Source organism: Microtus oregoni, unplaced genomic scaffold (genome assembly GCF_018167655.1).
Source record: "Microtus oregoni isolate MIOR12 unplaced genomic scaffold, Mior012 000000F_ref0000247, whole genome shotgun sequence".
Taxonomy (NCBI): domain Eukaryota; kingdom Metazoa; phylum Chordata; class Mammalia; order Rodentia; family Cricetidae; genus Microtus; species Microtus oregoni.
The window spans coordinates 88,715,247-88,787,335 of NW_024543059.1; the positions used below are offsets into that span (position 1 = coordinate 88,715,247).

General features: G+C 35.2%; 2 protein-coding genes across 4 annotated transcripts; both read left to right on the forward strand.

Moving 5' to 3' along the window:
• The first annotated feature begins 16,774 nt into the window (after window positions 1-16,774).
• On the forward strand, window positions 16,775-29,937 carry LOC121457503 (alpha-amylase 1). Its single transcript, XM_041666290.1, has 11 exons — window positions 16,775-17,000; window positions 21,902-22,114; window positions 22,446-22,592; window positions 23,413-23,610; window positions 24,097-24,327; window positions 25,023-25,156; window positions 25,864-25,986; window positions 26,081-26,180; window positions 28,150-28,268; window positions 28,378-28,503; window positions 29,716-29,937. Exons 2-11 carry the CDS (start codon window positions 21,947-21,949, stop codon window positions 29,903-29,905), a joined length of 1,536 nt encoding a protein of 511 aa, XP_041522224.1. The 5' UTR covers window positions 16,775-17,000; window positions 21,902-21,946; the 3' UTR covers window positions 29,906-29,937.
• Window positions 29,938-44,776: 14,839 nt separating this feature from the next.
• Window positions 44,777-53,271, forward strand: LOC121457547 (pancreatic alpha-amylase-like). 3 transcript variants are annotated; one of them, XM_041666432.1, is made up of 10 exons: window positions 44,777-44,944; window positions 45,280-45,426; window positions 46,154-46,342; window positions 47,184-47,414; window positions 48,857-48,990; window positions 49,668-49,790; window positions 49,883-49,982; window positions 51,400-51,518; window positions 51,628-51,753; window positions 53,082-53,271. In XM_041666432.1, the coding sequence occupies exons 1-10, from the start codon at window positions 44,777-44,779 to the stop codon at window positions 53,269-53,271; spliced, it is 1,527 nt and encodes a 508-aa protein (XP_041522366.1). The 3 variants fall into 3 exon arrangements, with proteins under 3 accessions (XP_041522366.1, XP_041522447.1, XP_041522515.1); XM_041666513.1 differs by having other exon boundaries at window positions 47,184-47,249; XM_041666581.1 differs by lacking the exon at window positions 47,184-47,414.
• The last annotated feature ends 18,818 nt before the right edge of the window (window positions 53,272-72,089 follow it).

A 72,089-nucleotide genomic window follows, 5' to 3' on the forward strand; every position in this document is an offset into this window, starting at 1 on the left:
TCAATATAGAAACCAAATTCCTTTTATGAAGCTACAGTTACCCTGATATCAAAACCACACAAAGACTCAACCAGGAAAGAAAATTACAGGCCAATCTCACTCATGAACATCGACGCAAAAATCCTCAACAACATACTGGCAAACCAAATCCAAGAACACATCCGAAAAATTATACATTATGATCAAGTAGGCTTCATCCCAGAGATGCAGGGCTGGTTCAACATACGAAAATCTATCAATGTAATCCATCACATAAATAATCTGAAAGAAAAAAACCATATGATCATTTCATTAGATGCTGAAAAAGCACTTGACAAAATTCAACATCCATTTATGATAAAAGTATTGGAGAGATTAGGGATACAAGGGTCCTACCTAAATATAATAAAAGTTATATACAGCAATCCGACAGCTAACATCAAATTAAACGGAGAGAAACTCAAAGCCATCTCGCTAAACTCAGGAACACGACAAGGCTGTCCACTCTCGCCATACCTCTTCAATATAGTGCTTGAAGTTCTAGCAATAGCAATAAGACAACATAATGGGATCAAGGGAATTCGTATTGGAAAGGAAGAAGTTAAACTTTCGTTATTTGCAGATGATATGATAGTGTACATAAGCGACCCCCAAAACTCCGCCAAAGAACTTTTACAGCTGATAAACACCTTTAGTAATGTGGCAGGATACAAGATCAACTCCAAAAAATCAGTCACCCTCTTATACACAAAGGATATGGAAGCAGAGAGGGAAATCAGAGAAGCTTCACCATTCACGATAGCCACAATCAGCATAAAATATCTTTGGGTAACTCTAACCAAGGAAGTGAAAGATCTGTTTGAGAAGAACTTTAAGGCAATGAAGAAAGAAATTGAAGAGGATACCCTCTCTCTTAAGGAAGCAGGGGGAGGGAGGAGGGTGAGTGGGGGAGTGGGAGGGGAATAGGTGGAGGGGAGAAAGTATAAATTTTTAAATGGAAAAATATATGAAAAAATCACAAAAAATAACTTATTGGTTTTGAGGTATATACCATACTAGGGAATACATACAAGAAGCTATCAACCTGATCAAAAGCCTGTGGCTGGGAGATATAAGTATCCAGGTGGTAAACACACTACCATTTTTCACTAAGTAAATATGTTATCAAACTGCCTTATAAATATGTATATGCTTACAGCCTTATGAAAGCCTCAGCCTGGGAAATGAGTCTTTGTAGGGAAAGATGGTTAATAAATAGACTTACATATGATCCAAGTGCTGAGAATAAGTGACTAACGAGTGCTCAAGACGTGTATATAGTCTCCTAGTCCTAAGACCTAGGATTTCACAAGGGAGAGGACGGAATGTTTTAAGAATCTGAAGAAGAATAGGAGTTAAGAAGCACTGTTATGGATGGAAATAGAAAACACTATCCTGAGTGAGGTAAGCCAAAATAGGAACATGGGATGTACTCACTCATATTTGGTTTCTAGCCATAAATAAAGGACATTGAGCTTATAATTCATGTTCCTAGAGAAGCTAAATAAGAAGGTGAATCCAAAGACAAACACATAGGCATCCTCATGAATATTAACCTTCATCAGGCGATGAAAGGAGACAGAGACAGAGACCCACATGTTAGCACCGGACAGAAATCTCAAGGTCCAAATCAGGAGCAGAAGGAGACGGAACACGAGCAAGGAACTCAGGACCACGAGGGGTGCACCCACACACTGAGACAATGGGGATGTTCTATCGGGAACTCACCAAGGCCAGCTGGCATAGGTCTGAAAAAGCATGGGATAAATCCGGACTAGCTGAACATAGCGGACAATGAGGAATACTGAGAACTCAAGAACAATCGCAGTGGGTTTTTGATCCTACTGCACGTACTGGCTTTGTGGGAGCCTAGGCAGTGTGGATGCTCACCTTACTAGACCTGGATGGAGGTGGGTGGTCCTAGGACTTCCCACAGGGCAGGGAACCCTGATTGCTCTTCGAGCAGATGAGGGAGGGGGACTTGATCGGGGGAGGGGGAGGGAAATGGGAAGCGGTTGCGGGGAGGAGGCAAAAATCCTTAATAAATAAATAAATTTAAAAAAATTGAAGCACTGATATCCAGATATGACATTGTCATTGCTACCATGAACATTGAGCATGTATGGATACCTGCACAAGAATCGGCCTTCTAGCTTTCCATCACATATAGAGGAGGTTTTCATTAATGCATCCTTTCTTGAGAAGCTAATGGTTGAGAATGGTTTTTGGAGAAGGGAGTGTCACTTTTTCTTTAATGGTGTAGTTACTGGGTTTATAGGTAGGAAGAATAAGGGAATAAGAAAGGAAAGAGAGTGGATATAAGGGAGTAATAGGGAAATAAATACACTCACAATATTTTGTACATGTGAGAAACCATCTAAGAATTTAAAGAGTCAACACATGCAAAAAATGAGAATTAATATAGCAAGATTACCCCTTACTAACTATACACAGACAGCTCATGCTATATGAAATAGCACTGAAAATGCATGTAGAATACCTTAATCTGCCATCTCCATTCATTCTAATACTGATTGTTAAAATCAGTAAGAGTTGACATGCTTTATTCACATAGAAATATGATATGCCAATTATCAAACAGCCAAAAAATTGATTGAGGTTGCAGAGTATGAAGGGTTAATATTGAAAGCAAAAATACAAGGTAGATACTTTTGCAGAAAGGTGACCCATGTCTGGATAAGTGATTAAGAAACACAGATATAGGACTACCAAGGAATAGAACTCTCAAGTGCAAATCTACATGGCAGGACGTTTTGAGTGTCAGTTTGGAATATCATCTTGAAGTGGACCATGTCTCCTGGTCAGGAGAAAGTATGCTTGACCTGAGATCCATGGACAGTCGGAAGTTTGTCCTCCTGTGATCTCCCTGAAAGAGTTCCCTAACAAAGGACTGCTGAGTCACTTGCTATGAAGTCTGTTGGGGCCAGTTCTTTTGTTACAGTCTAGGTTGAGCGAATTACACTAGGGTATTGATCAGGTCAAAGTATGACATTTCAGAGATGACTTTAAATGTTCAGAGGCAGAAGTTTTATTGACATGACTGAATTACTCTTGAGTCATACTGGCAGATTTTTTATACAAAATGTAGTAGAATCAATAGATGAGATTACATCAGATTTAGAAAGTTTATGTATAGCAAACAAAACAAAGCAAAACAGAGGGAAAAACCTACTAACAGATTAAAAAAGCTCACAGAGTGGGAGAAAAATATTTATCATCTATAATTCATAAAGGGCTCTAATACAATTTTGAAAATTATAAATAATTAATCACCAAGGAAACAATATGAACAACTGGGCTAATAGGATAAATAGTTCTCACAGGAAGAAACCCAAATGGCTAATGACTATTTAAAAAGATTTTCAGTGTTCAAACAAATTAAACTTATTACAAAATACCATTTCACTTTAGTCAGAATGGCTATCATCAAGGAATCCATTAACAAATGTAGCAGGGGGTGAAGAGAAAGAAAAACATTTATTAAGTGCTGGAAGGATTGCAAATTAATGTAGCTACTATGGACAATAACTTGGGAAGTCTTCACGAAATAAAATCAATCTATTATATAGGATACACCTGTGCCACTCATGGGCAAGTACTGCAATCGCCACAACCTTACCTATTGTAGTCTTAGGAAACCAGCTCCAAGTCTGCACACAGGCCTTGCAAGGAATCTCCACTATCTTGCACATAAGACTTATTCTATCTGAGGGGTTAGTAAAGGAACACACATGTTCTGATGGTAACTCTCATTATTTTCTCGTGTTGCTGAATTCTGTGTTTTCTCATGTTGGCTCAGCTTTTATTTATTCTTAACACACACACACACACACACACACACGCATACACACAAACACACACATACTCACACTTACATCTCCCATAGACCTTTCATGCTGAATATAGGAGTAGCATTTTAAGGTCACTTTCCTGTAAATGGTAAGAGACAGAGCCACCCTGATAGCATACAAGCAATAAATTTCAACTTCTTAATTGGCTGTAAAGTGCAACTGCAGTGGCAAATTATCAGTCATTGCCTTATCTATCTAAAGGGATAATTTTATAAGGCAGGTAAAAGAGTTTGAAAAGTAGACTATTAAGGAGTCTAAGAAAAAAGTAATTTGTGCATATATCCTATATTCCTGAGTATAATAAACATTTATTATTTTTTAAAACAGTCTTTTTTTTTTCACATACCAATCCCAGTTATACCTCCCTCCTCTCCTTCTGCTCAGGTCACCTTCCCACACCCCACACTAATCCTCTCTTCAAAGAGGGTATAGCCTCCCATGGGGAGTCAACAGTTTCTCAAATCACATTGAGTCAGGACAGCTGCTCTCCTGGCTGTATCTAGCCTAGCAAGGTATTCTCCTGCCCTCCAACACCCAGGGAATGGGCTCCAGAAAGCCAGTACAAACAGTAGGGATAATCCTGGTCCCATGTCCTTTGAGCCCAGAGACTGAACAAGCCAAACAAGTGTCACTCACATTCAAAGAGCCTAGTTCCTTCCTATGCAGGTTCCCAAGCTGTTAATCTGGAGTCAGTGAAGTCCCACAGCTAGGGTCTGCTGTTTCTGTAAGTTTCCCCATCGTGATTTGACCCCTTTGCTCATATTATTGCTCCTCTACTAACATTTTTGTGATTAGCAGAAATATGGGGTTTTCTGCAGACTCTCTGGAGAAAAGCTTTTGTCTGGACTCAGGTATACCTTAAATCTCCTAGTATAAGCGCATTCTGCATTTTCCAAGGCACAATGAAACTAAAAGCATATTAAATCTTGACATATATTTTCCTAGCCTGTGCGTAACTTTAGCCTATAAAAAAGGAAACTTGCAACTCTTTCTCTGGTCTATGAAGTCATATTATTCTTTGTAGCCTTGTGCAGATAGTCAGTTGCTGTCCTAGGTAATTAGCCAGACCTGGGGAGAGAAACTGCCATGACAATTAAGTCGTTTTGTGCCTAAACTTAGTTCAACAAAGCAGACAGATGGCAATTTTGTGTTAGTGGACTAGACTGCTTTTCTGAGAATGTTTGCCTTTACACCCATTAGCAGGGACCCTTTTAAGCAGGGTCTGGTCTAATCTGAACTTATTGACCCTTAAAAATCAGCTAATAGAGCCGGGTGGTGGTGGCACACTCCTTTAATCCCAGGACTTGGGAGGCAGAGGCAGGCAGATCTCTGTGAGTTCGAGGCCAGCCTGGTCTACAGAGCTAGTTCCAGGAAAGGAACCAAAAGCCACGGAGAAACCCTGTCTCGAAAAATCAAAAAAAAAATCAGCTAATACTAAGAAAGTCTGTCTTATTAGCTGGAAATGCAATCATTATCCTATGTCAGCCTGAACGGTGATATAAAGCAGATTTCAAGGAATATATAATTTCTGACTTGTGCAGTATTTCCTAGTATAGCCTGCACATCAAACTCTGGGTAACTAAAATTATAGAAATCAAATAAACAATACAACTTAAGACAGAGTCATCTTCTAGAATCTTATAGTCCACAGATATAATTGCTCATAAGATTGTGATAGATACATTATAATATGGTAGTGAAGAAATACCCACACAATATATATAATATCAGATACCAAAGATACAGCAGAAGCAAAAGACAGTTTGGGGTCTGTATTTTCATAGGCCTTCAATAAATGTGACATATCCATCAGAGACCTATTCTTCTGGTGGACTGACACCTGGCCTTCAATTACCATTTGCTGCACCTCTGATATGGCAAATGGCAACCAGCACTTACCACAGAGATAGTTGCACATCCATGTTTGTTACGGCTCCACTCACAACAACAAGGAAATGAACTACATGTCAATCAAAAGTTGATGGCTAATGAAAATGTGGTATATATACATCATGGAGTATTATTCAAATCTTAAAAAAATAATCAAAATTCAGAAAAATGCCAAGGCATAACAAGTATACTATTAAGTGAGATGACCCAAATTCAAAAAAAAAAAAAAAAAGAAAGAAAAGGAAAAAACCCAGCCTGTTCTTTGTCATATTATTTTCCTAACCTATAGCATATACATTCTTACATACATATATATGTAAATGGGCACACACATGGTGAAGTCTACAAATTTAGAAAGGAGTTATAGATAGCATAATGTTAGGTGATGAGTGAGCATATAATATAGGGAAAAAGACACAAAAATCATAAGACTATGTTGAGATATTTTTACCCTAATTTCAATTCCACTATAGTCACCACACAATGATTGATGTGTGATTTCATCTTTCTGTGTATTGAAGAAGAAATACTATTTTTATATTCCAAAGAATCCAAAATGGATTATTGTTTTGAGGAAATGATTGCGAAAGTTTATTTTTTTTTAATTCTACTGATCATTAATTCCATAGGAATTCGACACTGAGTAATGACCCATTTAGAACAAGATATTTTTAAAAAGGTTTCAAGGTGAGGGTTTTTAACTGAAATTTCCCATTTTTCTTCTGTTCAAAATCATATCAAATTATTCTCTTCCTATGCTATTTAATATGTAAGTTGTATTGTTATATGTGCATTTAAAGTAATATTTTAACATGTCACAGTTTGCTTTATTGTATTTAAGTTGTATACAAAGAAACTTCTGGTTTATGCAATAGAAAGTAAAATAAGACAACATACAAAATGAAAGCCTTTCTTATACAACACAGAGTACTTCAATGCATGATTGTATACATTGTAACTCTTAAAAGCAGGAGACCAAAGCATCCCTAGTGACAAACACACACATATTATTCTTTTCAAGTGATGCAATGCAGAATTTGATGACACACACCTTAAGGATATAGAATCTAAATTAAATTTTCAATAACAAAAGTACACTAGTAATTTTCCATCACTGTGAATAAATATCCCAGAGAAAAAAGGAAGGAAGGATTTACTTTGTTTCATTCATGGTTTGACAGATTACATTACAAATTCCACTTCCTTTATTACATGTAAACTGGTCTGTGAGGCAGAACATCAATATAGGGATTATGAGCTGGAACAAAGCGTGTCATTTCATGTTCATTAACTGGAGAAAGACAGGAAGGAGCCAGGGATAAAACATTCCTTTAAAGCTATGCCTTCAGGGACTTTCTTCTTTAACCATGAAATTCCTTCTGCTATCTCAGTCAATAATAATTCATGACTAGATTAATTTGCCAATGTAGTAATCACCCTACTTATCTTATTACTTTTTAATGTGTTCATAAGTTGGGAATGAAACTTCCACTATATATGTATTTTTGGAAGATGTCATATGTTCAACTGCAACCTTCCTTTTCTGGCCCCCACAGATTCAGGTGTTTTCCAAAATTCACAGTAAATTTAGCCAGGTTTCAAGCTTTAAAAAAGTCTCCGTAATCCTGTATATCTTGCATTTTAAGATATTTCTTTTGATGACTAATGAAACTGTCTGTTCGGTGTTACTCTGTTAGAAATTTTTACTTTATGTGCTTTCAGTGTAAGGTGCATGGGGTGAAAGATTCGTTGTCAAGAGGAAGAATAGAAAATAGTGAAAGTAAAACCAAGGAAAGAACACAACCCAATAAGTAAATGCTAAATCCTGTGTTTCTACAACCAGTACTCTGACCACATTGCACTGTGGTGTGAGCTTACAAACCTTAGGATTCACATCTCCATCATTTTGCTGGATACAGCAGACAAAATCTGTCTCATCCTTGCTCTGTTCATAGCTGGAGTTTTTCTCAACAGATATTCCACATTCAAAACATATGTAACTCTTACATAACATCTTAGCATTATTTCATTTTTAATGTTTCATAAATTATAGATTGGAGGACTATGTGCATGAATTTGGATCCCACATCTTCCTATAAAAGGATGATTGATGCTTGTATGACTCCATAGCTTTCTATTACAACACCTGAAACAACTCCATTATCATAATGATGGCATGAGTGTCTACTAATAACTTGAGCAATATGTTGTGTTAAAGTAACTCTTTAATCATTGCTGCAGTAGCCATTGAGAACCAGGAGATTTAAGTGTGGGAATGTGAAATTGTTTGGAGATATATTTTTTATAAGTCAGTGTCTTCCCAATGATTCAACACTTTTTCTTGGTGTAGCTTGTAGTGGATCTGGTCTGACCAATTCCTGAGACACCTTCATTGCACTTCAACTATACCTTCAAGGTGGCAAAAAGTTATATTGATCACTGCATATGTCTATTGTTCCTGATAGCATTTGGAAAGTCACAAATAAATTGTTTTAAACAATTAGGAAGAAATGATCAGTCTGTCTTTTGATGTGCTTCTAGGCAGTTGGTGGCTGTTTATTGGTCTAAGATGATGGAAAGTTGTTCTACTCCAATCATTGCTTTCAGAAGAGCTATTGCCTCATGAAGTAGAAAAATCAATGTAGTATACAACCCAAAAGCTGCTATTCTATTCAGTATTGAACAGTTCAGGTCAAAGCACAGCCTGTTCTCTGAAATTTACCCCATTAGTCTAACACCAGAATTGCAATGACGCCGTGGCCAGAGGAAACACACATTGTTCTTTCTTCATGGTGCATTATGGAGATTGCCGGTGAAAGTTTTATGGAAGCAGAATCCAAAAAGAACAGCCAAAAATAAGAACAATGTTTTTCCTAGCTGGTAATAAATTCTGTCTCTCAGATTAGGTCAGCAATTCTTGACCCAGAGTAGAAGATTCCAACTGCACTGGAAGGCGGCACATAGTATGTGTTCTTTGAAGGCTATGCTATTTTGTTTGAGTACAAATTTCATGTTAGTGTCTTAATATTATTTTGTCACTGCAAATGACTTTGTTTTTGTGTTATGGCTGCATGTTTGTTGAAACCCACTGACTTGTTTGCTTATTGCTAGTGGAAGGCATTGGGCAATATTTGGAATAAATGATATTCAGTAATTATTTGACTCTACATGAAAATACCTAAACACATACTCATATCTGGGTATACATACAATTTCGTAATATAATTAGTTAAAGAATATTTAACATGAACAGTCACAAAAGATATAAAATTAAAATTAAAAATTCTCCCTCAACAATCAACCTATATATCATTGTTAAACCAGAACCCTGCAATATGGTTAGAGCTGTGTCACAGGGGCTGGAGAGACATCAGGATTTAAGAGCACGGGTTGCTTATCCATATGTCTCAGGTCCAATTCTGAGCACCCATGTAGCAGTTCCTGATTGTCTGTAGTTCCAGTTCCAGTCATCTGACCCCCTCACACAGACATGCATGTAGGCAAACACCAATGTACATCAAAGAAACATACCTTTAAAAAGAGAGTGTCATAAATTAATAAAAACAGACACAAGAATTTTCATAAATAATGTTAGGTGCATGATCTGATGTTTGCTTCTCTTCTTTATGATGCTTTGTGCATTTACTTGACTAGCCAGTTCCACATCAGAATAAGGTCCTTCTCTTTGTTAGTGGTATGACTTTCAATCTCATTAATCATGACGTTTTCATCTGTGTTGACTGCAATTATAGCTATTTCCATCCCTGTGCTCTAGCATGACAAAGAAAGATGTAACTTTATGTTACAGTACGAAACTAGCCTTGACTTACCACAGTTAATTTTTAGTTTCTGATCACAAGTCTCCATAGGGATTTGTTTGTATCACTACATGGTTTAATTTGTTTGAAAAATTATATTACTTCAAATATTTTTCAATAGTGATTTTATTTGTTGAATTTCAGTGGAAGCATGATAAGTTCTCCAATTCTTATTAGGAAAATGTGCCAGGAGTGTAATCATACATATCTGACCTTCTATCCTTGTCAGAATTTGAAAGTTTATGTCTTTCATTAGCTTTAAGTCACAAAAGCACTTTTGAATTAACTTTATAAACCTGACAATGACAATCATAGTTCTGTAGTCCCCTACGTTTTGATTGCCATTCATTATATTTCACACGATGATATATGAATTACAGGGCAACAGGTAAATGTATGCAGAGATCATGGGTGTAAAGAGTCATTATTGAAAGTAAACTCGAGAACAAATATTGGTGTAGAAGATTGATACTGCTGGCTGAATAAATGTTTAAGAGATCCATCCCAGTGCTGCCAAGACAGAGATATTAAACATTGGCCTACATGCCAGGCAGCTCTGAGTGTCTTGTTGACGGACCATCCTGAAGTGGACCATGTGGAATTGGAAGGAGAAACCATGTTTAAACTGAACTATGAGGACAGCTGGACAGTCTCTTGTTGTTCCATCCCAGTAATTCTCTAACAAATGACTCAGTGATGGATAGGCAGGCGTGTCCTTATCTTGGAGTGTCTTTGTTTATAGTCCTTAGTATGGGAGACAGAAATGGAGTCATAGATGGAGTTCATGTGTCTGATAGTTTTCTTATTTTTGCAATATCCATGAGAGGAAATGTTTATTGGCACTAATAAATATTTTACCGGTGGTGGCCTGTGCTGTGCTGGAAGGTAGGTGTTTACTTATATAAACAGGACATTCTATTTTGTCACTTACTCTCAAGATGTAGTACCTTGTGGCAAACTTCTTATTAAATCAATTCACACTGGCAAAGCATAGCCTGAATGTTACTATTCTGTCCAACAGAGTGGACCAAGACAGGGCACAGGCTTTTTTTGATATATATTTAAAGAGATTCTACAAAACTCAACTTTGATAGTAAAAAATTACAAATAGACCATATGGAAGTAGGATTAATAGAAATGTTAGTTTCAGTGATAGCATTTATATACTTTTTCTAAGTTACAAAAAAGTGGTAAAACACTACCCTAAACAAACCCCTAAGAAGTCAAACATAGTTTAGAGTTGCATCTTTTATGACCTACATATCTGATAAATATAGCACATTTACACTAAATAATAAACAAGTTAATTTTTTTATATTTTCTATTTATTTAAACGTTAGAAAATTAAAATTTTACTGTTGGAAGTGATAAAACATGCACTTTTCTAAATAGGAACAAATATAATGTAAATGTCAACCACATATTATGAAGGGAAAAAACTTAATAGTTAAAAGAGAAAACAATTAACCTAGGAACTACATAGAAATCTCCTTCATAGCCTCCCTGTACAGAGGAAAGGGAAACAGGACATGAATGTATGTCTGTCAATGTAGCACTGAGAACTTAAGCAGTCCAAACAGATGTTAGCATGTTGTGAAAGCATAGTAAATCTTATCTCTTCATATTGTATCTTCTTCTAATATATTTTAAGAACTCTCAACTATTAGTCAGGGGATTTCCCCGTAGCTTATTTTCTTTCTTTCTTTCTTTCTTCTTCTTCTTCTTCTTCTTCTTCTTCTTCTTCTTCTTCTTCTTCTTCTTCTTCTTCTTCTTCTTCTTCTGGTTATTAGTACTTAAGTGTTTTTATCCCCAGTGTATGAACTAGCTTTATGGAAACCATACCCTATGGTAGGATACCTTGCTCAGCCTAGATACAGGGGGCAGAGCCTTGGTCTTTCCTCAGTGTGATATGCTGGACTTTGTTGACAGTCCATAGGAGTTCTTACACTCTATAAGTAGATAATGGGGTGTAGTGGGTGAGGGAGGTGAAACAGGGGGATGGGAATGAAGGAGAACTGGAATTTGTATGCAAAATAGAGATGGTTTTAAAAATAAAATTATTTTTTTTAAATATGTGTGTAAATAAATTATATAAATAAATATGCCTGTATATATGTGTGTACATGATGTTGGTGTTAGAGTCCATTTGTTCAGAAAATGGTGTCAGATGTCCTGAAAGTGGAGTTACTGGTGAGTGTGAACTTCCATGTATGTACAAGAAACTTAATCTGGGTCCTCTACAAGAGTAATAAATGCTTTTTTTCTCCAGCTTCAAGAAACATACAAATAAAAATACAAGCATTTGACACTTATAAAGGCTTCTGGTCATACACAAAATATTTTAAAGTTGTAACTGCAGACAAAAGTTTCTGTCCTGTCCAGTCTTGTAACTGTTCAATCCCAAAGAAACACACAGACTTATAATAGGTTTAAACTTTTTGAACTATGAGCTCAAACTTATTATTAACTAGCTCTACAACTTAAATTAACTCATAATTCTGGTCTATGTCAAGGCACATGGCTTTCTACATTTTCTAAGTGAGGCACTCTCATCTTAACTTTCTCTGCGTGTGGCTGGTGGCTACATCTGTTCCTTTGTACTTCCCAAAATTCTTAGTCTGGTGTCTCTGCCTATAATCCCTGCCTGGCTACTGGTCAATCAGCGTTTTATTATACCAATATGAGTGACAAATCTTTACAGTGTTCAAAAGCATTATGCCACAGCAAGTGACTGGCGAAAATATTTTTACATGAAATGCTTATAAAATACCACAGATGTCTTCAGAATATCTTCAAAGAACTGAAATAAATTATTTTGACTATACTATTTATGTAGTAATTTGAACAATAAACGTAAAAAACAGAGTCAGTTTTAGAACACCAAGTAACAGAATTTGTCTGAGGAGATAGTCACCCAAAAAAACAATAAATTACTTTGGGTGCCTAATGTAATCCTAGATAGAATTTCTGAGCTATTAGATGAATAAGTAGAAAGAAAATTGACAAGCACATTGGCTAATCTACACTATTTCCCCCCTATTTCTAAAGATGATTTCTTTTAGGATTAAATATGAGGATATTTTAAGAATGAACACAGATCCTGTTTGCGTGAACGACTCACTGTGTCTGACAAGTCTGAAGGCAAATGCAGCCGCTCAATGGAGAACAGCTTCCTTTTTAACTTAAAAACTAAGTCTTTGACATCCGATTCATCATAAGTCAAGTTATTAAGCCGGGGAATCTTCCGTATATAGATCAAACCATGATAATCCTTATACAATGGGTTTGTTTCTTTCTCTGAACCAATAAAAGCTTCCAGACCAACTGCAGTATCTGACAAATTTCTCCCATGAGTAATAGTTGCTTCGTTGGCCGGAGGCGGGAAGCACCTGGACTTCTAGGGAATCCTCCTTAGTAACTGCATGCGGAATTACCTGACGCCTAATTATGATTGCAAATAGCGTATGTAAATATTTTTCTTAATGATTTGACCCTCCAGTCTTTCAAAAACACGGGATTACAAAATGGAGCCACCATTCCTCAGTTTGGATTGTTTCACTGTTTGTTTTTTCCACCGATTTTTGTATAGAAATAATACAGCAGAAATACTGCCATTCGGCATTTAGCTGCTGTTGTGTATTTTAAAAATACTAATTCATTTTTAAATAAACACCCCCCAAAAAACCTCAAAAAAAAAAGAATGAACACAGGGTCTATATACTTAGAAGAAATGTTCGCTTGCCTTGATGTCACTTTACTTTCTCTGGCAAATAGTATCGATGTTTCTTTGAACTTCAAAAATCTGCATGATGGAATCTCCATAACAGAATAGAAACAGAATGCATAATATCTACTGTGGCAACAGGAAATTTATATTATACAAACAATGTTTAAGTAGACAAGACATTAAAAAGAAAAAAATTAATATTTCAGTAAGAATGTGTATTTAGGCTGAAAGTGGTGGAGCACACCTTTAATCCCAGTACTCAGTAGGCAGTAGCAGAAGGATCTCTTTGAGTTCGAGGCCAGTCTGGTCGACAGTGTAAGTTCTAGGACAGCTAGGGCTGTTACATGGAGAAAACCTGTCTCAAAAACCAAAAATGTGTATTTAAATGCAAATATATATTAGAACGGTTTTCCAACATAAGAAAATTGTTTCTGTTAAAAACACAAGCATTTCCAGGTAGGATTTTAATAACTGATAAAAGTTGTTGATGAAAATAAAATGCTATAATGAAAAGCTCCCATTCAAACTGTGTCAACAACAGCAAGGCAAACAGACAAATAACAACAAAAACCCAGTGAATATATCTATGTGAATTTCACACAAAGTAAATTAGAGCCCAAATTAATGGCCATCGTAAATCTTTTATATATAAAAATATTTTACTCTGGCTAGAAACCTACCAATTTCCAAATCTTTGCGCCAATTTTATGTTTCAAAAGAACAAGGTCAAGGGGGTAAGAGATTAGGGATATTACGAAATGCACCATCAAATTGGGAGATCCTTAAAGTATTAACACAAATAATTATTAAGGACCAAATAAACATGTCAGATAGTGAGTCTTCTAAAGAATTTGAACAGTACAGTACTCTTCGGTCAACAGGACTAAGATAACATAGGAAACATTTATTCTTGTATTCATCTCATTTTTATACCATGAACACTTCTTACTTGAAACTTTCCTGTTATAAGAAAGGTTCTAATCAGCACATGTGAATGTTTCTCTGTAACTTTCTGAATGAAAGAAAAGTATTTTAAGCTATATTATGCAATTTTTACCACCTTTTCCTGTAGAAATGTTCTACTCATTTTATACCAGATTTCTTCCTATTTTTCCTTTTATTTAGTAACTAGAACTCTTATGTTTTCATTGTTTTTTAATACATTCTTAAATTATTCTTCTAATCTAGTGCTTAATTTTTAGTGTTTGTTCTGGTACAAGTTTAGGTAAGTATAAGTAATTAGGGTGGTACCACAGATTTTTAGAATTATTTTTTCAACCATTTACGTCATATAATTGCTAATTTTAAAATTTACTATTTTAGTACATGCCACTTGTCTATATTTACTTCTCATCTTCTATAAATGTTAAATAAGAACAAATGTATGTGACTTCAAATAACAACCACACACAAAAAAATAAGACAGTATGGTGTATTCCATTGTGTTCTTGTTACTAAGGCTTTGTAATATTGTAATATAATTTCAGATACTGTATTGTGATGCCCAAAGTGTGCTCTTTCTTAGGAAGCTTTTGTGATTGTCTGAATTTCTATATGAATTATAGGATTTATTTTCTAGGTGTTGAATAATATCATTAAACTTGTAATGAGTATTGCATTGATTCTGTAGATCACTTTCTATAATTCATCGATTCTACAGTATTAATTAGGTCAGTCCATAAGTTTCTTAGTTAGGGATTCAATTAATATAGTGAAATGCCATAACCAAAAAACCTGGGGTGGAAAAGGTCTATATAGTTTACAATTCTATGTTTGACAGTACATCATAGGCAGAGTCAGGGCAGGGAATTGCTCTCCATGGCTTTCTTAGCCTGCTTCTTATAGAACCCAGACTACCAGCTCAGGAACGGCAATGGCACAACCCACAACGGGCTAGACTCTCCCACATAAATGACACACATAAGTAGTTTTGATATCAGAATGGCAATATCTCCATAGAATGAGTTTGCAGTGATTAACAATTAATAATACAAAAAATAATTAATAAAATATCCTATAAAAAGAATGGTGTATAATGATAGATTTATCAATGTTGAAAGTTTATAAGTTTTTGAAACGTGAGCTAAAGACATATCTCAAAGCTAGAATGCTTTGTTAGCAAACAAAAAGTCCCAGATTTATCGTCAAGACAGTAAAAGGAATTAGATAAAAATGATAATTATATTGATTTTCTATAACAGTGTGGAAATCACTGAATTAAATTATGCTAAAATTTTATTTTATTGTTAATATTTGCAACACTTGGATTTATTTTACTTTTTTATCATACAACCCATGAGAAATTAATGCTATTAGAAAATGTTGTGAATTAAATTTATTACTGGAACAAAATATCTTTATTAATCAGTAAGAAAGTATTATGTATTAGTAAAAAAAAAAAAAACGACCTGAAAGCTGTCAATGCCTTTAAATGTCAAACTTGATTTTCATGTTCATCTAACATCAAAAATGGAATTCTTAAAAGTCTCTTTGTCATGAAAGGAAAGAGAAGAAAAAGTTCATTTTTAACTTGTGCAGTTTTGGAGGTCTTTAAGTAAAACATTTTTTTCTACGCTTAATTGTCGGCATTACATATTCATGCTCAGGTATGTATGTAATCATATAAATGCAAAAGAATTAAATCCTCCCTAGTCATAATATATTTCTCTGTGTAAGATTGAAGAGTTATGTAACAGAAGCATGTAATCTCATTTTGAGTGAACATTTTAACTAAGAAAACTGACTACAATGTTCACTTTCATTATCTTCAATTTTTTCTATATTCCAAGCTATTTTCAACAACAAAAAAATTATCTGATTTTATCAAGGCAACCATTAAAGGACAAGGTAGGAAGTGGTATGTCACTCTGGACTGTTTGGATTAGAATTGTGACTGCAATATTTCCTGTTATATGAGTTTGAACCAATCTCACCACCACCTTGATCCATCACTTTCTTTTCTCATTCTAAGTGTGCTGATGATTACAATTCCCCTTTTCACGTGTGTGTGGAAACATGTCACTAAACATTAAGTGTTTTTTTTTAGAAGTTTTGTGTTTTTTAAAAAGTCATGTTTAACAGTAGTTTTATTATTTGAAAAATGAGCACATCGCAAATCCTATGAACTTAATATTTTCTTTAAGCATCACATTGTGGGTGATAAATTTAGACCTAACAATAGGCATTTGATCCAGTGAGATTGTTCCCATCATGGTCTCATGCATTTTATTGAATCAGTTTTTCTCACTAATTAGAGACAAGATAAGCTGATCTTTAAAATTATTTTATAGTCTCGTACCCTTGTAATTTACATAAATGACTCAGAAGAAAATTTGAAAGTAGGAGGATAGGTTGAATATTGAGAAAACAAACTGGTGAGTTATGTTGCAATACAAGAGTCGGCAAAGCAGCAGCTGAGGGAAGGCAGTGGCTTGTTAAGGACACCAGGGTGGTGCTGCCCAGTCCAACGTCAGTCACCTTGGAGATCAGATTACAACACTGACAGAAATCATATTTATAATTATATAAGGTTTTCAAGAGTGAATGTTGAAAGGATGAGATTATAGAAAATTATAAAACTCAAAATTTGGTCTTTTTTTTTTTTTTCAACTGAAGAGAAACTGAAACCAAAACTTTGAAATTCCACTTGTTTTATAAACTGGCAAACACTGAACGGTAGGTCTGAATGATTTTTATTTATACAAGTTACTGTGGTAATTTTAAAACTACATGCATTTTTTTTTACTCTCCACCTGTTTGTATTTAAGTAAACGTTGTTTGTGTTTCGTTATTTAATGGTTTCACTGTCTTTTTTATGTTTTAGGGTTTCATGATCTTTTATCGGTTTGTTGACAGACCGTGTTTGCTTGCCCCGCAGCACAGAATGTACTATTTGTGTTGGACACACTCCAGAGCCTTGGCTCAAAACTTATCTTTAATTCTAGAGTACTGGCCTTCATGTGCAACTTACGCTAAGCGAAAGCTTATATATATTTTTCTGTTGGGTGGCATTGGTGGATAAATGCTTACTGATTTGATACAGAATCCAATGTCCAATTCAGAGAAATTATGAATGATTTAAAGTAAAGCAGCCATAACCTGAATAATTTTTATGTAAATATCTCCCTAAGACTTTAGAAAGTTAAAAACTGGAAAAATAAAGCATGGACACTTTCAACACTTAGAGATAGTGTCAATGAGTTATATGATAAAATTACATATGAAGATTAAAGAAACTCTAATATTTTAATGACCATGAAAGTAAATTGTTCACTATAAAGGTATTTTACTCTGAGACTTCTAGTCTACTAACTACTAATGGCAAGAGTAGGTAAGCTGCCTATTGTTGGTCATCATTAATTCATTTTCATAATGTCTTAGTGTGCTATCAATTTTAGGAAGAATCAAATATGAATAATTTTGCAAGCAATTGATATTTACATATACAAACAGGAAAATATAGAGATATAAATACAAATTGGAGTTTGCTACATTTTAAATATTTAGACCAAGTTTCTTCTAATTATATGACTTTCCTATCCTTAAATACAGTTTAAGCCAAATGCCAAAATTTAAGTTTGATTCATTAAGAGGAATTCTGAATTTACTTGAGTCCTTCCTCTTTAATATTTATACTGAAATAATAAGACACCCATTTTATAAGGTTGATTATAAAAATGCTTTTGATAATATTATATTTAATTTTCAGTTAGATATTTTATTTTATTTTTTAAAACAATCTTTCTTTAGTTTATATATCCATCCCAGTTCCCTCTCCCCTCATTCCTCCCACCTTCTTTCCCCAGCCCCTGTCCACTCCTTAGAGAGGGTGAGGCCTCCTAAGGGGAGTCAACAAAGTCTGTCCCATAACTTGAGGAAGATCAAGGCGTGTTCCCTCCCCTGTCTAGGCTAAGCAAGGTATCCCTCCACAGGCAATGGGCTTCAAAAACTCAGTTCATGCTCTAAGAATAAATATTACTTTCACTGTCAATGACCTTAAACTGCCCAAGCCACACATCAGTTACATTTCTTAATGTTAGCTAATATTTTTATTTCTTTCTTACATATTTTAACTTGCTTTATGCATATTTAAGAAATATTACACTATTCAAATAATTACTAAACTGGGGTTGTCAGCATTTCCACCTCATAATTTTTTTATAAACCTGTAATTGCTGCTCATAGTGCATAGGTGATTTATATTTCACAATAGCCTATCAAATACCTTATGAGTGACTACAGGAAATGAGATGAAAGGCTCCACAAAAAGTTATGTTGAGGACCAAAAATCATTAAATTTACCAAGTATGCACTGTGTATGTCTATTGAATACCACAAAGTAGCTATAAATATTTATACATGCTTCTTGAAATTTTAAGTATCTATGCTTCTTGAAAAGAATTGTTTTCTTGTTTAGATGATATCAAATTCAAATGTTTGACTCAAAGCCACATACACACTAGGCAATGGACTATGTCTTTAGCTCTATTTGACATCATTATTATTTAAATTTTTTTACTTATATACAAGGTATTGTGAACAGATTCCTTTCCCTTTTATCTTCTCTAAGTTCTATACCCACAGTTTTAACATCTTTTGTAACTAGTCCAACTTCTTTTTTTTTTATTCCTCTGTGCAAGTCATGGGCATATGATCATATTTGCTATGTGTTTACACTTGCAAATTCATGTTTAATCCATAAGGCAAGGCATTACAGTGTTTAACTCTGCTCTCCAGATCTTCGATTCTTCTTTTTAAATATTCTTTATAACAAAAACAAACTATATTTTACATACCAATCCCAGTTCCCACTCTCAAGCCTCCTCCCATTCCTTCCACTTCCCTTCTACCCTACCTTCCATCAGAGAGGATAAGAAATATGATTTGGGGAATGTCCAGGGCCTTCCCTATTATATCTTTGCTGAGTAAGATATTCCTTCAGAGAGAATGGGTTCCCAAAAAGCTAGTACAAGCTGTAGGAATATATCCTGGTACTACTGCAACTGGCCCCACAGTCTGCCCAGTCATACAACTGTCACCCACATTCAGAGGGTCTAGTTTGGTCCTATGTTGGTTCCTTCCCTGTCTGGCTGAAGTTGGTAAGCTCCCATTAGCTCACATAAATTGTTGCAGTGAGTGTACTCATCATGTAAACTGGTTCAGTGGATGAACACCTCAAAGTCTTGAGTTCTTTGCTCATGTTCTCACTCCTCTCACTCTTCAACTGCACTTGGGAAGCTTGGATCAGTGCTCTGCTGTGGGTCTGGGCCTTTGTTTCCATCAGTTGCTGGATGAAGGTTCTAGTCTGACATTTAAGATATTCATCAATCTGACTATAGGGCAAGGCCAGTTCAGGCCCCCTCTCCACTATTGCTTAGAGTCTCAATTGGGGTCATCCTTGTGGATTCCTGAGAATTTCTCTAGTGTAAGTTTTCTTACTATCCCCATAATGGCTCCCTCAATCAAAATAGCTCTTTCATGGCTATCATTTCTGCCCTTCTTCCACCTCTACTATCCCATTCACTCAAGTTCTCCTACCCCCATCCTTCTCTTTTCCTCCTCTTCAGCCTTCCCTTCTCCCCCTACCGCTATGATTCATCAGTCAAAGACAACATTAAAACCAACAAATTCTTAGATATTTTTTTAAAAAAATGAACAATTATTTTATGTGCTTGGATGTTTTGCTTGCATGCTTATCTTTGTAACATGTGCATGAAGTACCCTCAGAGGCTAGAAAAGGAAGTTGTATGCTCTGGATCTGAAATTGCAGAGAGTTGGGAATTACATGTCGGTGCTGAGAATCAAACACAGGTCCTCTGGAAGAGCAGAGGACACTATTAATGCCTGCAACATCAGTACAGTCCCAAGCTCTTACTGTATTTCCAGACCCTCTTCCATGATGTTTTCTGGAGCCCATTGTAGATAATATAGAGTGGGGGCTGAGCTCAGTCCTTTGAAGAGTTATGAGTCGTTGCTTTGACTGTCTCCCATTGCTAAAAAGTTCTTTGTCTAGGGAGAGACATATCAATCTTTAGTGGTAAGCATAAATATGTAGAAAGGAATTCAACTGCATGTTTATTTAACAAAGCATGAGTAATAGCTACTATCATAGGACCCATGATCTCCCAGGCCGTAAATAATTGAGCAGGTATGCAATACTGTGATTTAGTTTTGAAGAAGAAAAGAAAGTTTTCTTTTAGTAGGATGTTCCTTTTTCTATTTTAATCCTCCTGAGCCATGAGCATGGTGATCTTTCCATCTTCTGATATCGTCTTCACTTTCCTTTTTTAAGGACTTCAAGTTTTTGTTGAACAAGTCTTTCACTTGCTTGGCTAGAGTTACCTCTGAGATATTTTGTATTGTTGGAGGCTGTTGTGAAAGTTTTTCTCTGATTTTTTTTTCTCAGTCTGTCATTTGTGAATAGGAGGGCTAGTCATTTTTAAATCTTGTTTCCAGTCACTTCACTGATTATGTTTATCAGATTTAGGAGTTCCTTGCTGGAATTTTTGGGGTCACTTTTATATACTCTGGTATAATCTGCAAATCTCCATCAGTTTTCTTACTGCACTAGTTAGAACTTAAAATACTGTATTGAATAGATATAAAGAGAGTGTACAACCTTTCATGTTCTTGATTTTCGTGGAGTTGCTGTGAATTTTTCTCCATTTAATTTGATTAAACAAGTAATTACTACTAATGGGTATTGTAAAGTTAAACAGAAATTTTGCTGAAATAAAAATACACTGACCTTCAGTTAAACATATCAAATTTTGTCATTGTCAATTATTATATAAGCCAAATTGACTTAGTTATTCTGGTTCTGTGTATGTTTTTGTGTATAACTCAAGCCTTAGAATTGACTCTAATATATAATTTCTGGTATTGCGTTCATTTGCGAAAAATGAGGAACTTAGTGTATGTCTATTACAGTCATTTACTGAGAACATAAGAAAATTAACTCATCATTTTCTAGAACTACGAATATTATGTCTGATGTAAATCTTTACTACAGTTTGGGTCAGAAAGGGTAATGTGTAAATATTAATATATTTATAAAACAAATCAAACAATTCAAGAATATAATCCCCAAACTTGTCACACATAAAACATTGACTAATTTTACCAGAAAACATAAAAGGAGACTAAAACAAAAACATTTTTCAGTTGAATGTGTACCATTTTCCTTAGGGGAGTGGATCATAGGAAGAACATGGATTATCATGAAAGTGTGGAATTGCCTGTGAAATATGAAAAAGTATAGTTTTGTTAAAGGTAGTCTTCATGCAGTTTTTTGGGGTAAGAAGCAAAAAGGAGCATCAGAGGAATAATTAAACCTGTATCAGTCTTGTTATTCTTCTCAGGTCTGATACGTTCTCCTTTATTCTCCTTAATAAGTGATAGTACCTTCAAATACCTAGACGTTTAGCATTTGTCTTTTTCTTGTTATTAGGCTCGTGTGGACCATATTATTAGTAATACTTTACAGTTTATAAATAACTAGTACTCGAATATTGATTTATGTTAGCTTTTATTTCATTATACTCTTTTCCCTTTATTTTCTATTTTTTAATTTTCAGGAATAAAGTGGTTGTTAGAAAAAACACTAACAACATCATAGCAAAATGAAATTCTTCCTACTGTTTTCCTTCATTGGATTCTGCTGGGCTCAATATGAGCCACACACTGAAAAAGGACGAACCTCTATTGTCCACCTGTTCGAGTGGCGCTGGGTTGATATTGCCAAGGAATGTGAGAGATACTTAGCTCCTAATGGATTTGGAGGGGTGCAGGTAATATTTGTTCATAATTTAAATGAGGAGTTCGCGGTGCTTATATAAAATTGTTTTCCATTATATATTTGATTATTTTTAAGCAATGTTTGACTTCACACATAACTTTCTTGACGAAGAAAAAAGTTTAGGGAATGATAACTTTGTATCTTGTTTTAGGACACCAGGAGGCCCTCTCCATTGTGCTGTCAATGTACTTAGTGGTTCTAACACAGCAGGTCCACAAGTACACACCTAAGCATTGCAGGATCGTTCACAGTTTGTTTTGAAGGATTTATTTATGTAAGTAAACCATAATTATTCTGAATATCTTAATTGTTTTATTTTGTAGGTCTCTCCACCCAATGAACATCTTGTAGTTAACAATCCTTCAAGGCCTTGGTGGGAAAGATACCAACCAATTAGCTACAAAATATGTTCAAGGTCTGGAAATGAAGATGAATTCAGAGACATGGTGACTAGGTGTAACAATGTTGGGGTAAGTGAAGTCATATTTCCTTTGAAGTTATTATCTGAAAAACCATTTACTGTCTTATGTTTTCTATTATTGAAAATGAACTTTCAGACTTTAATTTTTTCTTTACATTTTAGCTACAACTCAAAATTTACTTCTGCTTTATGGTCAGTTTTGAAAAATTCTTTCATATGAACTATTTAAAGAGAAATTTAGGGGATGGAAACTTGGTATCTTGTCTTATGACAACAGGTGGCTCTGTACATTGTAATGTCAACATTTTAATGGTTTTAACAAAAACTTTTATTATTTATTTGTATAACCACACTTATTTTCTATAAAACCATTTTCTAGTTAAGTATTAGAAATTTCAAATACAATAACTTACTTTCAATTTATGGTAAATAGCTATTTCTCATTTTAATAATGACCAGTATCTACCATTCTTTTTCTTCAGAGAGTAAAACTAACTTACATTAACTCCTTTCAAGACAATAATGTCCACTTTATCTTAACCTAATTATATGTTTATTAAAATATAATGCTTTTCATTTGATTTTAGTGATAACAGTTTTTGATTTTCCGCTTATCAGCTTTATAAATCCTCAAGCTTATATTAGGACTGTTCATGATTGTCATTTCACATTGTTTTTCTTTCACACTTGACTTTTTTCTTGTCAAAAATTAAACTATAAAATAGCATATCTATCTATCTGTCTCTCTGTCTTTCTACTTATGTATCTATCCAACCATTCACACAACTATATATTGTGTATTCTGTTCAGTCTAATTATATACATTTTATCTTTCTACTTTAATTCAAATAACATACTTTTCTGTTCAGGTCCGTATTTATGTGGATGCTGTCATTAACCACATGTGTGGAGAAGGGGCTCAAGCAGGAAACAGCAGTACATGTGGAAGTTATTTCAACCCACAAACCAGGGAGTTCTCTGGAGTTCCATACTCTGGTTGGGATTTTAATGATGGCAAATGTAGAAGTGGAAGTGGAGGCATTGAAAACTACAATGATGCTGCTCAGGTGAGGAAAATGATCAGCATAAACAATTTTGTTCTCAGTATGCACATAGAACCTTTTAAATACTATTTGAAATGTAGTTTAGGTTCCTTAAGCAACATATTACTAGGCATTAGAAATGCAAATAAATCTTCAAAAACTTTCTTAACATTCTTTTAGTTATTTGATGTCTCAAAGTTTGATTCTTGTCCCACATTAAGAGAAAGATATAAAGAATGGAAAAGATAGAGGAAAACCAACGCTTTCCTCAATCAGCTCTAATATTACCTATGTCATTTCCTCATAGTTAAATCTTCAGACTGGAAAATCTTCTTAGGGTGTATTCACAGTAGAATGTGAATGTTCACACTGCCCCATGAATAGGCTTTATGAAGCTTCCTAACAGACCAATTGGTGAATATGTGACTAGTCAAATGGAGTGTGAGGTGACAGATGACATTTAAATCAATCACCATTTTGTTTGGCTTGTTTATTTGTTTCTTTCAATAGGTCAGAGATTGTCGTCTGGTTGGCCTTCTGGATCTTGCACTTGAGAAAGATTATGTTCGTGGCAAGGTGGCTGACTACATGAACCGTCTCATCGACATCGGTGTAGCAGGGTTCAGACTTGATGCTGCTAAGCACATGTGGCCTGGAGACATAAAGGCGATTTTGGATAAACTGCATAACCTAAATACACAATGGTTCTCTGAAGGAAGCAGACCTTTCATTTTTCAAGAGGTAAAGTAAAACGCGTATGTATATATAAATGACATCAGTTTTGCTAGCCAGAAGATGGATGGAAGATTTTATTAAACATAATTTCTATAGGTTAATATCTGAATACCTTATTGAATGTGCAATTTCTTTAACTCCTTTTATTTAGATATAATAGACTTAATTCTTTTCCAGAATGAGGCTTTAAAGGAGTTAGAGAATTTGTGTAGGCTGCAATATTACTGGATCAATTAGTGTATACTCAGGGATGATTATGCCAGGCAGAAAATCTTAGTCATTGACTCCAACCTGTCTTTCTGAATTTGACTCTTGTCTGAGGTACTATTCAATGTATAAAATTTGGGCAAACAGATGAATAGTTCTGTGCACATTTTTCATGTGAAGAGGTTAGCACAGTTTTGTATTTGATTTCTTTGGAAAACTCAATGAATTTTAATCGCTGAACTTATCCTTCAGTAAGTACTTTGAAGGTATGAATTTCTGAATTTTAAATTGTATATTATATTTAAATATTCTTTATTGGACAAAAATGACATTGTCAGCAAATTTCTTTCAATAGTGATGTATATACTTTATAAAGAAATAGGAAGAACCAATTTGAGCATCAAGAGCCTAAAGGATTTAAAAGATACTATTTAGACATTGAAAATTTTAATACTACTTTATTCAAATGACAGTTTCCCCTATATCTCTACTAGGTAATTGATCTGGGTGGCGAGGCACTTACAAGCAGTGAGTACTTTGGAAATGGCCGTGTGACAGAATTCAAGTATGGAACAAAACTGGGCACAGTTATCCGCAAGTGGAGTGGAGAGAAGATGGCCTATTTAAAGTAAATACATCATGTTTGTTATTTTGCCTGTCACTTATGTGTTGTTATCCCAGTACATGATCTTATTCTAATTTATTAAATATTTATCAAGAATTAGCTATCAAGAAGGTTCACTGCTGTCTACATCACAATTAATCATCTGAAATTAATTATTTTCATTCTAATTGTCAATAACAAGAGGCATTTCGAAACTCAAAATATCACCTAGAGTTTTTTTTTTTCTGTCTGAGATATGAGCCAACTAGAGTTTGGTAATTATAATCTCCTAAAGTCAAGATATTACGTTAAAAACCCTGCAAATCATAAATAAAACTATAATGTGAACATACTGTTACACTTATATATTGCAATAAATTAATCTGAAATGTCAAACTATAAAATACAGTGTAATATTCAGTCTTTATTTTTTCTCATTTTTTCATAATGTGATATGGATATATACCCTTCATGAGTTTATCTACATTAACTCTTACACGAACAATGTTAATGAAATACAAATAAACTTACCATACATAGAATCATGGGATATGCTAGGCAATTACATATGTGTATATACAGATACCTGGAAGAAATTATTTCCCTGTGGAATAATCTTTTAGTTGTAGAATCAGTAGTTTAATGGAAATAGATTACAAAAAGAGGTACAGATTTAAGGTTACCTAAAGGAATTGTAAAAGAATAATATATGCATATTTTTTTAAAAATAGGAACTGGGGTGAAGGTTGGGGTTTCATGCCTTCTGATAGAGCCCTGGTCTTTGTGGACAACCATGATAATCAGCGAGGTCATGGAGCTGGAGGAGCATCCATCCTGACCTTCTGGGATGCTAGGTAGGCAAAACCATTTTTCACTGCTTTGTTACTTGTCCTTTATTGATGATAAATTTTCTGTTCTTCAATTATAATATTATTTTGTAATTTTCAGACTCTATAAAATGGCAGTTGGATTTATGTTGGCTCATCCTTATGGATTCACACGAGTAATGTCAAGTTACCACTGGCCAAGATATTTTGAGAATGGAAAAGTAGGTTTGAATATATTTTTCAATGAAAAGGAAGAGGTTATAATTTCACACAAAATTATTTGCATAAAATACATGCCACCAAATATTAATATACTTTAATTTTAGTAATGTAAGTATATTGTAAAAGTACCAACTACTTTATCATTATGAGTAAACCTTAAGAATTAGAGATCAAGGTACAAAAGGCAAAACATAAGTGTTTAATTGTACTTACTTCATCAATGATATATAGAGATTGTGCATAGGAACACCTGCAAAGAAGGTAACAAGTTCATTTGATGTTGGACTAGAGTTCTGCCTTATCCCTGGAAGCACCTGCCAGGGCTGGAGGAGTCCCGGAAAGAACTACCAGAAAGAACAGCAAGAGACTTTTGGAGAACAGCTCTTTTATTAGGAGAGGGCAGAGAACAGTTATACCCCAGAAAGAATGGCTGGTTGGACCCATGTGGGGGCAAGAACAGCCAGTGTGTTTCATGTGCATACATGGTAGCAGCAAGGGCCAGGGCAAGAAAACTTATAAGGTCATGCAGAAAAGAAAGAACTTCCAGCTTGAGATGTGTTCCTATCCAGATATACAGCAATGAGTCCTCATAGCCTTGGAGAAATGTGAGCTTATCAGTTGCTACATCCACCAGGGTATGGTTGCACCCTGAGATGTCTATCTGTTGGGGTTTGTTGGTGTTGGTGCAGAGCAGACAGGGGATGTGGGATATGGGTGAAGCATATGGAGCGGGGAGCAATTAAACTCCTGCTGCTCTCAGGATGAGAAAATCTGGAGATTTTGGCATGCCTTCTACCCCATCTTAGTTTCAGGCCAGACTTGAGCAAGGTAAATATTTGGTAAATACTTTTAGAATATTATGATGGAAAGAAAAGAAATCAGTTGGTTTAACTGAGATTAACACACACACACACATATATATATATATATATATATAATTCATATATGTGAAATATATTAAATGAATCAAATAAATTTGAAGACTGATTCAAGAATACTAAGCATTATAAAAATATCATGCAATACTTTAACTGAACCATTGTAAAAGCAACCAAATGCCTGGGGAGATGACATAGAGGGTAAAGCTCTTGGGGAAAGTACAGAAATTCAGTTCCCTGGCATGTTGCAATGTTGAGCAGTTTTGTGTCTCATCTGTAACGCAACTACCCAACAGATAGGGACCACAGAATCATAAGTCATCAAATTGAATTTTTATTGGTTTAGAAGAAATTCAGTTCCCTGGCATGTTGCAATGTTGAGCAGTTTTGTGTCTCATTTGTAACGCAACTACCCAACAGATAGGGACCACAGAATCATAGGTCATCAAATTGAATTTTTATTGGTTTAGAAGAATGGCCTTTCCTCTGTTGACAACGGAGAGACTGTTTGTTCAATTATTTCAGGAAGATGTGTAAATGTGTTGACAATCATGAAATGCATATTAAAATTTTGGAAAATACATTACAGAGTATTAGAATATATTTATTCTTTAATAAGAATAATATAATAATACCTTTATTAAAAAGATGTTACAAAACCCAAACTAATATTAATTTGATAAAGAAGTTCTACAGATATTGATATTTTTATAGTAAGCAAACTATTTCTATTATAGAGGATGAGATTCAGGGATAGAAAACATATATCTTGAATAAGTTTTCTAAAGCCATTGGTACTGGATTTCTTAAATCTTTCTAATACAAATGCTCTTACCACTTTAGTGGTACTAAAGAAGTAAGAGAGATATTAAGAAGTTATTGCTTGAAAAGGCTCTGAGCAAATAAAAGTGTGTGTAAATAAAATTGTCATATTTCCCTGAAATATGACTCTAGAGAAATACTCATGAGGTTCCAAAGTTAGACACTAAGTAGATACCATAGAAAATCAAGTATCAGAACTTTTTTAGTTTAGTGCAATAAAAATGGAACATGAATGTTAAAATCCCACAATATTTTTCCTGTAATTAAGGATATTAACGATTGGGTTGGACCACCAAATGACAATGGATCAACCAAAGAAGTAACAATAAATGCAGACACCACTTGTGGCAATGGCTGGGTCTGTGAACATCGATGGCGCCAGATCAGGTTGGGAGTGTCCCCTACAGATCTTGTCTAATAAGAAATTGTTTAACTTTTTGTTTTAAATTGTTCAATACAGAGTGTATGAGCATTTCACATGATATTGTGCTTTTAGGAACATGGTTGTCTTCAGAAACGTAGTCAATGGTCAGCCTTTGTCAAACTGGTGGGATAATGGCAGCAACCAAGTAGCTTTTGGAAGAGGAAACAAAGGATTCATTGTCTTTAACAATGATGACTGGTAAGTGGAAATCACTTAAAGTAGGATTGTTTACTTTTATACTTTTACAGCCTTCCTTTTGCATCCTCCTCATTTGCAGTTGAAAATATTTTTGTTAAAGGATTAAAGAAAGCACATTTACCTGAAAACTGTAGGAAAAAAAGATGCTTGCTAATTAATTTGTTTCTTCATTTTTATAGATTTTGTTTTGAGTAGAATTTTGTTTTGCTGTTGTTTTTTGGTGTATTCTTACACTGTTATATTCATATATTCTCATTCATATTCTCTTGTGATATCTGTAGAAAGCATATAAACATTCAGTAAGTCTTAAAATCAGTGAATGTATGAACATTATTAGGTTGAAAATACTTCCCCCATCTCCTAGCTCTGTATCACAACTATTTGTTTTCTGTTCTTTTGTTATATAATCTTAAATTCTCTGCCTCTGTGTGATGAATAGTTTCAATGCATTTTTATACTTGCTCTGGCTGATGGTTTTTCTCAGAAAGCAATTGAGTTTTGTTCTACACTTCTAGTTAATTGCCCTTTTGTTTTTGATGCGTGCATGTATTTTTCTTCTCCTTGAACATTTTCCTATTTGTATACAACTATACTTACAGAATCTTTGTGCAAGTAGTTGACAGTATCAGTGGCAAGTTCCATTTTTTGCTCAGTTGGGTTATTGTATTAGTTTCTTTTCTGATGCTGTGATAAAACATCACGAGCAAGTCAACTTACAGAAGAAAGATTTTATTTGGGCTTGCAAATCCAGGGGGCTAGAAGGGCAAAGCAAGGTATGAGGGCAGGAGCAGGAAGCTGATGACTCACACTTTGTACCACAGTACAATACAGAAAGTGCTAACTAGAGAAGGTAGGAGTCTTTTCCTCTCAAGGCCTGCCTTCAGTGACACAGTTCCTCCACATCCACATAACCTAACCTCCCCAAACTATGCCACCACATCGGAACCAAATTTTTAAATTAACAAGTGCTCTTTTTACCTATTTATATATCATAATCTATATCTAGTTCTATATCATCTATCTATCTATCTATCTATCTATCTATCTATCTATCTATCTATCCTATCCATGTATCTCAATCTATCTAACTTTATGGCTAGCATATTATAACTTATATTTACACACTACAAATCTAGGAAATTACTCAATTTGGAGATAGACTGCTCTCTTGAATTTTTCTATTTGAATTTTACTATTTTTTTTCCTTTTCAGGTCATTGTCAACAACTTTACAAACTGGTCTCCCTGCTGGTACATACTGTGACGTCATTTCTGGAGATAAAATTGATGGCAATTGCACTGGAATTAAAGTCTATGTTTCTGGTGATGGCAGTGCTCAATTTTCTATTAGTAACTCTGCTGAAGACCCATTTATTGCAATCCATATTGAATCAAAACTATAAAATTTAAAATAAATTCATACTCAGAGAATCAATCATTTGTATTTCTTTTCTTTTGCATAACTTAACTTTTATACTTCATTCACACTTATAAAATCTGTAACACCAGTGAACTTGAATTGGTAAAAAAAATTCATATTCAAATCAATATAATTTTGAGAAAATTACATACAGGGATTTTAATATGTTTTAGAAGATTCTCTTTAAATTATTTATCAATGTCAATCTCAGATCTAAGAAGAATCTTGAGAAAAATATTGTTTTATCTCAAGTACCATTTTTCATATACTCTAATTTTCCTTCTTTATTAAATATATTTTCCTAATTTCATATATATATATATATGTAATTACTTTTATCCTATTCACTTCCTTGTCTTCTATTTTCCCCTCCCATTTTTCACCAGATTCCCTCCTTCTTCCAAACAAACATTCTCTTCCCAATTTTTTTACATCTGTTTTGACCAGCTGCTCTTAGGTAGGGTTGCCTGCAAGAACATGGGTAGAAAGTTATTACTTGAGCATTTTTACTTGAACAAAACTAACTGGCCAGTGTATAAAACACTGAGGAATATAATCTACCCCATGTTAGCAACTGTTAATTGCTTATAGCTCCCAGGAAGGGATGGGGCCAATCCATAGTGGAATCATTGTGTGACAAGTATCAAGCAGAACTTGTGTACTTAGTCAATACTCAGTGAGTTTATGAAAGCAATAGTCCATTCATGTACCAATGTTATCATCTCACATCACTCCCTTCTATCCTGTTCTTTTCTTTTCTTTCCATCACCTCTTCTATGATATTTCCTGATCTTTGAATGGGGTTTTATAGATGTCCCCTTCTAGGATGAGTGTTCAACAGTCTCTTATTTGCCCAAACTGGACATCTTTAATATATATATATATATATATATATATATATATATATATATATGTATTCCTACTGTATTTATTGTTATTTACTATATGGATCTGGATTAGAATTGTGAGCACAATCATTCCACAGTCTAATCATTCTCTCCTTTGAAATTTCCTCTGCCAAGCTCATTATTCCACCATGTTAAAATTCAGTCTCAGTCTACATGTCAGAAAAATACAGCAGATTCCTTGTCAGACTCTCACGTGAAGAACTTCAAGGCCAGGAGCTTCCAGAGTCCATGTTGTTCTGTGACCCTCTTGAATCTGACCTCCACTTTTAGTAATTCTCTTTCTTTTCTAGTCTACCCTATAAAGCCAAAAATAAGAAAAAAAAAAAACACCAAAACTCTATACTTTCAGCATTTAATGACTGTCTAGTTCCCAATTCCAAACTCCTCCTTATTTGACCATAATGTATTCCAAAGCCTACAGATTGTGTGGATTTTCAGAGTTATTTCTTGGTATTAATTGCTAATAAGTCTTGTCATGGCAATCAGAAATGACTTGGAAAGAACTATCTTAATGTTGGAAGGAATACACACCATAAGGCAATGAAAGCAGCTAAAAATGCTTCATTCTTGGCTCTGTTATGAAACCATTTTCTTAAGGATATACTATGAAGAAAAATAATGTAGTCCCAATATCCAATTAATAGATGTATCACAATGACCATATAAGCCTTGCAGAATATATTCCATAGTATTAGCAAAAAAGCTAGTAAAAATTTCCATGATAATTTTGTCTGCCATTATATAACTTTCAGGTTTATTGATTTATTAATTACTAAAATATTTACCTGGTATGAGGTCCAGTAAATTGTTTTAGGTGTAATAATCTTTATTGTCCAGCAGGTGTTGTGGTTACAGAGTCACGACAAGTGGTGAAAACTGGTGCTAGGAACAGTCCTGAGCGGCTTAGGTTTCCGCATCTTGGTGCTGGTTAAATACTTAGAAATATGCTTCGCTTGACAAATTAAGAGCAATTAAGTCAATTCCATACACAAAGCAAGAATCCCAGAACTCAGGAGCTAGGAGTACAAACCGGAAGCCGTGCAAGTCATCACCAGGCAGGGAATGCATCTGGGAATGCTGCAGAGAGTGGTGTGTGTGTGTGTGTGTGTGTGTGTGTGTGTGTGTGTGCAAGCTTGAGAAATTCCTAAGTCGCTTCACGCAGTTACCTGTGTGCTGTGGATGGACCCTTTTAGGCCTTTAATCCAGTCCACCTGGTAGGTGTGGATCTCGGCCCCATATGGGCTTCAGATGAAGAAGGACGTTTAAAAGAAATCCCACACTAGCTCAGAATTGAATATCATAGACGGTTATTTATTTAGGGGTAGACTCACAGATCACAATGTTCTGCTCAAAAGGGGAACAGCAACCGAATGCACAGTTGGAAGAGCCGCCAGAGGCGCGCTTTACATATTCATATAAAATATAAGAGGCCACACCCAAGTGGGTGGGAAACTTAAAGGCTACTGGCTGTAGGACCTGCTACAGCTGTCAGAGTTATCTAGAGGAATACAATCAACAGAATGAATACTAAAAGGAGGTTTATTTGATTAGCTCACATGATGTAGTTTTGGTAGTATATCAGTGCCTGTTGTCACACTGGGAAGGCCGAAAACTTAGAGGCTCATAGTGCTGATCAAAGTGCCAATCTGGCTGTACAGAGGAATTTTGGAGGGCCACTGGTCTTCAGTGCTTGTTGAAAGGCTGAGGAATCTTGGTTTGTTTTTTTGAGATGGTGTCTCACTATTTAGCCATGGCAGGACTTAAGCTAATAGAGATGTGTCTGCATTTGGCTCCCAAGTGCTTAAAGGTATGACCATGCTCCAAGAATCTACGTTTTGATTCGGAACATAATGGCAGTAACAACATAAGCAGCAGTGGCAGTTGCAAAAAGTTAAATGAATTCATCAGAAATACAAAATATCAGGCTAAAACAGAAACAACAACAACAACAACAAAAAAAAAAAAACCAAACTGCAACAACAAAAAAAAAAAACCACATCCAAACAAAACTAAACAAAAAAGCAAACAGATAACATAAAAAAATACAACCAAACAAAAAATCCTAAGCAGGCAAAAAGCAAAACGTTTTTCTTGGACTTATTCCTAAGTAACTGACACTGCTCACATTTAGAGTGGATCTTTCTATTTCAATTAATGTAATTAAGGGAGACCCTATTCCAGACTCAAGCTGACAACAATTTGAAGTATCAAGACTTTTTTTCTGTTGTATTCACCTTCCCCTTTCTACCTAATCCCTTCTTGTGAGCTCATAAATTATATTTTTCAGTAACAAAAACCTCACTAGATACAATGTAAGGGAACAAAGATCTATTTTTTCTTTCAGTATAAGAACTTATAATACTTTTTCGATATTTTAGGGCTCCTTCTTCCTTTTCCTATTGGATAAGTGGCTTCAGTCACATGCTATGTTATCATTAAGTATTTCTTTCTTTATATATATATTTTTTTAGGTTTGTTGACAGAATATGTTAAGTTGCCCAGGAGCACAGAATGTACTATTTACACTGGAAACATTACTGACTCTTGGCTCAAAATATGTCAATATTGTCAGAGATCTTGTTCATGGACTTGAAAAAGTTTTTCTTTGTTGTTTGTCTCTAACCTTCACTGAGACTTATGCGAAACCCAAGTTCTTATCATTTTTGGGGTATGCATCACTGGAAAGTGAACAATTTTTTAGAATACAATGATAATTTAGAAAAATTCTGTGTTATTTCTAGTAAGTGCAGCCATTAACTTGATTAACTTATACATAATATTTCTATATAAAGTGTTAAAATGTTGAGAAGTGAAAAACTGAGAATATGAAAGAACTCACACTTAGATATAAATATAAATGATGAAATTGTGTACAAATATTTAATGAAGTAATTTTCAAAATTTTATTAAAACATGAGGATTTTTATTTTAATGATAATTAAATATGTGGCCCCTAGGGCAATAAATAAAATAAGAATAGATAATTTGTCTCTCATTGATAATTTTAGTTAATCCATTTGCATTCATAAGATCTTAGTATACAACAAAAGAAAGGCTACCTCCAATTAAAGGGATTAAACACAAATTTTGTAAATAATTTGTGTGTGTGTATATGTGTACAGACAGACAAACACACTCACACACACACACACATATATATATATATATGAGAAAACAGGAAGCTACAGAGTACAAATAGTTTTTAAGGTTGCTATTTTTTTGATAAATTTGCACAGAGCTTAAAATTATATAGCTTTTTGTGTCTTAACCATGAGTTAAAATGATTAAATCATGAAACTTAATATGCTCAGAGAAGTGCCATTCCTTTATAATATTGCTTTTGTATGCATTAAATAAAATATAGAAACCTTTTATATAGTATTGATTATAAAAATACTTTTGGGAATACTATTTTTAATTTTGAGTTTGAGTTTTCTTCTTAACATTAGACACAATTTTTAAATTTTACCCTTTTATATACTTTTAATTATATACATTTAGTGCCTGCAATTTGGCAAATAATTACTCAATATATAAACACAAAATAAAGATAATTAGCATTATCATTAAAGTTACAAATGTGCAATTATTGGTAATATTTTATATCAATAGTTAATCAATTACTACCTGAAGAACGATTAAGACACCGATTAATTAAAATTATGAAATGAGCTAAGAAATATGACATAATCTTCATAAATAAATATGGACTCTGTGTATGTCTACTTTCATATGACAGGGTAGTCATAAATACTGTATATGTATTTATATATATACACATACCCAATGATAATTATTTTTCTCTTAAGATCTTATCAAATGTCCAGTGTGTTTGTGTGTGTGTATGTGTGTGTGTGTATTACTAATAATCGAATTCAAAGCAAATAAGTGATAAGCAGACATTTTAACATGACCTACATCCCAGGTGTTGTTTTACATTTTTAAAATTTTGACCAGTAGTGTATATAATTTATATTGTGGATCTTATTCCCCTCCCCATTTAATTTTTCTTCTCATACTTGTTGACTCCCATCTTCTTCCTGAGTAGTCAGTCTTTCGCTTTCTTGTCTTTTTACCTTCTTGTGTGCAAGTCTTTAAAGAGAGTCTCAGCCGCTGTGTATTCATGCTACAATCAAAACAATTTTTAAAAAGATAAAATGAAAGCAATGAAGAAATGAAAAATATATTTTGTTGATGAACTTTGTTGCTCTAGAATCCTTACTAATTCAAGATGATAGGAGCTGGACTGGGGAGACAATAGAGACGGGGAAATGTGTAAGGAGAGTAAAAAGAACAGAGGGTTCAGAGGAGATTGTGTACACATTATGTAGTATTAATTTATTAGGATAGCAGATTATAATAGAAAAATTCTTTGTCATTTACCATGCATAGGTCAATGAAAATTGCCTGCCTTATCAAGCTTTCAATCTAAAATCTTGACAGTTTATAATGTACCAAATGTAAGTTTATTAGTAAGTTCTATAATCAGCAGTGATCTAATCCAATTTTGATCTATGTGTGATACAATAAAGAACTGCTAGGCGTGATATATCTATAAGTATAATAGTGGCACATTCCAAAATCATTATAGCCACTTTCTGATTGGACCTTAAGTTTGCTCCATGACACGTATCATGTTTTTTTTTTTTTTTTACTCTAAACCTTCTTGGAGCCCTATAACTTTTTAGGTCACATACTGGATTTTCTTACCAATATTTTGTTAAATGGACATGTAGTTATTTTATTTTTAAATATTTGTGTTAATAACAATTGACTAGAGAAACTCTCAGTTTTAGTTAGAGAAGCCTCATTTAACAGTAGGTAACAATCAAATCAAAGACTCATAAGTCTTATTATCTTTTTAAAATTGTTTTTATTGATCTATGTATTTTTCTCTACTCTCCCTTCCTCCCTTCTACCCTCTGCCATGATCCTGATGATCCCAATTTACTCTGGAGATCTCTACTTTTTCTACTTCCATGTATATTAGATCCATGTATGTCTTTTTTAGGGTTGTATTTGTTTTCTAGGTTCTCTGGGGTTGTAAATTGTTGGCTGTTTTTTTCTTTGCTTTATGTCTAAAAGCAATTTGTAAGTGAATACACGTTATACTTGTCTTTCTGGGTCTAGGTTAGCTCACTCAATCTGATTTTTCCTAGATCGTTCCAATTGCCTGAAAATTTCAAGATGATATTACTTTTTCTTCAGGGTAGTACTTCATTGTATAAATGTATCACAATTTCTTTATCCATTCTTCAGTCAAGGGGCATTTAGGTTGTTTCCAGATTATAGATATTACAAATACTGCTCCTATGGACATAGTTGAGCACGTGTCTTTTTGGTATGATTGAGCAGATTCAAGCCAATGGCCATCCAAATCACAGCAAAATTCTTCGCAGACCTCCGAAAAACAATATTCAACTTCATATTGAAAAGTAAAAAGCCCAGATAGTCAAAACAATCCTGTGCAATAAAGGAACTTCTGGAGGCATCACAAATCCTAACTTCAAATTCCACCACAGAGCTAAATTACTGAAAACAGCCGGGTATTGGCATAACAACAGACAAGGAGAGCCAATGGAATCAAATCAAAGACCAGGACATCAGTCCACACACCTATGAACATCTGATTTTTGGCAAAGAAGCAAAAAATATAAATAGAAAAAGGAAAGCATATTCAACAAATGGTGCTGGCATAACTGGATATCAACATGTAGAAGAATGAAAATAGATCTAAATCTATCACCATGCACAAAACTCAAGTCCAAATAGATCAAAGACCTCAACATATAATCAACTATATTGAACCTCATAGAAAAGAAAGTGGGAAGTACACTTGAATGCATTGGCACAGGAGAGCAACTCCTAAATATAACAGCAGTAACACAGACATTGAGAAGAATTAATAAATGGGACCTCCTGAAACTGAGAAGCTTCCTTAAAGAAAAGGACACAGTCAATAAGACAAAATGGCAGCCTACAGAATGGGGAAAGATCTTCAACAACTCTACATCAGTCAGAGGGCTGATCTCGAAAATATACAAAGAACTCAAGAAATTGGTCATCAAAAGAACAAACAACTCTGAGACTCCATCTTATATCTGTCAGAATGGCCAAGATTAAAAACGCTGATGACAACTTATGCTGGAGAGGTTGTGGGTAAAGGAAACACTCCTGTATTGCTGGTGGGAATACAAACTGGAACAGCCCCTTTGGAAACCAGTGGTGATTTCTCAGAAAATTAGAAAACAAGTTACCTTAAGACCCAGCAATACTACTTTTGGGTATATACCACAAGGACATTCAGTCATACCACAAAGCAAAACATACTTTAAATAAATGGAACTTCAGTGGCTTGCCCTTCATTTTTTACTCTGGGTTTTGGAATAAATGGCAGACTGGAGAATCATCAGCTTCTCACCATGCATGGGAATGTCTGAGCAGTCCCAATTGAACACTGTTTTTCTGGAGAGCCTCTCTTCTTCAATCTACAGTGGTTGGCAAATAAATTTATGATTTAATGTTTTACAATAGCAGTGAACACACTAGCAGGAGCAGTGACAATGTAGAAATAGGGAAAATAATATCTTGAGCAGGATACAAAGATCAGTAGGCAAGTATTCAACTCTGAATTGTTCTACCTTCCTAAAAGGCACCATCAACTTGGAACCAAGTGTTCCAACATGTGACCTTTAGGTCATTTTACCATTCATATTTAGAACATAATACTATACTGCCCATCTTAATTTTAACCCTAATCTGCCTTTCTTTCTATTCTCTGTACATTATTTGCTTTTGATGAATAAAAAATTACATATCATAAATGTACGAGTGGAACAGATTGTACTTCAACTGAAATAGCTGAACATGACACACAACTGCAGATAAATGGTCAGCCAACACAAATCTTCCATATGAAGAGGGACAACTGGATCTCTTTATGTTGTCTTTAATGTGGACAAGTTAGGCCCATGTTATAATAGTCTCACGGATTCCCCAGAAAATTCCTGATTGAATTTCTTCTTATTTTTCTTTATATTTTTAAATATTTATTGTTTTTTTCATTCCACATATCAATCCAAGTACCCACTCCCTCCCCTCCTCTCATTCCCTCCACATACCCTCTCACCTCACCCCCATCAAATCCTCAGAGAGGGTAAAGCACATTGCTTTGGGGATGGTCCAAGGCCCTCCCTAATACATATAGGCGAAGCAAGGTATTATCCAAAGAGAATAGGTTCCCAAAAGCAAGTATGCAGTAGGGATAAATCCTGGTGCCATTTCCTGTGGCTCCTTAGTCTGTCCCAGACATGTAATTGTCAGCCATATTCATAAAGACTAGTTTGGTCCTATGCATTTACCTTCCCTGTCTGGCTGGAGTTGCTGAGCTCCCATTAGCTCAGCTAGACTGTTTTAGTCGGTGTACCCATCATAGTCTTGACCTCTTTGATCATATTTTCATTCCTCCCACTTTTCAATTGGACTTTGGAGCTAGTACTCCAATGTGGGTCTCTGCCTCTGTTGTCATCAGTTGCTGGATGAAGGTTATATAATGATATTTAAGCTATTCATAAGTCTGACCACAGCGCAAGTCAAGATTTGGCCCCATCTCCTCTATTGCTTAGGGTCTTAGCAAGCTCTACTTATTTTTCATTGACTGAAATTTTATTGGGCAGGACAAGTTAAAAGCCAATTCCATAGACTTTATAGAAACTCCATAAAGATCTGAAAACTGGGATACTTCATTATTTGGACAGACTTCATTTTTTACTTTAATTTTTTTTTAATTTATTTATTTATTAAGGATTTCTGCCTCGTCCCCACAACCGCTTCCCATTTCCCTCCCCCTCCCCCGATCAAGTCCCCCTCCCTCATCTGCTCGAAGAGCAATCAGGGTTCCCTGACCTGTGGGAAGCCCAAGGACTGCCCACCTCTATCCAGGTCTCCTAAGGTGAGCATTCAAACTGCCTAGGCTCCCACAAAGCCAGTACGTGCAGTAGGATCAAAAACCCACTGCAATTGTTCTTGAATTCTCAGTATTCCTCATTGTCCGCTATGTTCAGCTAGTCCGGATTTATCCCATGCTTTTTCAGACCTAGGCCAGCTGGCCTTGGTGAGATCCCAATAGACATCCCCATTGTCTTAGTGTGTGGGTGCACCCCTCATGGTCCTGAGTTCCTTGCTCATGCTCCGTCTCCTTCTGCTCCTGATTTGGACCTTGAGATTTCTGTCCGGTGCTCCCGTGTGGGTCTGTCTCTGTCTCCTGGATCCAGCAATACCACTCTTGGGAATATACCCAAGAGAGGCCCTATCATACAACAAAAGTATATGCTCAACTATGTTCATGGCAGCATTGTTTGTAATAGCCAGAACCTGGAAACAACCTAGATGCCCTTCAACGGAAGAATGGATGAAGAAAGTATGGAATATATACATATTAGAGTATTACTCAGCAGTAAAAAACAAGGACTTCTTGAATTTTGCATACAAATGGATGGAAATAGAAAACACTATCCTGAGTGAGGTAAGCCAGACCCAAAAAGAGGAACATGGGATGTACTCACTCATATTTGGTTTCTAGCCATAAATAAAGGACATTGAGCTTATAATTCATGTTCCTAGAGAAGCTAAATAAGGTGAATCCAAAGACAAACACATAGGCATCCTCAGGAATACTTTAATTTTTTTAAAAAAAGAGAAATAAACTATTTTTTTATTTTATATACCAATCCCATTTCCCTCTCCTTTCCTCTTCCCATTTCCTCTACCTATCCATCCCTCATCTCCCATCTATTCCTCAGAGAGGATAAGGCACATTGTTTTGAGGAAGGTCCAAGGACCTCCCTACTATATCTAGGCTAAGCAAGATATCCATCCAAATAGAATAAGTTCCCTAAAAGCAATAAAGATAAGGCCTGGTGATAAGTCCCCTCAGTCTTCACCAGTCATATAACTGTCCGTCACATTCATCGGCTCCAGTTTTGACACATGCTGGTTCCTTCCTTGTCTGGCTGGAGTTGGTGAGCTGCCGGTAGCCCCAAAAAACTGTTCCAGTGGGTATCCCTATCATAATCTTGAGCTTTTTGCTCATATTCTCACTCTTCCAACTCTTCAGCTGGACTTGGGAGCACAGCTCAGTGCTCTACTGAGGGTGTGTACCTCTGTTTCCATAAGTTGCTGGATTAAGGTTCTATGGTGACATTTAAGATAGTCATCTATCTGACTATTGGCCAACTCCAGTTCAGGCACCCTTTTCTCTATTGCTTAGGGTCTTATCTGGGTACTCCTTAAGGATTCCTTGGAATTTCACTAGTTTCTTACTAGCCCCATAATAGCTCAGTCAATCTAAACATCTCTTTCTTTGCTCTAGTCTTTGTCCTTCCTTCATCTTGACTACCATATTCTCTCAAGTTCTCCTCCCCTTCCACTTCTCCCCTCCTCTTTCCCTTCCAACCTCCCTTCCTTCCACCCATATGTTCCCAATTTTGTCAGGAAATATTGTCTACTTCCTCTTTTCAGATGGATCTATGTAAGAGATTTTAGGGTTCACCTTGTTACTTAATTTTTCAAGGATCATGAGTTACAGGCTCAATATTCCTTGCTTTACAGCTTGTATCCAATTATGAGTGAGTATATACTGTTTTAGTCTTTCATCTTTCTAGGTCTGGGTTTTCTCTCTCAGTTCCATCCATTTGAATGCAAATTTCAAGATGTCCTTTTTTTTTTTAATCACTGAGTAGTACTACAATATGTAAATGTACCACATTTTTTTTATCCATTCGTTGAGTGAGGGACATTTAAGCTGTTTCCAGATTATGGCTATTATAAATAATACTGCTATGGACATAGCTGAACCCATGTTCTTATATTATGATTGAGTATCTTTTGGGTATATGCCAAAGAGTAGCTTTGCTGGGTCCTAAGGTAGGTTGGGTCCCAACTTTCTGAGAAACTGGCATACTGATTTCCAGAGTGGTAGTACACATTTGCATTCCCACTAGCAATGTAGTAGTGTTCCCCTTACTTTACATTCTCTGCAGCATAATCTATTGTTGGTGTTTGTGATCATAGCCATTCTGAGTAGTGTAAGATGGTATCTCACATCGTTTTGATATGCATTTCCCTGATGTCTAAAGATGTTGAACATTTCCTTAAATGTCTTTTGACCACTTGAGATTCCTCTGTTGAGAAGTCTCTGCTTATTTCTGTAACCCAGTTTTAAATTGAATTGTTTGGAATTTTGTTATCAAATTTCTTAAGTTCTTTTTCAAATTGCTCTCCAATTTATTTCTTAGTAGTAAGCTACAAAGAATTAAACAGTTTTAAATAAGCATAAAATATCATAATTGATTTTCACACACTGAGATGGCCCACTGTTTTCATGGGCTTTATATCAATTATTTTTTTTTTCCATTCAAAAAATTTACACTTCCTCCCCTCCATCCATTCCCATCCCACTTCCCCACTCACCCTCCTGCCTCCTCCTCTCTCCTTAAGAGAAAGCAGGGAACCCTAACCTGTGGGAAGTCCAAGCCCCCCCAATCCAGTCCTAGGAAGCTTTGCATCCAAATAGACAAATAGACTAGGGTCCAAAAAGCCAGTACATGCAGTAGAAACAAGTACCAGTGTCTTTATCAATGGCTTCTCACTCAGCCCCCATTTTCATCCACATTCAGAGTCCGGTTTGATCGCATGCTCATTCAGTCCTGGTCCAGCTGGGTTTTTGAAGATAAGCCCTAAATCTTATGTGGGGTTGGTGAAGATCTTTTCTTATTCAGTAGGCTGCCTTTTTGTCTTGTTGACTCTGCCCTTTACTTTACAAAATTCTCAGTTTCAGGAGGTTCCATTTATTTATTGTTACTCTTAATGTCTGTGCTGCTGCTGTTATATTTAGGAAGTTGTTCCCTGTGCTCATGCATTGAAGGCTACTTCCCACTTTCTCTTCTTTCAGGTTTGGTACAGTCAGATTTTTATTGAGGTCTTCAATTCATTTGGATTTGAGTTTTATGCATGGGGATAAATATGGATCTATTTGTATGCTTCTGCATGTTGACATTCAGTTATGCCAGCACCATTTGTTGAAGAAACTTCCTTTTTTCCATTGTATAATTTTAGCTTCTTTGTCAAATATCAGGTGTTCCTAGGTTTGTGGATTAATATCTGGGCCTTTGATTAGATTCCATTGACCAACCATTTTTTATAAACATATAACATATTTTATTTCTTTCTTCACAAATTTGTTTTCAGTGATCTTTCCAAACACAATCAGAGTTCCCATCTTCCCAAAAATCTTTTTTTTTAAAAAAAAACTTTGCATACTTCCCTGTCCGGGGAAAAATAATGAACCTAGTTGTCTTTGTAAATATTGATCCAGTTGACCTGTGTTGTCACCTAAAAAAAATAAAAGATGTCCAATACCAAGCATCTTTCATTACTGTAGCTCTATAATAGAGCTTTGATATCATGAATGGTGATGCCTCCGGAAGTCCCTTTATTGTACAGGATTGTTTTGGCTATCCTGGGTTTTTTGTTTTTTCATATATGAAGAAGAAGCACACACAAAAAAATCCCACATTAGCTCAGAATTGAGAAATAGATGTTTATTTATTTAGGGGTAGACTCACAAATTAGAATCATTTGCTGGAATGGAGATCAGAAACAGAATGATGCAGTCAGAAAAAGAGGAGCCAGATACATGCTCTACATTGGCATAAATAGTATAAGAGACCACATTCCAGTGGGTGGGTAACTACTTGCTATAGGATTTCCTATAGCACCTCTTTCTTTTGTTTAAATAAGAGAGTACTAAGCCTAATAAAAAGTTATATACAATAAGAACAAATATATTAAATAGTTAATCTATCCTAACTAGTTTAATTCTTATGTAATACATGACTTGGCCAAGTCTTGAGAGGAAAATAAATAAGACTATCTAGTCTTCAACCCCATTGAAGATTTGAGAAGGGAAATATTACTTGAGTAAGCAGGAAGTGCAGTCAAGCAATTTCTAAAATGTGCAACAAATGACAGAGGGGACTGACTACCTGGGCAATCACCCCAAATCTCAATTGCAATGTTGAAGCAACCAAATTTAGCTAAGGCCTAGAGTAACTGACAGACCATTTTCTGAGGCAGGCAATTTTTCAAAACTGTCTTACCCTGTCTTCGCAAGATTTGACAGTACTACTTATTCATTTCTGGAGGCCATGTACTTGGCATTTGGTTGAGGCATGGGCAGTTCTTTGCCCAAAGGCCAATTTTTTCAAGAAGAAAACAAGCTCCAAGTGGAGTGCTTTTGCTGCTCAGCGTTCTCTCAGGAATAGATCGGTGCTGCAAGGAGCAATCATGTCTCAGTTCAACAGAACCCTAAATTATTTAAATACCATAGACTACAGCTCTTTGAAGTTGTTGAAGATTACCTATTCATGCAGAATATAATCTCTATGTATCTAAAGAACCTCATTAGTCTAACTATAAGTATGACAAACATAGATAGCTATTAATATATAATTCCTAATATCTATATAACTTAAAGAATAAGACTTCATATTAGAATATTACATAATAAACAACTATGCAACAAGTGAGGACAATGACCTCAAAATGTAAACAATGTATAAGTATCTTGATCATAGGTAGAAATGTTCATTGCAATATGATAAATATATATGACTTTGGATGTCAGTGTGGTAATTTCTCAGAAAATTAGGAAACAACCTTCCTCAAGACCCAGTAATACCACTTTGGGATATATATACAAAGGATGCTCAATCGTGCTACAAGGACATGTGCTCAACTATGTTCATAGCAGCTTTGTTTGTCATAACCAGAACCTGGAAACCACATAAATGCCCCTCGACTGAAAAATGGATAGAAAAATGTGCTACATTTACACGATGGAGTACTACACAGCAGAAAAAAATAATGTTTTTCAGGAAAATGCTTGGAGCTAGAAAACATTATTTTAAATGAGGTAACCCAGATACAGAAAGACAATTATCATATGTACTCACTCATATGTAGTTTTTAAACATAAAGCAAAGAAAACCAGCCTATAAACCAAAATCCCAGAGAACTTAGACAACAATGAGGACACTAAGAGAGACTCACATAAATCTAATCTACATGGGAAGTATAAAAAGACAAGATTTCCTGAGTAAATTGGGAGTGTGGTGACCTTAGGGGAGAATTGAATGGGAGAGGGGAGAGGCAGGGAAGGGAGCATAGAAAAATGTAGAGTTCAATATAAATCAATTTAAAAAAGAAAAAATGTCTTAAGCAGAGGTAGAAGCATGAATGCAGACAATATTCAATATAATTTAACTTTGTATCAATATACAAGAATCTATACCTATAAATAATAACTCAGAAGTATTTATTCTATTATTCACTATTATTATTTATTTTCAATGTCATCCCTTTTATCCTTTATATAATTCTTATTAATTTATTTGTTTTGAGGGGTTTCCATATATTCTGCTGAATTGTACATTAGCTTATCTTTCACACTAGTACTAAGATAGTAGGTACATGCCATCATGATTTTCAGTTTCTTAAAATTCAAAGAAATAATTAAAATGAGAAAAAAAATCATAGTAGGGAGAAAAAAAAGCTGAATTGATGGCCCCATAATTACTTATAAGGGGCAATACAAAGATTTAAAGATGGAAAGTTCTAGATATATTTGGTTTAAGTTGTGATGTACTCTTGGAGGACATAACAAACCAGATGTAATACCAATAAAATAATATTTGACCTTAAAAATCATTAAGTTTATTCTCCATGGGAGTTTCTGAGAATTCTCCAGCTGCTCATACCGTAATGTTAATCTTTTATAGATTATAGTTTGTACTCTAAATATTTATTCATGAACATTTCCTTTCAAAATGTCCCTCTTTCAGCGAATAAATAGGTGGTAGAGAGAACACTGACAACTTCAAATCAAAATGAAGCTCTTCCTATTGCTTTCCCTCATTGGGTTCTGCTGGGCTCAGTATGACCCACACACTCAATATGGACGGACTTCTATTGTCCACCTGTTTGAGTGGCGCTGGGTTGATATTGCCAAGGAATGTGAGAGATACTTAGCTCCTAAGGGATTCGGAGGGGTGCAGGTAAGATTTGTTTAATATTTAAATGCCGAGTTCACTGTGCTCACACAAAAGAATTTTCTAATGAGGATTAGCAAGTTTGGAGGATAACTTCTTTTCACCCATAACTTTCCTTTAGAGGGAAACGTTTTGGTGGGGTAGCTTCTTTATACTTTGTTGCAGGGTCTTGAAGTGGGAACTCTGGGATGTCTTTGCTTATTTTTACATGGTTGTTAATCAGCAGAGCTGCATGTGCACAGGGTGAGAAATAACATCAGGTCACTGATAGGTTTCTGTCAAGATTTAATTATGTGAAGTAAGCATTAATCCAACACTAATTATGCTAACTCTATTTGTAGGTCTCTCCACCCAATGAAAACATCGTGGTTTATAGTCCATATAGGCCATGGTGGGAAAGATACCAACCAATTAGCTACAAAATATGCACAAGGTCTGGAAATGAAGATGAATTCAGGGACATGGTGAAGAGGTGCAACAACGTTGGTGTAAGTGAAGTCACATTTTCTTTACAGTTATTATATATAAAATATTTCTCTTTGTTTCAAGTTCTTTCTGTTTGAGTAGAAGATTTTAAATTTCTGAAATCTTATATTGCATTTTTATCTATTATTAAAAATGTACTTCTGTCTTATTGTCACCTTTTAAATTCTTTAATATAACAAAAATGTTCACTTTTAGACTTAATAACTACAAATACTTAACAGATTTCTGATAGGCATTGAGCCAGACGTGAGGATTAATTCATTTTATAGGATTCCTTTTTCTCCCCACAATTCTTGGGCTTTCTTCCCCATCTTTGTTTTTAATGATAAGTATCTACTTACTCCTTTAATGAAGAGATAGCTATCTACCTTCTGGACTTCTGATGCACAGCAGACATTGTAATCATAGTTTTTCTAGTGATCCTGCAAAATTTCAAATACAATACTCTCATTTTTATACCCTGTTTTGCTTCCTAAAAATAGATTTTTTTTGTTTATAATCGCAATAGTTTCTGTTTTGCTTCATTTACGAGTTCTATATCCTTTTCTAAATATTAGGATAGTGTTGATCTAATTTCACATTAGTCTCCCTTCCCACTGACTCTCTTTTCTAAAATGAATCTATAAATAATTAGAAGATAGGTTTTGGAGATTTGCTAGCATGTTATGAGTTTGCCATTAAAACTTTAGATTCCTGAGTCCAGTTGAAGCATGCACTTTTCTTTTCCAGGTCCGTATTTATGTGGATGCAGTTATTAACCACATGTGTGGCGCAGGCGGTGGTGCAGGGACAAGCAGTACCTGTGGAAGTTACTACAATGCCAATAACAGGGACTTCCCAGCAGTTCCATACTCTGGTTGGGATTTTAATGATGGAAAATGCAACGGAGAAATTTCTAACTACAATGATGCTAATCAGGTAATGAGAGAAATATTAATCAGAATAAAGAAGCATGTGGGCATTTAGGGATGCACAAGGAGTTTATGGATAACCTTAGACATATTCAGATTTCATAATAATAGGTCAATATGACAGAAAGCTTGAAAAATAGAAATGGAAAAATGTGCTGGATTTTTGTTTCATGATTTTGTAAGGATACATCAAAAGTCAATCATGAAATGGAGACATGCTCTGGTTACCTTGGATGAAAAACTTACATGTTTTATTTCAACTTTTTATCATTTATATAAACATTGCAGTATGAAAAATTATTAGAAACAATAATAAATCTAAATAAATTATTGTAAATTATAAATAAATATAATAAATTATTAGAAACAACAATATTTAAAACCATTTCAAATATTAGGAAGTGTTTTCAAAATTGGAGTAGTACACTTTTTTTAACATATGGAAGATCTCAGAATAGAATCTGTGAACTATGAAAAATAAAGAAAGAATAAAAAATTGAAAGAAAGGAGAGGAAGAGGAGATCAGAAGCATATAGAAAAGATGGAGAAGGAATGGAGAAGAGACAGAGGGGAAAAGATAGAGAAAGAGAAATAGAAAAAAGAATTACCCAACTAAGATTCTTAACAATTTTATCTGATATTTTCTGTATCTACTACATAAAATATTTTAAAACCTGTGTCCAAAATAAAACATCAGTACTTCTCATATTCTAAGGAAAGGCAATATACTATGATCTAAGTAAAGGCAATATAAAACTATCCACTTGTAAATGAATGAGGGACTGAATGAAGAAATGAATTCACAGACCATATATGACATTTTATCATCAAACATATTTTAAAAATAGGTCAGAAATTGTCGTCTGACTGGCCTTCTGGATCTTGCACTTGAGAAAGATTATGTTCGTGGCAAGGTGGCTGACTACATGAACCGTCTCATCGACATCGGTGTAGCAGGGTTCAGACTTGATGCTGCTAAGCACATGTGGCCTGGAGACATAAAGGCGATTTTGGACAAACTGCATAATTTAAATACACAATGGTTCTCTGCAGGAAGCAGACCTTTCATTTTCCAAGAGGTAAAACAATATACCTGCTCATTTATAAATTATATTATAATTAATTTGCAATGTCTCTCCCTACTTTTTCCTCCCTCTAAACTCTTCCATATTTCCTCCCTCTAAACCCCTCCATACTTTCCTTAAAGTTTGTGGCCTTTCTTTTGACTCTTTGTTACTGAACATACATACTATATATGTGTTCTTATATGTTATATATACATATTTAGGAGCACATGTATATATATATATATTTATACACGTAGGTCCTTAAATTACATATATATATGTAATATATATATTACATATATACACATATTATTACATATTATGCATATATTACACATATATGTAATATATGTATACATATATTATATACATATATTATATATAATATACATATAATATATGTATATTATATATACATATACGTTATATGTATATATTATATACTTTATATATTATATAATGTATATGATATATATAATATATATAACATATAATATATTATATACATATAATATATATACATATATTACATATATTATATATATATATGTTCCTAAATATTTATCATTGTTAAACATATTTCATTTAAGGATATATGTATATGTATATATAAATATATATGCTTTTAATTATAACTGACAGTCTATATTGCTAAAAATATACTTATATATTGGTACTAGACAAACCATTGATATGGTTTTCCCTGATTTTTATCTCCCAATTTCCTCAATTGTCTATAGCTCTTTCTGTATTTCATAGTGTAATGTTGATGCATTATGGGCCTTTTCTTATATGTCATCATTTTGTAAATCAGATAGTAGATAGGAGATTTACTAAGCATAAAATGTATAACGTAGGTTAATATCAGTTATCCACTGTAGAACTCAATTGTTTATTAATAGGATTGCAGTTATTCATAGGTAGCACACTTATTTCTTTATCACAGCAGGTTCTAAGTTAGTGCAAACTTCATTAATGATACTGTTATAAAAGATAGAGTAATCATAATTGTTTTTGTCTCAATTCAATCTTTCAGAGTTTAAGATTTGTCTCATTGTATCAGGCTTGTAAGTGGTTAGACAAATTGATGAAGCTCTCTGCATGGCAGTAATGTTATTTGAAGTGTACTGGGCATAATGCCTTTGAAGCCTATTTGTTTGGAAACACTAATGTGTTCATAAACACTTCTGATACTCACTTGACAGTAAACATTATATCAGTGTGAACTAATGAATATTCCCAGTCAGTCACCCTGCAGGATAAAAAGTGACCCTGTCATTTGATTACTTTCAATATTGTGACTGACAGTTATGAGGTATCAGAATCTTAGTATATAGAAAAAAATATTATCATTTCAAATAACAAAAATAAGGAGTTGTTCTGAGTGACATTATATTTAAGTAATATGCCCTGAATTTATATTAGAAATTACAGCTGCCCCAATGTATCTCCAGGTCATTGATCTGGGTGGCGAGGCGATTAAAAGTAGTGAGTACTTTGGAAATGGCCGTGTGACAGAATTCAAGTATGGAGCAAAACTTGGCACAGTTATCCGCAAGTGGAGTGGAGAGAAGATGGCCTATTTAAAGTAAATATACACCATTTATTCATTTGATCTGTCATGGATTTTATGTCATTTGATATCAGTATGTTATAAGTTCAACTATTCTCATTTAAACAGTTATGAAGTTGTTGATTATTAGGCTAATGTTTTTAAACAGTGCCTAATAATCTTTTTATTTGGGATGTCAATCACAAGGTAGCCCTGGAAAATCAAAGTTTAACTTAAGGATTGTTTTCTGTTTGTAGTATATCCATTGCATTCCAGGAATGTTTATTTATTGTCTATTAAAGTTAGATTATTATTACAAGAATAGCTATGTTCATAAATGATACTTATAATGTTGTCAAGTATGAGTTTACATATGTTATATCAAAGAATTAATTTGAAAATTTGAGTGTTTTATGATAATAGAACTGCAGATTTCTACTCTACATTACATCAAATGGATTTTTTGTTTTTCAAGTCCATAAAATTACAATTCAATGAAAATTTTAAAGAAAATAAACATTTTAAGAACAAAAAGATTATACTGTAACCCCTAAATGAGGATATATAATCATAGAAAATGATATTATATATGTTTATATGTACCTATAACAGAGATTGAAATTGTAATTGTCATTTATTTAGACAACGCATGATGCCATATGTAAAGTTAGTCTATGCATTTTGAAATGATAATCTACTTTTTTTAAATGTAGGAACTGGGGAGAAGGTTGGGGTTTTGTGCCTAATGACAGAGCCCTTGTGTTTGTGGACAACCATGATAATCAGCGAGGACATGGTGCTGGTGGTGCATCCATCCTGACCTTCTGGGATGCTAGGTGAGAGAACATTCTTTACTGTTGTGTAACCTGCTTTTAATTATGGCATTACATTGTGTACTTCTGCTTTAATACCATTTTTAAATTTTCAGAATGTATAAAATGGCAGTTGGATTTATGTTGGCTCATCCTTATGGATTCACACGAGTAATGTCAAGTTACCGTTGGGCAAGAAACATCCAGAACGGACAAGTAGGTCTTGATGTTCTTCAAAGTATATCTTAACTTAACCTAGAAAAGGAAGAGGTTCTGTTTTAATTTTACATTAAGTTAGAACATGTGATACTTATTATTAATTGTTTATTTACCAAGCTTTGGTACAGTATGAACATTGAAAATGTACCTGATTGGAAAATCAATAATTTAAATAGGAGAAAAAAAAACAGAATGAAAACAGGTGTTCCTGATAAAGTTCCACCAAAAACAGTTAACAGGGCATGATGTCTGCTAACATTGAATAGAGTTTCAAATTCTTTTCAAATCAATGTTAGTGTATTAAGATACTTTTATTTTTTTTCCTGTGGGATAAAAGGTAGTTGATTTGAAAAAAATTAAGAAATGTAATAGATATAAATTTCTGAAAATTACAGGACAATGATTTGACAGGGAGTCTGTAAATAATATGTGTTTATAGAAGTATAAACAGTATGAGTGTTGATTAGGTACCTAAGCAGAAACAATTTTTAAATTAATCTAAGAATTGCAAACATTATGTGTTGTTTGTTAGGTGGAGAAGTTTAAACAATTTAAAAATTAATCAAGGAAATAAGACAACCAGATATCTGAAAGACTATGTGAAATTTTCTCTTTCAATGCCAGAAACTAGAATCACAGAGAAATATCAAATATAAAATAGAAATGTTTCTTTTTTAGACAATTAAAAATAGGTTTTCTTATTTCCTTTTCAAAATGAGTTTCCTTCTGTTTTTTATTTTTCTACTTTTGAAATTTGTTCTATTCCTGAAGAGCTTTCAGGCTTGGAATGAGCCTTTCTAATTTTCAGAAATGTATTTACAATTCAACCATCATCATATGTGCATTTATACTTTGTTTAGCTCAATAAGAAAAGTCGGGATATTTTATAAACACATTTCACCAACAAGTAGTAAGAAGTGAACTAATATTAGTGTATAAATTGTTATATTAAAGGCATTTTCATATATGCTCTTGAAATTTCTGAGTAGCTAACCACAATGCTTCAGTTTTATGGATAAACTGAGGCACATTCAGATTATGTATGAAGATGGAGACTTTTCAGGTAGTGACTAAAGCCTGTTCTCTAGTGCTAGTGTTCCTGTGTCTAACTGTATTTATATTAGGTGACAATGAAGAGATTTTAGTGGTATTGAGAAGTGATATTCGTGGTACTTCTTTGATAGAAAGTGAGAAGTTTAAGAATTGTTACTGTCTGTTTGAATTGAGTAGTAGATAATATGAATTTGCACAGAAGAGAAGGGCTCAGTGAAGGTCTGTAAAACACTGCAGGACTTAGATTACAATTAGACACTGCAAAGAAAGAAGTAGCCTAAGAGGTTTGGTTTGGGTTTGCTGTACTGGAAAGAATTTGGCAGACACACATTCAAATGACCTGATTCTTTCAATAACTAAGGATAAGAATGACTGGATTGGGCCACCTAATAACAATGGAGTAACCAAAGAAGTGACCATTAATCCAGACACAACTTGTGGCAATGATTGGGTCTGTGAACATCGATGGCGTCAAATAAGGTGGGAATTTCCCAACAGATATTGTCTAATAAGAAAGTTATTTAACTTCTTTTTATAAAATTGTTGAAGTTGAAGGGTACCAACATTTCACATGATATTGTGCTTCTAGGAACATGGTTGCCTTCAGAAACGTAGTCAATGGTCAGCCTTTCTCAAACTGGTGGGATAATGGCAGTAACCAAGTTGCTTTTGGCAGAGGAAACAAAGGATTCATTGTCTTTAACAATGATGACTGGTAAGTCAGTATCAGTTAAAGTGGGATCATATACTATGATATGCATAGATTTTTCTTTTGTTTTCCTGTGTATTTATACCTTTTGTATGTGAAAAATCTTTAAATAATGAATTCATGCCAAATAATAAATGTGCAGGGTACAAAGAACACCAATATTTGTTTATATATATATTTTCTTTTAGCACAATCTTGTATTGAGATCTTTTAATCTAGCTTAAAATGGTAGTAGCATGTGTTCATATTTGCAAGCTCATTTGGCACATTTAACAAAGCATATAAATAGTATATAAGTATTCACATCATTAAACAATGTATCAAATTAGGACTGGAGTACTTTGCCACTACTTTTTGATCCACTATACTTATACACTGTCTTCAATGTTCTAGCTCTTTGTTTTTGTATATTTAGAAAAAAAATATGTGCTTTTGAATCTGGTCTATGAATGACTTCAAGAAGCTGTTGAATTTTGCTTTTAAAACTTTCATTATTGTCCTTCCACTGTGGTTCTTTCGTCTGAGTCTTACTCTGTGGTTCCCTTACCTTTAGTGGTCTAGCTCAGATACCAGGAGTGGAGACCAAAGTGTTGAATACCAACAGACGGAAGAAGCCATATTGCCATGAGTTTAAGGTCAAGGATGCATGAAGAGATCCTGTCTCTCAAAGAATAAAACAAATAGTCAAAAATAATATTTACTCAGAGAAGCTCTTTGAGACTCAGTGAATTGTCTCAATTCTAAATCAGCTGTCTATCAGGCTCAGAATCTTTCCCACAAGTCATAATTTATTGGTTAAAAACAAAATATCAGGTACATAATTTTTTGAAAGAACACATGGCTGGTGGTTTGGGAACACCAGAATTACTTTATACAGACAGTTTCCTAATACAAACTTGTATGTATCCATACAAATGCTAGATAATGTTTAATTCTAGAATAAATCCTCTGTGGTGCCTTGTAATCTAATAACTTTGGGAGAAAATGATGCTGTTAACGTTTTTGAGTCATCAGTTTAAGTCCAGCAGAACACGGAATGGAAAGAATGAAGGTCCTTGTAAGAGCCCTTTACTACTGAGATTCACTGGGTTCTCTAGCTTTCTTTGTCAGGTAGCAGTCACCATAGCCCATGAAACTAAGAGACATTTGTAATGACTTTGGTCTGGAGAATTCTCTTACTAATCCATGCACAGTCTGGGATTCTCTTGGTGATGCTTGATTCCTTTTTGATGTATATCACAAGTTTGAGACTTTTCTTTTTGTTTTATTGAAAACAGATTTTCCAGCGCTTGAATGGGTTGAATTTAAGTTAAATCCTCCTTTTTTTTTTTCAGGGCTTTGTCAGCAACTTTACAGACTGGTCTTCCTGCTGGCACATACTGTGATGTCATTTCTGGAGATAAGATTGATGGCAACTGCACCGGAAGTAAAGTCTATGTTGGCAACGATGGCAAAGCTCAATTTTATATTAGTAACTCTGCTGAAGACCCATTTATTGCAATCCATGTTGAAGCAAAATTGTAAGAACCAAATTAAATACACATAAAGCATCAACTGAGTGTGTTTCTTTTCTCACATGTGCCTTTTTATTTTTAGTTTTCTCTTCTTTATTATGATGTGTGCATGCATGATGTTTACATCTCAACACTAGAACATATGCAGGATTTTGGAACAACCTGTGTCATGGCTTTGCCTCTCTCATTTTCCCCATGGCCTGTTGATCACACTTAAGTCATCGGGCTTCCCAGGAAAGCACCTTTACATGCTGTGCAATGTTACTAGCTCATAAGAAACATAAATTTAACTTTTTTTTGAGTTAAAAGACATAAACAATCCACTGAAATAGGCAGAAATTACAAACCTCGCATGTATTCCTTAGATAACAATATCCAAAGTTTACTATGTATTAACAGAAAATCTATTTTTTCCAGAAAATTCTCAGAACTTTGATTTCATCCTGAGAAATACATTTCTCTGACACTAATGTAATGTCCATCAAGTAATTTTAGACATTGTTTGAAAAACCATTTTTAATAAAAATTAACTCACAATCTAATCACTTATTAAATATGCCTTTGACCACCTTGAAATGCATCATTGTTTAATTTTATCTAGCTACCACTTTATTCAAATTTTTCTTATAAATATTTATTTCAAGAAAAAATTAATTTTTCCTAATTTCACAGTATATATATATATAATGCATTTTGATCATACATCAAAGTCCCATAATATTCACTTATATCTTTTAACTTCCACATTTCCTATTAACTTTAATGCACCCATAACCATGCACATTCATGTTCAAATCTGTTTTTGATATCTGCCATGCAAGTACAATACCTCCATGAATGAGAGTGGGAAGTTATTTACTTGTTAAAAACAATTGCCAGTGGTTACATCACTGAAGAATATGACTCTATACACCCCATCAATGACTAACAGCTAAGAAGCCATTCATGAAGCTTTGGAACTTTGGAAGCTTTCGGTTATTGTCTGATCCACAGTGGAATGTTTGCGCCCCTAGTGTTCTGTGGGACTTATGTAGGCAAACAGTGATATTGTGGGTGCATTGGTAGAACAGTTACATCCTGAACAGATGACTCATTCTCTGACTCTTACATGATCATTTCCTTGACCATCTATTTGTAACACAGAAATGGTTACAAAGAACTTGCTTTTAGGGAGGTATGCTCAGTAGTTACTCATTTTGCAGTTGGATGAATTATGACTATCAGCACTAGCTGTCACTAACTGCAAAGACAAACCTGTCAAAGCTCATTAAAACATGGCAGACCCTTTATTTACCACTTACCAGGTTCTTTTTATTCCTCTCACTTAATTTTTTGAGAGGTGGTGTTCCATGGGAGTGTAGTGCACTTTCTGACACAAAACTGATGAAGAAACCTGACTCTCCTTGCAGTTCTTTTTTTGCCAATTCTCTTTTGGTTGTATATGTAAAAAAGATTTAGGCAATTGAACACTGTGCCTGTTTGATGAAACAATAGCAATTCATTGTACACTATTTCTGTTAATTTTAATATCATGAACTTACAGGTATGATCAAATGAGCTGCTACAAATCATGTCAAAAATTCACCCACAAAGATATTAGTTAAGTCTGTAGCTGCTATGCCAATATTGGACCAGATAACACTAAATTAATTTTTTTTTCTCAATGATAAACAAGCCCAGTTGAACCATCCCATAGTTCAATAAGTTCTTTGGCATAATAGTAACAAAATGATTTTATGGGATTATGTCATGTCTGGCACTTGGCTTTGTTTAATATTATGATGTTTTTGTGGTTGTATTTTCCTACTAAACAGAGTAGTTCTCTTCAGATTCTATTTATTTGTTGGTTTTTAAATGAAAAGGCTGTCAAAGTAGTGGGTTTTTATATGGCTCTTTCATCCATATGTAGTTTGGTTAATCTGCCTCCAACATTTTAATTCATCACCCCCAATCCTCATCCTCATTCCTTCCTTTCTACCCCGTTGTTCTTCCTTATTTTCATATCATGTGTATTGTAACCACACACCATGTGCTTCATTTTCTGTGTCGTTTTAATGTTCCTTCTCTAGTTCTTTTATATTTTTACAGATGCTATTTTACACCAAAATCTAAAATGTTTGAAAATAAGATTCACATAATGAGAGATTTCATACAACATTTGTCTATCTAAGCCTGGGATATATCACTTTATACTATATTTTCTAGTTTTATCAATCTGAGATAATTTTTCAAATTGATGTTTTTCTTTACAGTTGAATATAATTGCATTGTACATTTGGAACAAATTCTCATTATTTCTTTCTCAGTTGGTGGATATTTACTATTGATTCTATTTTCTAGGCATTTAGAAGAGAGTAAAATTAAATTTATTTCTTCAAACATTTTTCTTTACTAGCATATGGAGTCTGTCAGATTTATGTCTTAAAGTACTAGAGGTAAAACACGTGGTGGCTCAGATTTCATATTTTGAGAAACCATCACACTGATTTCCATAGTGATTGTTCATGTTCAAGTTCTTCCAAACGGTGAGGACCTATATTCCCCTCTTCCCAGAGACAGGGCAGCAATTGCTGTAACTTGGTTCCTTGGTGATAGCCATTCTGTAGTGGTGAGATAGAACCTAAAGGTACTTTTAATTTGTATTCCCATATAGCTATGAGTGTTTTATATTTAAAAAATATACTTACTTGCCATTTTATTTCTTATTTTCATATTATAATATTTATCTCTATATCATATTTTATGTAATAAATGTTTAAATATAAATAAATGTAATTACTTCCCTCATTTCTTCTTTCTCTAATCTCTACTCTGCTTCATCTTTTCAGTTGTTTTCATTCTACCATTTGTTGCAAATTTTTGACCATTTTTCTATCATTATCATCACCATCATCATCAGTATTATCATATTAACAACGGTCGTGGAAGATTTGAATTGTATCTCATAGGAAAGTCTCATTTCTTAAGCTTCTATGCATACTGACAAGTGATAGATACAACCAAAAGTCCTACTCATCTTTGATTCCTATGAATTAAAACATTGGCAAGAATGCCAAGATTGTCTTACAGTGTAATAGTGTTTCTCATATCTTGGCAGTAACCAACAACTGTCTAACTGGACTTGAGCTCACTCTACAGGAGTAAATTCACTTCTGGTTCTGGAATCCTGGCCAGGTACTCAGGGCCAGCGAGGAGATGAATCTTAGAGAACATTCCCCCACCATCGTACTAGACCAGCATAATTCCAAAATGTTTATAAATACTTACCCTTATACACAGGTGTGTTTAGTTCTCACTCCCATTAAAGAAACTTTTCTTTTAAGTAGGATGTTACAGAAAATCTCAACCGGCCAAAGTACAGAGACCAACTGAGTTATATGTACAGCTCCACTTGATAGATCCAAAACACTAGTCCTATACCTTAGGCTCAGTTACGATCACAGAAGAGGAGGCAGAAAGATTTTTTAAGATCCATAGGACCTAAACATCTGGTGTGAGAATGTGTCTCATGGAGATGACATGAAAGCTTTCATGTGATACCCCAAACACATTGCCTAATCAAGACTTAAACAGCTACATTGTGGATAGACATGCTAATGTAGGAAGGGCAAATTTCACAGTATTTCCACCCCCATACAAATCTCTACAAGTCAGACTGCTGAGAGTGGAAGAATTAGTTTTTACCATGGATAAGCCCATTTTGCTCATATGATAAGATGTGGTCAGTCCTAAAATCATATACATACAAGCCATATTAAATGGATCCAGCAAGTTTTATTTATAGATTTATACACCCATAATCTCTTGTTGAAAAATTATGTTTGATGTTTGTAGCTGAGTTTGTTGATACATTCTTATAATTCCATCATTGGGAGTAGAAGCAGAAGCTGGCAGGTATCTGGGAGTTCGTATATAGCATGCTATATATTCAGTGATCCAATCCAGCTATGCATACAGAGTACGACCCTGCCTCACGAAATAAATAAAATACTGTATATTTATCTATAAAATTAATAGTTTGGATTTCAATCTTTTATGAGATGTATAGCAGATGAAAATTTCTCACATTCTTTCTTTTTTCTCTTCTTTCAGCTGAGTACATTTTGCTTTACAGATTCTTTAGTATCATGATGTTCCATTTGCCCATGGTTGGTTTTCTTACTGTCCAACTAGAAATACCATTCAACATGTCCACGCCTGATTATATAGCAGACATATTTTTAATTTTTTTGAGTATTTGTCACCCTTCTTCCCATCGTGGCTGCACCAGTTTGCAAGCCCATAAGCAAAGATGAGTGTTCTCTTTTACTTGCATGTTTTCAGCATTACTTTTGTCTGTCCCCTTAAATGTTTCCATTTCTTCCCAAATAGAATGAAATCTCAATTTATTTTAATGTGAATTTTACCGATTATTAGAGATGTTAAGTAATTGTCGTTATGCCCATAGCTAAACATAGTCTTCTGTCTTCATCAAGGAAATTTTTTTTTTACCACAAGAAAACCACAAGCAATCAAAGTGCAGCATTATATAAAAATGTCCATACCTTTGTTTACTGATTTTTCTATAGCCCTTTAAAATCTATGGTTTCAAATGCAGGTTTCTGTTCTATATGAAGTTGATTTTCATTCAGGATTAGAGATCTATATCTTTTGTGGTCTTCTACAGGTAGGTATCCTGTTTGCTCAGTATCATTCACTAAAAAGTTATCTTTTCTCTTTGGTTTGTTTTGACAACTTCATCCAAGTCAGTGTGTATGTTTCAGTTAGGAATTAACATTTTATACTTGTTTAGTCTCTGCAATACCATTTTTATTCTATGTGTTACTATTGAAAATATTACCTTCTCTGGTGAGGATTGAGAAATGTCTTACTCTATTAATAATATGATAAATCACTGGGAACTCATTTAATACATTATGCACTTAGTAGTAGAATAATAATTTTATACTACCCCTAGGGTGTGTGATTCTTTAAAACAAGTCTTTGGTTCAGTAATGGTGCGAGTAGGGATTTTATGTTGTGTAATGAGACTTAAAAACAATCAGAATGTGATTGGTTATTACCAAGAGTTTTCCCCCTATGTACCATTATCAGAAGTTAGCTGGTTAGTATTTATTTTGAATATTCACATCTGGGTATGACTGATGATTCTTTTTCTCCTCTGCTAGAATGCATAGCGCCTTTCAAATAAACTAATACACCTAGGTAATAAACCTAGATATGGCATCCATTCAAATACTGGCTATTGTAGGGATAAGTCCCACCCCTTAGGGGGCGTGTTCGCCTCGGGCTAATGTCTGCCTATAAATTTGGGAGCATGCTCCCAGCTCTCTCTTCTGCTTTCCTGGTCTCCGCGGGAACAGTGGTTCTGTAAGTCTATTTCTACATTAAAACTATATATATTTTTACAATCTGTCTGCATTCGTTTATGCCGCTACATTTTGGCGTCCAACGTCGGGCTATTTTGCCCCCGACTCAAGCAGGTAGCCCGCTAACACAGCACCCTCCCGGGCGCTGTTTTTCAGTTCGTGACTCCGGCCCCAGTGCCCAGTCGGAGACATACTCTGCAACACAGGCCCATTCTGCCTGCCTTGGCTAAGTTTTGCAGCGGAACCCCACTGCCTGAATTAGCAGAAACTCAAGTACCTGCGGTTTTGCAACAAAAGCTGCCACAGCGACAGATTTGGTCAGACACAAAGTGACTTGGCCAGGCAGTGGTGGCGCACGCTTTTGATACCAGCACTTGGGAGGCAAGGGCAGGCGGATCTCTGTGAGTTTGAGGCCCCCCAGGCAGTGGTAGCACACGCCTTTAATCCCAGCACTTGGGAAGCAGAGGCAGGCGGATCTTTGTGAGTTTGAGGCCTGCCAGGCCGTGGTGGTGCACGCCTTTAATCCCAGCACTTGGGAGGCAGAGACAGGCGGATCTCTGTGAGTTCGAGGCCTGCCTGGTCTACAAGAGCTAGTTCTAGGACAGGCTCCAAAAACAAAGAAACCACCACCGGCAGGAACCGATCATTGCAGGTAAAAAATTTTTCTTTTATAAATAAAATGTCTGAACACATTACTGTTCAAGAATTTAACAGTTTTTTTTAATTGTACCATGTGGGAGATTTTACAAGAGGTGTCTATCACCCCACATCTATGGATCCTTCTGGGATTCGTAGTTTTCATTGGCACCAAATGGTTTGATAATAGAAATATGATAAAGTCTTTATGAGACGAATCCAGGATTCTTAAGGTAGAGATTGAACGCTTATAAACAATTGAGAATGACAACAATCTTCTCAAGAATCAGTTTGAAGTTCTCCAGGCTGATAACAATCTTCTCAAGAATCAGTTTGAAGTTCTCCAGGCTGATAACAATCTTCTCAAGAATCAGTTTGAAGTTCTCCAGACTGATAACAATCTTTTCGAGAATCAGTTTGAAGTTCTCCAGGCTGATAACAATCTTCTCAAGAATCAGTTTGAAGTTCTCCAGGCTGATGTTAAGGAGAAATTCATTACTACGGAAGAGGGAACAGCTGATTTGGACCATAAGATTCAGTCCCTTTCTGTAGGAAATAAAACATTAACTGAGAGAATCAAAACTGCTGAATGTGACAATTGGATTTTGTCTAAAGCTTATGACAGATTGACGGAAAGATTGTCAATACAAGAAGGCACGGTTTATGCCATAAAAATTATGTCCAAAGATGAGATGTTATCTCTAACGGACAAACTTCATACTTCAGAATCCTCAATGAAGGCTTTGGAACATAATTCTGGACAGGAGATTCAGACATTGCAGAAGGCAATGGTGAATAGAATTGAAAAGATTGAGGAATTTCTAAATTCTGATGAAGAAGAGCAAAGGGTAGAAAGGCAAATTTTAACTACATCTGTGGGTAAGTCTCTCCGGGACAATTTCCACAAAGCTCTACCTACAGCTCTACCTGCCTTTCCAGTAATAACAACAGAGAAGGTGATTGGTTCCAAAAACCCTAGGGTCATCAAGGAGGATACATGGGAGCCTGTCCGTATGAATGACCTCAAGGAAATTAAACAGGCTGTTATGACTTTTGGGATGCAAGCCTCTTTTGTTAAAGAGATGCTAAGATCTTGGGCCATGACAAGCAGAGCAACCCCCTCGGACTGGCTCCAGCTGAGCTCTGCGGTACTCGAGAGTGGACCGCAATTGAAATGGAAATGCTTATTCAGGCAAGAGGCTAGACTCTTAGAACAGCAGGAAAAAGCGAAGGGAATTGCCATTTCCCTAGATCAAATTCTAGGTGAAGGGCCCTTTTCCGATCCTCAGGAACAAGCTAATTTGGATGAAAACACACTCTCCATGTGTACTACAGCAGCCTTAAGGGCTTGGGACAGGGTACAAGACCCAGGACAGAGAATGGAATCATTTGTCAGAGTTAAACAGGGTCAGAGAGAACCCTTTAGTGACTTTTTACAAAGATTAACTAAGGCTGTACAAATAGGGATATCTGACCCAGAAGCAAGACGTATAATGATTGAGTCTTTGGCCTATGAAAATGCAAATGTGGAATGCAAAAGGATTTTGGGGCCTTTAAACTCAGATCAGCGCCTTTGGAAGAATGGGTCTTGCATACACTCAATGTTGATACATTTGATTATGGCACTAAAGCATGGGTTGAAGAAGCAATTTCCAATGGTAAAAGGAGACACCAGAATACCAAATGTTTTAATTGTGGCAAAATGGGTCATATGAAAAGGAATTGTAGACAACGGATTTTCAGAAATAGTAATAATAATAATAATAATAATAATGCATCTTTCAGAAATAATAATAATAATAATGCATCTTCTAGAAATAACAGAAATAGGAGATCTCAGCCTTCAGGTTTATGTAGAAGATGTGGAAAGGGCAGACATTGGACGAATGAATGCAGGTCTACAAGAGATAGACAAGGCAACCTGATACAGCCGGGAAACGTGAGAGGGGGACCTCACAGGCCCGCATGGCAAACATGGTTCAGTCATATCCAGTTTCTGCAGAGAACGTGCCTCATCAGGACAAGTAGGAAGCCCCATGCCTACTGTTACAACCAATAATGATCAGAAAGATAAGTTACGTGTGTTTTGGCAAACTTCTATAAATGATCAAAGACCTAAACTGAGAGTGTGTGTAAATGGCATTTTTATTACTGGCCTGGTGGACACAGGTGCTGATGTAAATATCATTACCCCAGAATCTTGGCATCCGTATTGGCCTCTTCAGAATGTAAATGTTCAGCTCCTGGGAATTGGAACCCTATCTCGAGTAAGGCAGAACACGAGATGGGTTGAATGTATAGGGCCAGAGGGACAAATAGGAAAATTAAAGCCATATGTAGCCAATATCACAATGAATTTATGGGGTCGTGACCTATTACAGCAATGGAATACCTAAATTAACATTCCTGCTAAATCTAGAGCCTATATTTCTGAGAATAATATTAAAAGATATTACAAACGGAGAAAACCAGCAATTCAGGCTGTACAAGAACAAGCAATTGATGTCCCTTCAGAGATACCAACAGCCTTGCCTCTAAAATGGTTGACTGAGAAACCAATATGGACAAAGCAATGGCCTTTAGCTGAGGAAAAGTTACAGGCTTTAGAACAGCTGGTACAAGAACAATTAGATGCTGGACATATAGAAGAATCTACCAGCCCTTGGAATTCTCCTGTATTTGTGGTTAAGAAAAAATCAGGTAAATGGAGAATGGTGACAGATCTCAGGGCCATCAACAAGGTTATTCAACCTATGGGCCCTCTGCAATCTGGAATTCCTTTGCCCTCTTTATTACCAAAAGGATGGCCTCTCATAGTTATTGATTTAAAGGATTGTTTTTTCACTATACCTTTGCAAAAAGAAGATAGAGAAAAATTTGCCTTCACAGTGCCTACTTATAACAATTCTCAACCTTCGAGGAGGTACCACTGGACCGTTCTCCCCCAGGGTATGTTAAATAGCCCCTCCCTGTGCCAATATTTTGTGAACCAACCATTGCAAATAATACGCAAGAAATTTCCCAAATCTATAGTATACCATTACATGGATGACATCTTGTTATCCGATTCAAACATGGATACCTTGAACAGACTGTTTGAAGAAATAAAGATACTTTTACCTAAATGGGGATTGCAAATCGCTCCTGAAAAGATTCAGAAGGGAGATTCTGTTAATTATTTAGGTTATAAAATAGGTTTGCAAAAAATTAAGACACAAAAAGCACAAATTCGGAGAGATCGCCTACGGACTCTTAATGACTTTCAAAGACTGTTAGGAGACATTTCCAGTCTACGACCAGCTATTGGAATAACACCTGATCTAATAATTCATTTGAACAAAACCTTGGATGGTGATAAAGATTTAAACAGTCCCAGAGAATTAACAGCTGAAGCAGAAAAGGAACTGACAATGATTGAGGAAAAATTACAACAGGCACATGTGGACAGGGCGAATCCAGAGCTCGATTGTATTCTCATCATACTACCATCAAAAATTTCTCCTACAGGAATTTTAATGCAAAGAGATGATATTATTTTGGGATGGATCTTTTTACCACATAAACCAAGTAAGAAACTGAAAACTTATGTGGAAAAAGTCTCTGAGTTAATTATAAAAGGCAAGCTGAGACTTCGTCAACTAGCAGGCATAGACCCAGCAGAAATTATAGTGCCTTTCACTGCTGATGAACTAAAGAAATTATGGGAAGATAATGAACCATGGCAAAGAGCTTGTGCTAATTTTTTGGGAGACATTAATAACAACTATCCAAAAAGCAAGAGGCTTAACTTCATAAAGAGAACTTCTTGGATTCTTCCTTGAATCGTCCGTGATGCTCCAATAACTGGAGCCCATACATTCTATACTGATGCCAATAAATCAGGGAAGGCAGGTTACAAATCAGAAGACTTGGGTAAGGTGGAACAAAGTCCTTATGATTCTGTCCAGAAGGCGGAATTATATGCCATTCTTATGGTGCTAAGGGATTTTAAAGAACCTATTAATATAGTCACTGATTCACAATACGCAGAAAGAGTTATTTTACATATTGAAACTGCTGAATTTATACCTGATGATACAGAACTAACCTCATTGTTTCTCCAGGTTCAAGATTTGATCAGGAACAGGCTTTGCCCTATGTACATAACACACATCCGATCCCATATGGGTCTGCCAGGTCCTCTAGCACAAGGTAATGCAGAAATTGATCAATTATTGATTGGCAGTGTGCTACAAGCCTCTGAATTTCATAAAAAAAACATCATGTTAATAGCAAAGGTTTGAAGAAAGAGTTTTCAATTACATGGCAACAAGCTAAGGAGATTGTAAAGAAATGCCCTACTTGCTCTTTCTATAACCAAACGCCACTGCCTGCAGGGGCTAATCCAAAGGGCACCCAAAGGAATGAAATCTGGCAGATGGATGTGTTCCACTTTGCAGAATTTGGCAAATTAAAATATGTTCATCACACCATTGACACTTATTCAGGCTTTCAGTGGGCAACTGCTTTAAGTTCAGAAAAAGCTGATTCAGTAATCACTCATTTATTAGAAGTCATGGCTATCATGGTTATACCTACACGAATAAAGACAGATAATGGTCCTGCTTATGTCTCTAGGAAAATGAAACGGTTCTTTGATTATTACAATATCAAGCATGTTACAGGTATACCATACAACCCTACAGGTCAAGCAGTCATAGAAAGATCAAATCGAACTATAAAGGATATGTTGAACAAACAGAAAGGGGTGGAAAACACCCCCAGAAATAGGTTACATAATGCTTTGTTAACCTTGAATTTTCTCAACGCTAATGAGAAGGGAACAACGGCTGCAGAAAGACATTGGATAATGGAAAAGTCTACTGAACTATATCAACCAGTTTATTTCAAGGATGTGCTGACCTCACAATGGAAGCCAGGAGATGTGCTACATTGGGGAAGGGGTTTTGCTCTTATCTCCACAGGTGAGGAAAAATTGTGGATACCGTCAAAATTAATAAAGGTTCGGTTTGAAGAAGAGAAGCCACTTGGAAAAGATAAAAAGCAATTCAATCACAAGGATGGTGAGCATACTGATGGTAAGAAATTCAGATAGGTTGGGGGCAGGGTTCTTTTCTTATCTCCATAGGAAAATACTCATCTTCAAAGAAATTGAGGGACCCTGAATATTTAATTTCTGATGGATGGACACATTTTGTAAGTATTAATTTTTATATATATGTCTTATTAAACATTTCTTTATAAATGTATAGAGCTGGTTTTGAAGTTGGACTCTGGCTCAGTCCCTCTCCAATTCCAAGCCTGTTAGTAAGAGAAAAACCCAAAGTTTCTGGAGTTTCTGTCTCATGTCAAGAGCCATGATATGGGACAGAAAGAAATATGAGTTTAGAAAACATCTTTGCTTTTCTTCATATCTATCATACTTTTCATTGAAAATATCTATCATGCCTTTCACTGAATATATATATGTATGTCTATATATGTCTATATGATTAATGTTTAAGTTTTTTACAATGAACAATGAGTTTTTCCTGAAGTGACATTTGAAGTTTCCAGGAAGAAGATGGTGCCCCACAACAACTCTACCTCGTTGATATGACGTCATGATACTGATAGCGCTACTACAAGACCTGTTTTGGATACCAGCTGCACAAGACGATCCCAACTTGGTTAGCTGAAATGGTGCACATCTTGTACAACATTCTGGCCAGACCTCCACAAAATACTCAGAGACTATTTGCAATTTTAAAAGACATTGATCTTGAAATTTAACCATCATTTTACTTTTACAGGATCCCCCAGAAAGAACGTCGCCCCCATGACAGCTGGAAGTATTTCTAGAGGACGAGGTCCCCTCTCCCAGTAAAGTTTACCCCTGGGTTTAGGGACATCATTTAGGTGTTGGGAGGTTGGGGGAGGAATTTTATAAGCTCAGGGATCATTTTGAAAAAAAAATGGATGATGGGATAATAGATTTATAATTGTGAGTTACTGCTTTTAGACAAATATAGTGGTACCAATTCTTGTATATTGAAACAAAGTTAAATTATATTGACTATTGTATGCATGCATGTTTCTATGTCTGTTTAAAACATTTTTATGTATTGACATATATTGTATTGATATATATTTTATATATTTACCATATTGCAATGTACATTTCTACCTCTGATTAAGATACGTATATAATGTTTGTGTATTGATATATATTTGCCATATTGCAATGTATATTTGTACAGTGTTTATATTTGGAGGTCATTATCCTCATTTGTTACACAGTTGTTTATTGTCTTAATCTTTAAGTTAGATAGATATTGAGAATTATATAGATAAATAGTCATCTAAGTTTGTCATTTATAATCAGACTAATCAGGTTCTTTAGATATATAGAGATTATACTCAGTATAGATAGATAATCTTCAACCTCTTCAAAGAGCTGTAGAAAATGGCCTTTAATCTAACTCAGAGTTTCGTGATAGTGAGACACAATTGCTCCTGGCAACACCGCTCTATTCCCGAGAGAATGTTGAGCACCAAAGACACTCCACCTGGAGCCTTTCTATTTGGCAGAACTGGCCTTTGGGCAAAGAAATGCCCATACCTCAACCACTGACACAGATACAGAGCGTGCATCAATGGATAAAACAGGACTGTCATATCCTGCCAAGACAGGGTAAGATAGTTTTGAAAAGTTCCTTGCCTTTAATAATGGTATGTCAGTTATGTTAGGCCTTAGCCAAAATTGGTTGACTCAACATTGCAAACGAGATTTTGGGTGATTGCCCAGGTAGTCAGTTGTCTCTGTCAATTGTTGCACATTTTGGATATATCTCGTTTGTTGAGTAGTGTTTATTCCCTTCTCAGATCTTTGACTGAGTTGAAGATTATATAATTGTAGTTATTCTTTACATTATTTGGACTCCTTGAGATAGAATGTTTAGCAAAGCTTTTGTTCTCAATATTGTTTGTTATATTTATTATTTGTTGTTATTGTATTTAGTTGTATTTGGTTTAGTTCTGTCTTATTTAGACAAAAAGGGGAGATGTAGGGATAAGTCCCGCCCCTTAGGGGGCGTGTTCGCCTCGGGCTAATGTCTGCCTATAAATTTGGGAGCGTGCTCCGAGCTCTCTCTTCTGCTTTCCTGGTCTCTGCAGGAACGGTGGTTCTGTAAGTCTATTTCTACATTAAAACTATATATCTTTTTACAATCTGTCTGCATTCGTTTACGCCGCTACAGGCTATATTTCTCCATGTTTTATTACTTAAGTAGGTATCCTCCAAGAATGCAATCTGAACATCAATTTCTGGAGCATAAAGAAGAGCAGTGGCAAGATCCTGTAATGTGTGGCATCTACGAGAGTTCATAGGCCCACAGTTCTAAAACAGAATTCCCAATACTGGCATAGGGTCTTTGATTAGTTAACCTGTAGTGTACAATAGGAGCTACCTGGTTATAATATAGTTACATTTTAAGTACTCTAAAATTATTTTAATATATTGGATTTTTGCCAGCATCCAATTCTTTGCCCAATGAGCATGCCTGATAACTGAGGAGATTAGAAAAAAGAATGTCAGATACTCTAGTGTAGGAGGAGGGCCTGCTTGTTCATCCCAGCCGCTCGGCAAGCCCTCTCAAGTTATAAGTGAATATAGCTGGCCACTTGGGTGCCATTCTATAGGAGGAGGGCCTGCTTGTTTGTCCTGGTGACCCAGATAACTTGGCCCTGAAATAACCCACAGAAACTATATAAATTAAATCACTGCTTGCCCATTAGCTCTAGTTTCTTATTGGCTATTTTTTATACTAATTTAATGTACTTTATTAATTTGTATATTGTCACGTGGCAGTGGCTTACTGGCCAAAATCCTAAGTAGTATCTGTCTCAGGTGGAGGATCCATGGTTCGTCTCCTCCTCTCTTCGTCCCAGCATTCCGTTTATTTGGTTTTCCCCACCTAACTCCGTTCCCCTACAACCCTGTTATAGACCCAAAACAGTTTCTTTATTAACCATTAAAAGCAACACATAGACAAAAGGACCTCCTAGACCACCACTCTAGGACCAGAGTTATAGATAGCTGTGAACCCCTATTTTGATGCTGAAAATAGATCTTCAGACTTTGTGAGAGAAATCAATTTTATTAATTGCTAAACACTTTTTGCAGGCCTTCATTTCCCATTTTGTATCTACATCTGTATATATATATGACACATTTTTAAAGAAAACTTTTCTATTAGTAATTTCCATTTATCATTTTAATGTGTTTGGTGTTAATTTCCCCTATCCATCTTACCTTCCTAAGCTACACTTCATCCACCAACCCTAATTAACCTCTTCCTAATCACTTGCTTCTATTTTACGCTTTATAACAATAACTTTGTTGTCATTTGTGCTACTGGTGATGTTCGGTGAAAAGGAATCTTTAAGATTTTTAACTTCTCAGTTTGATTATTGCTGTAGTTTACAGTGCTTACTGCATGTAAAATTGGCGATAATTTGTCTCCTCTTTGAGCATGCATTTTACCTTTCATTACTATTAAATATAGCCAGAGTGAATGAAGGTTGAGTTTAGCACTGCCTTAATTTCTTTATATTTCATGTCTTACATAGGTTTTGCCTTTTAAGTAGAATAAGATAGAAACAACACATTCTTTTAAACTGATTTACTTATTTGTTTAGTGACTTACTTAAAAATCTGCATGTACTGCCTATTTTCCAAATAGAGTACAATTGCTACTTTGAATAGATTGACCTGGAAAAATAGCTGAAACAATGGATCATTGCTCTTAATCACCTGCTGTTTGCCCCTTATGCTTCTGTAATACTATGTATGCTAGTCTGCCCCACTTTGATGTTTTGGGTCTAAAATAAGAATACAAACTGGACCAATAATCATAGCCCTTGAGAAACTTCTCTGGCCAAAGACCACAGGTGTAGTTTCCTCTCTTCTGTTCTCATTAGTGTTGGAGTCTTTATTATAGAAAGAATCCCACATCTTCTGCAATTTGGTCTTACCATCAAATTCTAGAGGGTAAACAAAAACACTTATAGTAGAATGTAAATTTTGGTGATCTATTGGTACTCCATTGAATGTAATTCCAAATATGTTAGTCCATCTCTGACAGTGGACTTTGTTTTTGTATCCTGTGTTGTGTGCTATGGGCAGTCTTGTTCTGTTATAGGGTTGCTCCATATAAAGCCTTTATTTATGTTCATGCATATATTTTATGTTTATCTAGTATTATTTTTCAAATGATTATTTCAATTTATCTTTAATTTTAGAAACCTTTTCCAGCACCCTGGCCTACCATGCCAATCCTAGTTAGTGATCTCTTTCATTATTGTCTGTAAATCATGTATAGCACTGTCTTCTCTTTCCCAGCTCTGTATCTTGATATCCCCCATGGTGCTTTATCAACTTCCTTATCTATAAGGATTTTCCAATGAGGAAACAATTACCATAATATTCAAAGCATTTCTCCCAAAATTCAAGAACACTTTCAATGTTTATCTTTCTGTTTTTTATTATTTGATTCAGAATTTTTGAAATCAACCACATTGATCCACCTGTGAATTTTATCATTTCATTTTTCTTAAAAGATGTAAAGTATACCTCTGCATTAGTGTACCAAATTTCTATTATCTCTTCTTCAGTTGAAGAATACTTTGAGTGTTCTCATTTTATACCCAAATACAATACTTCAGCAAAGCAGGTGGATAAATAGCAATCTCTGTAGTAGCATGTAGAGTTTGCTATTATCTATGTGCCTGAGAAGAGCTTGGCAAGGCCATGTAGTCCATATATTTATAGCTTGTGAAGACCTTCCACACCAATTTACATAGTTGCTGCACCAATTTGCTCTCCCACCAGCAGTGAATAGATGTTCCTATTTTGCAAATCTGCAGCAGCAGCATTAGGCATTGTTATTGCTATTTTTCTTATTCATTTTGATTGGAGTGAGATGAAATATCAGTGGAGTTTTAGTTTGTCTGATCTTGATAGCCAAGGGTACTGAGAAGTTTTTAAAATATTTCTCAGCCATTTGTCTTTCATCGGTTTGAGTATTTTCTTCACTTATGGGTACCATTTGTTCACTCCAGTTCTTTGTCTCTCAGATGATTGACTATTTCTGTTCTTTGTAAAGTCTAGCTTTTAAGACTGTATTAGATTTATACCTTATATATTAGTGAGTGTTATTATTTTTGTGATGAATCACTATGACCAAAGGCAACTTGGAGAGTAACCGAAGGGTTTACTCCACTAACAGTTCCATATAACAATTTTTGTGTGTATGTGTGTGCCTACTTGTTTGAGTTAGACTCAGTTGATGATGTTTTGCTGTACAGAAGCATTTTATGTTCATAATATCTTATTTATGAATTTATATTTGTGTATGAATAATTGCAACACATTTACAAAATCCTTCCCTTTTCCAATAAATTTGAGTCATGTGTGGACTCTGACACATCCCAAGCATGATTTGTCTCTTTCTCTTCTCATTGGGATGGTCATATTATGATTGCAATGTTTTAAAGTTGGAACATCTGATTTGCTTACACTTAGGCACATTCCTTCTGTTCCCAGCTGAGAATGCTGCCTTTACCCTCTGATATATTGCCCATATTCTAAACAATGCCATGATCTATGCACTTTCTGGGTCCTACTTGATTTTCAGTTTGCTTAATACTTATCACCTCTGGTTTGAGTTTCCAAAGTGTGTATTTATGAGTGACCTAGAGCAGTAGGGTCAGAACAGAACCAGACACCTTCTTTGTCTTCTTTTCATTGAAAATACAATTTGTTTCATACAATATATTTTTTTTTTTTTGGTTTTTCGAGACAGGGTTTCTCTGTGGCTTTGGAGCCTGTCCTGGAACTAGCTCTGTAGACCAGGCTGGTCTCAAACTCACAGAGATCCACCTGCCTCTGCCTCCCGAGTGCTGGGATATATTTTGATTATCATTTGTTGTAACTGTCTAAATCTTCCCTACATCCCTACAAAATTATATACACATTCTTCCTTTCTTTCTTTGTTAGAAAACAAATAGATATCTTAATAATGATGATGATGATGATAAAATATAAAACCAAGAGAATTGAATAAGCACGAGAAAAACCAAACCCAAAACTACACAAACAGAAAATAGGTACAACACAAAACTCCAACAAACATATAGCAATGCTGAGAAATTTACACATTCATTTACGTGCACAGATAACCCATGAGAGCAAAATTGGGAACTATAATATATAAAAGAAAGATCAGTAAAGTAAAAATAAAATAAAATAACTAAGCCCAGATAAAGCATAACTAGACAAAAAATGTGCAAAGGTATCACTGAGTCTGTTCTTTGTTTGTCATCCATTGCTGGTCATAAGTCCTGTTCTTAACTGTACTGTGAATTCCCAGTGAAACTCCATTGTAGAAAGCTAAATTTCCCTTTGAGAGCAGCAGTCATTTGGAGATAGTGTTTGTTTTTTTTTTTAATTTATTTATTAAAGATTTCTGTCTCTTCCCAGCAACCGCCTCCAATTTCCCCACCCCCTCCCCCAATTAAGTCTCCCCCCCCTCAGCCCGAAAAGCAATCAGGGTTCCCTGTCCTGTGGGAAGTCCAAGGAACCCCCCACCTCCATCCAGGTCTAGTAAGTTGAGCATCCAAACTGCCTATGCTCCCACAAAGCCAGTACGTGCAGTAGGATCAGAAACCCATTGCCATTGTTCTTGAGTTCTCAGTAGTCCTCATTGTCCGCTATGTTCAGAGAGTCCGGTTTTATCCCAGGCTTTTCCAGACCCAGGCCAGCTGGTCTTGGTGAGTTCCCAGTAGAACATCCCCATTGTCTCAGTGTGTGGGTGCACCCCTCACGGTCCTGAGTTCCTTGCTCGTGCTCTCTCTCCTTCTGCTCCTGATTTGGACCTTGAGAATTCAGTCCTGTGCTCCAATGTGGGTCTCTGTCTCTGTCTCCTTTCATCGCTTGCTGAAGGTTAATATTCAGGAGGATGCCTATATGTTTTTCTTTGGGTTCTCCTTATTTAGCTTCTCTAGGATCACTAATTATAGGCTCAATGTCCTTGGTTTATGGCTAGAAACCAAATATGAGTGAGTACATCCCATGTTCCTCTTTTTGTGTCTGGCTTACCTCACTCTTGCATACAAATGGATGGAAATAGAAAACACTATCCTGGAGATAGTGTTTGTGTTAGATTTAGGGAATTGTGTTCACCTCCAAGGCCAACAGAGACCTAATCTGGAGTATACCATTCTGACATTTGTAAGGTATCTCAAAGTCATTTAGATTTGCCTTTCCCTGATGGCGAAGGATGTTGAGCAATTCCTTAAGTTGCTTTTGGCTATTTGAAATTTTGCTTTTGAGAATCTCTCTTTAGGTCTCTGCCCCATTTTTAATTGGATTATTCAGTATTTAGATGTCCAGCTTTTTAGTTCTTTGTATACTTTGGAGATCAGTCCTCTGCCACATTTGTGGTTTGTGAAGAAGCAATTATCTCTCTCTGTAGGCTGCAGTTTTGTTGACCATGCCTTTGCCTTACAGAAGCATCTCAGTTTCAGAGGTCCCATTTATTAATGGACTATCTCAGTGTTCTTGCTACTGGTGTTATATTCAGGAAGTGTTCTTCAGTGCTCATGCATTTAAGTCTGCTTCTAACTTTCTCTTCTCAGGTTCAATAGGGCAGGATTTTTTTGAGGTCTTTGATCCATTTCAGTTTTATGCATGGTGATAGACATGGATCTATTTGTATTCTTCTATATGGCAATATCCAGTTATGCCAGCTTTATTTGTTGCATATGCTTTCTTTTTCCATTG

Bases quoted from the DNA above. Each gene is read 5' to 3' on its own strand.
- LOC121457503 (XM_041666290.1), top strand. From the start codon at position 21,947: ATGAAATTCTTCCTACTGTTTTCCTTCATTGGATTCTGCTGGGCTCAA. The intron at 23,611-24,096 runs GTGAGGAAAATG...TTCTTTCAATAG, and splicing joins ACTACAATGATGCTGCTCAG to GTCAGAGATTGTCGTCTGGT. The intron at 24,328-25,022 runs GTAAAGTAAAAC...TATCTCTACTAG, and splicing joins GACCTTTCATTTTTCAAGAG to GTAATTGATCTGGGTGGCGA.
- LOC121457547 (XM_041666432.1), top strand. From the start codon at position 44,777: ATGAAGCTCTTCCTATTGCTTTCCCTCATTGGGTTCTGCTGGGCTCAG. The intron at 45,427-46,153 runs GTAAGTGAAGTC...TTTCTTTTCCAG, and splicing joins AGAGGTGCAACAACGTTGGT to GTCCGTATTTATGTGGATGC. The intron at 49,983-51,399 runs GTAGGTCTTGAT...TCAATAACTAAG, and splicing joins GAAACATCCAGAACGGACAA to GATAAGAATGACTGGATTGG.